At 46.7% G+C, this 70,636-nt stretch overlaps 3 protein-coding genes across 7 annotated transcripts; 2 read left to right on the plus strand and 1 right to left on the minus strand.

The window, feature by feature from the left end:
• Positions 1 to 13,229: 13,229 nt before the first annotated feature.
• Positions 13,230 to 23,099, plus strand: Zpbp2 (zona pellucida binding protein 2). 4 transcript variants are annotated; one of them, XM_059271697.1, is made up of 8 exons: positions 13,230 to 13,292; positions 13,593 to 13,658; positions 14,718 to 14,843; positions 16,001 to 16,162; positions 17,057 to 17,275; positions 18,166 to 18,248; positions 21,233 to 21,413; positions 22,663 to 23,099. In XM_059271697.1, exons 3-8 carry the CDS (start codon positions 14,765 to 14,767, stop codon positions 22,755 to 22,757), a joined length of 819 nt encoding a protein of 272 aa, XP_059127680.1. In that variant the 5' UTR covers positions 13,230 to 13,292; positions 13,593 to 13,658; positions 14,718 to 14,764; the 3' UTR covers positions 22,758 to 23,099. The 4 variants fall into 4 exon arrangements, with proteins under 4 accessions (XP_059127680.1, XP_059127682.1, XP_059127679.1 ...); XM_059271696.1 differs by having other exon boundaries at positions 13,241 to 13,453; XM_059271699.1 differs by lacking the exon at positions 17,057 to 17,275 and having other exon boundaries at positions 13,240 to 13,453.
• A 22,435-nt stretch (positions 23,100 to 45,534) lies between these two features.
• Positions 45,535 to 51,777, minus strand: Ormdl3 (ORMDL sphingolipid biosynthesis regulator 3). 2 transcript variants are annotated; one of them, XM_059271701.1, is made up of 4 exons: positions 51,527 to 51,777; positions 48,409 to 48,607; positions 47,366 to 47,517; positions 45,535 to 47,081 (listed from the first exon to the last, which is right to left on the minus strand). In XM_059271701.1, the coding sequence occupies exons 2-4, from the start codon at positions 48,580 to 48,582 to the stop codon at positions 46,946 to 46,948; spliced, it is 462 nt and encodes a 153-aa protein (XP_059127684.1). In that variant the 5' UTR covers positions 48,583 to 48,607; positions 51,527 to 51,777; the 3' UTR covers positions 45,535 to 46,945. The 2 variants fall into 2 exon arrangements, with proteins under 2 accessions (XP_059127684.1, XP_059127685.1); XM_059271702.1 differs by lacking the exon at positions 51,527 to 51,777 and adding an exon at positions 49,986 to 50,522.
• Positions 51,778 to 62,544: 10,767 nt separating this feature from the next.
• Positions 62,545 to 63,309, plus strand: Lrrc3c (leucine rich repeat containing 3C). Its single transcript, XM_059269926.1, has one exon. It carries the CDS (start codon positions 62,545 to 62,547, stop codon positions 63,307 to 63,309), a length of 765 nt encoding a protein of 254 aa, XP_059125909.1.
• The last annotated feature ends 7,327 nt before the right edge of the window (positions 63,310 to 70,636 follow it).

A 70,636-nucleotide genomic window follows, 5' to 3' on the forward strand; every position in this document is an offset into this window, starting at 1 on the left:
GAGTGCACACACATGCAGATGCCAGTGAAGGCCAAAAGTGGGCGTTGGATCCCCTGGAGATGGAGCTATAGGTGAGTCACCCAACATGGGTGCTGGGACTCTAACTCCGGTTACCTCAAGAACAAAAAGCATTCTTAACCAATGAGCCATCTCTCCAGCCTCAAGGGTTGATTTTTATATTTCATTCTTACTTATCAGCTTCCTAACTTCATTTCTAGAATTATGAAAATGTTAAAATGTTATCCTAATCCTCTCGTCTACTCAGAGACACACTCTCATTTATTCAGAGAAATTTTATTTTAATAACAGCAAACAGCCTGAAGATGGAGCTAAGCGGCAGAGTGCTTGCCTAATGTGCATGAAGGCCTGCATTTCATCCCAGAACCCAATAAACCTGATATGGTGAGCATGCTTGTAATCCAGAGGAGGTAGAGACAGTTCGAGGCCAATGTAGTATACATGAGGTCCTATCTCAAAGGAAGGAAGGAAGGAAGGAAGGAAGGAAGGAAGGAAGGAAGGAGAGAGGGAGGGAAAGGAAGGAAGGAAGGAGGGAGGGAAGGAAAGAAGGAGGGGAGGAGGGAGGGAAGGAGGGGAGGAGGGGAGGAGGGAGGGAAGGAAGGAATTAAGGAGGGAAGGGAGGGAAGGAGGGAGAGAAGGAAAGAGGGAGAAGAAAGGAAGGAGGGAGAGAGGGAGGAAGGAGGGAAGGAAGGAAGGAGGGAGGGAAGGAAGGAAGGAGGGAGGGAAGGAAGGAGGGAGGGAGGGAAGGAAGGAGGGAGAGAGAAGGAGAGAGGAAGGGAAGAAAGGAAGGAAGGAAGGAAAGAAAGAAGGAGCAGAAAAAAAGGGCTGGAGAGATGACTAAGAGGTCAGGAGCTCTGGCTGTTCTTCCAGAGCATCTGGGTTCAGTTCCCATCACCATCACGGTGGCTTAGACCCATCTACAACTTCAGTTCCAGGGCGTTCATCTGCTGCTCTCTTCTGCCTCTTCAAGCACCAGTCACACATGTGTTGCAAACACACGTGCAGGCAAAACGCCCATACACATAAAATAAATAAACAGTAGCATGCAGACGTGTGTTGTTAGGACAGTCCAAAATACCCCTGTCCTGATGCAAAGACTCACAAAGCAAGAGCCACTCCACACCATGGCTTCTTAAATGGTGGGTCACATAACTCAGCGTGGGGCCCCCTAAGACCTTGGCAACAGCAAAACAGTTCTGAATGTGTAATGACCACAAATTAAGTCACAATGGAAACGTAATGAGTTCTTGGTGTTTGTGGCAGGACTCGGCTGTGTCACATCATGAAACCTCAAGACATTCTTGGTTCTACCACATGGCACTTGGCATTGTGTATACCATCAAGCCACAAATGCCAACCAACGTTGCCTGAAATACCCTGGGTCAAACCAGAGTTTATGTAGACTATGAATTGCTGCAGGGTGGATTTGGTTTGGTTTTGTTCATTTTGTTTGTTTGTTTGTTTGGTTTGGTTTGGTTTGGTTTGGTTTTTGAGACAGGGTTTTTTTGTATAGCCCTGGTTGTCCTGGAACTAGCTCTGTAGACCAGGCTGTCCTCGAACTCACAGAGATTCACCTGCCCTACAGAGTGCTGAGATTAAAGGCGTGCACCACCAGATGGCTTTTTTTTTTTTTTTTTTGGTTTTTCGAGACAGGGTTTCTCTGTGTAGCTTTGCGCCTTTCCTGGGACTCACTTGGTAGCCCAGGCTGGCCTCGAACTCACAGAGATCCGCCTGGCTCTGCCTCCCGAGTGCTGGGATTAAAGGCGTGCGCCACCACCGCCCGGCGGCTTTTTTTTTTTAACTATAGATAATTTTCTCCTTTTATGGGAATATAATGGTTTAATTATGAAAAATAAAGACTTTTAATATTTGCCCACCATCATCTCCAGGATGTAAGTGATAAGTTAGTATATCTTTGAATTGGATCGTATTAGAATGTAAGGTTTTTTAAATTGCTGTTTGAGGGTTGGATGGCTCAGCAATGAAGAGCACTTGCTGCTCTCACAGAGAACACAGTTCATTGGTTCCCAGCACCCACATCAGGTGATTTACAACCTCCTGTAGCTCCAGCTCCAGTGAATCTCATGCCCTCTTCTGGCCTCCACATGTACTGCACACACACACACACACACACACACACACACACACACTAAAAAATAAAGATAAAAATTTGTAAAATTGCTATTTAAGTTGCTGAATTAAACCACTAAGTAAATTTAGACTTGAAATTAGACAATAATTTCTAGAATGGTCCTAAATACACATTGGCCATTTTGTTCTATGTGTTTATATAAAGCAGTGTTCTCAGTATTGACAACTATAAAATAAAAGTATCAATCGCCGGGTGGTGGTGGCGCACGCCTTTAATCCCAGCACTCGGGAGGCAGAGCCAGGCGGATCTCTGTGAGTTCGAGGCCAGCCTGGGCTACCAAGTGAGTTCCAGGAAAGGTGCAAAATTACACAGAGAAACCCTGCCTCGAAAAACCGAAAAAATAAATAAATAAATAAATAAATAAATAAATAAATAAATAAATAAATAAATTTAAAAAAGTATCAATCAAGTCTGAAAAACATTGACAGTATTCTGTCCTGCCACATTAAATACTTGACCAAGGTTTAACTTCTTTATAAAAATAAAAAATCCATTTCATTAATATGAAAATTTTAACATTATCTTAATAAATGATAAAATTATATAAGTACTAAACAATTATTTTAAAATAATAATTTTATTTCAGGTTTATGATCATCCTGTGTCTGATTTGTACACTTATTTTATAGAATTATCTATACACACCTGAAAGTTTCTCGGGTGAAAGGGATTTTGAGGAAAGCTTGAGGAATGTTGCTTTACTCTGGCTATGAATAGCTTCTCCCTCCTGGCTCCCTTGACTCTACTACACATAACTGATTTAGACAAATGCTTCTTGCAAACTATTGGTCCATGTACTTCTCAAAGTCTGACTGCTAGAGCATAACACCCATAGTACCAAGATGGAGTTAGGAAGCTGTGTGTAACAAAGGAAGTTATGTAGCTCTGGGCACCAGGGGCCTAATATCAGACAACCATAATTGCTACAGAACTCACTGCCACATGGTGGAGGGAGAATACTGACCCCCATTAGTTATCCTCTGACCTCCACATGTGTGCTGGACATGTATGTGCTCCCCCCACAAATAAATGTACTACGAAGTTTAAATAAACATCATAAACAACTGTCTTCAGTACTGTTTTCTTCACTGAACGCAACAGACTCTGATAGCCTTCTCCTAACCAGGCAATGGTCATGCAAGAGTGAAACAAAGGGATGGCAAGATGGCAAGAGGACCTGAGTTTGGAACCCCAGCACCCACATAAAGAGCCAGGTAGGGTAGTGTGTGCCAGTAACCCCAGCTGTGTGGAAGCAGGGACAAGAGGATCCCTAAGGCTTTCCAGCCAGCCACTCCAGCTGAGTCCAGTGAGAAACTGTTTCAAATATAAGGCAGAGAATCACAGAGGAAAACATGGGCCACCAACCTCTGGTCTCCACATACGTGGACATGCAGATCCACACACATGCTACAACACACACACACACACACACACACACACACACACATGCACACGCACACACACACACACACACACACACAAACAAGTAAGTAAAAATAGTCTCTCACTGAGTGTGGTAGCCATCTGCAATCCCAGAACTCAAGAGGCTGAAGCAGGAGGATCATGTATTTAAGGCTAGCTTCTGTTACACAGTGAGACCCTCTTTCAACAACAACAACAACAACAAAAACACTAAAGCCCACAGGAAGGCTAAAGCAATCATAATTTTTACACACTATAGTAGAAGTATCTCCAGAAAGGAGATGGTTTTGGCACAGGTGGAGGGAAGTGAGGTATGGGTCGGGGAGAGTCATCGGAAGGAGGTTATCAGTGGGACTTTTATGGTGATGGTGCTTAGACCCGAGTCCACCAGTGAGGGTGGGGTGAAGTGTTAGGAAAGATGTGGAAGTGTGAGATGCAGTATTAGATTATAGAAAGTGCAAACAGAATTTTTAAAATTACACTCTACCAGAAGCCCATGACATTTCGATGGCTGTGGTTGCTTAAAACCTCGATACACTCATAACACAGAGCAAGGAGACACCACCTAGAAGCCAAGTCTCTATTAACCTCTACTATCTGGAATGTGGAAAAGGACTAAAAACATGGTTGCCACGAAATCCACAGACTGAACTAAGCAACAGAAGCCAGCAGCAAGAAAACTGCATAATAAGGGACTATTTAGTGCAGGGACATTGAGTTCTGTGCAGTTTAAAATCCCCCGTAAGAGCGAAACACAGAACAAATAAATGCTCAGTAGCCTATGGCATGACCCAGAGGCACTGGGATAGTTAGTTCTCTGCTATGCACCTTCTTTATAAAGCAGGGAGCTGTTTGAAGTACACACACTTGGGACTGGAGAGATGTCTCAGCAGTTACACAAGCTGCTTTCTCAGAGGACCCTGGTTCTGTTCCAAGCACCCCTTTGCTGGTGCACAACCGCCTGTGACTCCAGTCCCAGGGCACCCAATACCCTCCTTGACCTCCACCAGCACCATGGGCACCAGGCATGCATGTGGTACGTATACATACATAAAGACAAAACACACACACATAAAATAAATAAATCTAAAAGACACACATTTAAAAAGATCTTTCCAGCCAGGCGGTGGTGGTGCATGCCTTTAAACCCAGCACTCGGGAGGCAGAGGTAGGCAGATCTCTCTGAGTTCGAGGCTAGCCTGGGCTACAGAGCGAGTTCCAGGAAAGGCTCCAAAGCTGCACAGAGAAACCCTGTCTCAAAAAAACAAAACAAACAACAACAAAAAAAAAACAGCTTTCCATATGGTTAAAGTGAAGGCTTTATATTAAGTGAGGGATCCACCATTACTTCTGAAAGTCCCCCTTGTGAATCGCCTATTCTCTTAACCACTCCAAATGAAAGAGATGCTGTTGCAGGATCAGTCACCAATAGCCACGCAATTAGTGATACCTCACTCTGGGGTAGGAAAGAGCGAAGTCACTGACTGTGAGGAAATAAATGTTATAACTTTAGTCAGACTAACTCCTCATTATTACATGGCAGATTCCTTTTTTATGAAAAGACGATACAGCCCAAGATTCCCATTTTAAAGGCTTATTTCATCTGACATCTTCACACAGAGAAAACTTCCCGAAAACATTCGTTGATGAATGCTAAGATAAACGAATGAAAGAGTGATTTTATCTACTGGAAGAATGACAGTGTTGTCTTGCATTTCACAATAACTGTAGTATGTTACTTTGACCACCAAATTAGGCAGAAACAAAGGTATTTCCTAAGGCATTTTACTTCTTACATGAGTGAGAGAGAGGGATGGTACAGGCCAAATCTCTGTAACACCAACTATCAAAATAGCACAAAGTATTTCATTTATTTATTTATTTATTTATTTATTTATTTATTTATTTATTTTGTTTTTTTTTTTTTTTTGAGACAGGGTTTCTCTGTGTAGTTTTGGTGCCTGTCCTGGATCTCACTCTGTAGACCAGGCTGGCCTCGAACTCACAGAGATCCACCTGGCTCTGCCTCCCCAGTGCTGGGATTAAAGGTGCGTGCCACCACCATCTGGCCAAAGCATTTTATTTTAAATATCAAAAAATATGAGCCAATGTGATGCTGCATGCCCTGTAATCTCACCACTCATGAGGCTACAGGAGGAGGACTGCCATGAGCTTGAAGCCAGCCTAGGTTATATAGTGAGTTCAAGGCTAACCCTGCATTGTCTCAACAAACAATCAAAATTAGCCAGATTAGTCTAATTAGTAGAGATTGATTATCTTTAGTTATTTTACTACATCAACTATTCTGTCTTCAAGGAACTAACGTTAAAATGGCCAAGCTCACACTATTAACCTTTTAAATTTTATTTTTATCTAAATGCTTAAGTTGTGTATTAAATATACTATATGACATCTATCTCGATGTATCTATTAATTTTTTGTTTGTCTGTTTTTTTGAGACAGGGTTTATCTATGTAGCTTTTGGAGCCTGTCCTGGAACTCACTCTAGACCAGGCTGGCCTCTCACTCACAGAGATCCACCTGCCTCTGCCTCTCAAGTGCTGGGTAAAAGTGTGCCACCACCACTCGGCCTATTAATTTTAATCTAGCCACCCAAATTTACAACTTCTTTAAGTCACTAACCTATAGTCTATACATTCTTTTCCTACATATAGTCTACAAATGTTGAGTTATACGAGTTTTCACTACTTTCTTCTTCAGAAAGTCTTCCTGTCTTATTGCAAAGCCTGGGAGGACATCCATATCCTAAAATACATTATTTAGATAGTGTCTGTATTTCATCCTGAATAATTAATGAGAAAATAACATTTGCACAGAAATACTCCAGTTGTGGGTTTACATTATTCTTAATGAATGACATGGTTAGGACTAGGAAAATGGTGTTGGAGAACTAACTAGTAACTTCAGGAAGAGATTATTTGTAATAATTAAGATATGAGAGCTTGTTTTAGCCGGGCGGTGGTGACGCACGCCTTTAATCCCACTGCTTGGGAGGCAGAGCCAGGCTGGATGTTTGTGAGTTCAAGGCCAGCCTGGTCTACAGAGTGAGATCCAGGAAAGGCACAAAGCTACACAGAGAAACCCTGTCTGGAAAAACTAAAAATTAATTAATAAATAAATAAAATAAAATAAAATTTTCCATAATATACACAATACCAACTTTTTTCTCTGTTCTTGAATAAAGAAACTTTTATGTGTAAAAAAATTACGCTTCATAGATTATTATTTCAATGTCAAAAAACTTTGGTGTTATTTTTTAAGCCTTGACAATTAAAAACATTAGAAGCATATATATTTTTTTCACAAGAGAAAATGTTTGAAGCATCGTCCAACAGTGGACATTTAAAAATTTCTGTTCACTGCATTACAGTTTGCCATGTTACTGAGAGAAAAAAATATGTTTACATGATCAGAAGGAGAAGAAGAAGAAGAAGAAGAAGAAGAAGAAGAAGAAGAAGAAGAGGGGAGGAGGAAGCAAGCGGCACTACAGCCAGTGTACCCATGCACAAACTGAGGACTGAGGGCTGTGTGTGCTCACATTTAACAAAAACTTTACCATCCATAACTGTCCCAAACTATTCAATCATATTTCATACCTTCACATACCCTAGAACTAAATGAAGATGCCAAAGACCAAGGCTCCTATTTTACATGTTCTTCAGCCATTATGAAGAAAACATCTGTGATATTCCTAATATTTATCAGATCACCATTTAGTTAGTTCAGTGTCAGCCTCTTTGTTTAATGAATGTACTGCTCAACTCCTGATTTTCTAAACACCACCTCTCCTCCCCCCAAGGTTGAGCTGCATCTTCCATCTTCAGAGTTTTAGAAACACTTGTTGAAAATGTGAAATTGCACTTATCTTAAGGAAGTTCATACTGCGGAGCTTCCGAGAAGCAAAGCTTTAACTTCCGAAATGAAATCCTTAACATGAGTCTTTTTCTTGTTTTGGGCTTTTTAAAAAGTTCATAGAGACAACTGAGTTCCAAGCTAAGTACAAGTGCCATCACTTTAAAATGAGCCCTTTGCCCCTAAGACAGAATTCACAGAAAAGTCACATTACAGAAAAGTAGCCACGGGACACCCAGATGAACGTAATTCCTATGGACACTGAGGCCGTGGTCCCAAAACAAGATTACTACATCTCAGGCTCGGTGCCAAATTCAGGGACGCCTCAAGAGTGCCCTTCCTTTGAAGATTCAAGGCGACCCATACACACCCGTCGTCTCGCAACCCCTAAGAAATAAAACTGAAGAGAATTTAGCACTTTCCCAAGCTGGGGGAGGGGGTGTCTGAGAACCGACACGCATTTAAATTAACAAAAAGAAATAAATAGAAGCAAAACCGAGACTCAGGAGGAAGCCGCGTCGTTGCGCGCACCGCTCGCTCCGGCTGCTCCGAGCCCGGCGCAGCCGCGCGGACCTCACCTTCCATGTCGCCGGCCGGGGTCGCTCGGGCTGCAGCTGTCGCTCAGGCTCCGCGGCCGCTCCACGTGCTCCTGCCGTGGGGACCCGCGCGGCTGGCGGGAGATTCCCGGCGCGGGGAGGCCGGGGGATGGCTCGGTGGCGTCGCTCGGCGCAGCTGCAGTTCGGGAGCCGGCCAGCAGCCGGTGCGCGGGGTTACAGCGGCGCTGGCTGGCGGCCGCTTTAAAGCGCGCTCGGAGCGCCCGCGGGTTCCGCACCCTCAACCCACTTTTGAATGTCAAGCCTGAGGAACCCTGATCGTGTGGAAACAGTGCCTCCGTGATGGTCTCTGGACCGCTCCTTCAGACACACCGGGGAGGAGGGCGCTGTCGCAGGGAGAGCGGTGTGAGCAAGCCCAACTTCCAGATTCGCCTGACACGGACTGATCCGGAACTTTTCATCTAGACTCCGGGGATGAGAGTCATGAAAACTGTCCATGAGAACTCACTTTATTGAGTTATTTATGGAGGTTTTCCCCACCCTTGGGTTTTTTCATTTCAGGTGGAGTAGCCCACCACTGTGATCCCAGCATTTGAGAGGCTGAGTCAGGAGGATTGCCATGAAGTCCATCCAGGCCAGTCTGGACTACAGTACGAGCCCTTTTCTCAGAAAACAAAACTTTAAAAGTCCTTGGCCCAGATTTATAGAGATAATTCAAAAGTACCTTGGCATTTACAGCACTCCAGCTGTTTCACTTGAGGGAACAATTCTCTCATTTTGCTGTCCTTTCTGAGAACTGGTTGATTTGCCACTGCTCAAAAAAGACAGCTCTACATACGTGTGTTCATTTCCTATGAATCTTCTTTCTTCTAAATATGACACTTTACAAAAATACACATATGATGTGTCAGAAAAGTAAAGAGTGGAGCTATGTGGGGTAGCTGAAGAAAATCTAGGGGAGGTGTTGGCTCACAGAGACTTATCAGTCAACACCGTTTCCCATCATCTGCACTTTAGAGAGGAAAACACTTGACTGGAGGAGGGGAAGGAGAAGTAACAATAAACAGTTTTTCAAAGCAGAGTGTTTCATCACCATCACACTGAAGCCTTAAGACATCGCTCTCAAATGCGCACTTCGAGGGATGATGCCCAATGGTGTTGAAGGAATGATCCCACTTCCCCCTGTCATCCTCGCTAGAAAATTATATTGTTATTATACAAATACATATATATGAAGCAGGTGTGGTGGCAAACCCTTTCGTCCCAGCACTCAGCACTCTTGGAGTTTTCAGGCCAGCCTGGTCTACAGATTGAATTCCAGGACAGCTAGGGGCTGCATAAGAGAGAGATCCTGTCTGAAAAAGACACACACACACACACACACACACACACACACACACACACACACTCATGTGAGATTTAAGGTTAAGGATTTGTACATCAGTTACCTATATCCAAAAAAAAATCATACTCATGAGTTAAGTGAGCACACTGATGTTTTTTTTTAAGATTTATTTATTTATTTATTATGTATGCAATGTTCTGTATGTCTGCAGGCCAGAAGAGGGCACCAGATCTCATTACAGATGATTGTGAGCCACCATGTGGTTGCTGGGAATTGAACTCAGGACCTCTGAAAGAGCAGTCAGTGCTCTTAACCTCTGAGCCATCTCTCCAGCCCCACACTGATGTTTTATGAACCTAAGTTCATGTTAACTGGTACCTTGGTATAGGTAGTCTGCATTATGTATATATATACTATGTTGTGGGAATTCTATGTTTATGCACATATGCATACATAACATATGAGTGGCTCGAACTGGCTTTACAACCACAGAACCACAGCAGCATGAAGTTGGACACATGAGTTAGAGTTCTGCAGGAAAATATGGAGTTCAGAGAAATACTCTAAACACTAGTTTAATTTTAGTACTGAAAGGGGAAATTTGTTGTTTGTTAGTTTCTAAAAGCAAAAATAGCACATCAAAAGTAGCAGAAGAGGAACTGTAAACTTTCACAGGGATGATAAGGATGAATAGTTAATTGGTTGTTTAAAAGCTAGAAACTTTTGTGTTACAATGTTTAACACTTTGTGTTACAATGTTCTCTATATGTAACAGTAAACTGTTACCTGCTGTACACGATTATTCCAGACTACAGATACTTGAAGGGATAAATAAAAATCAGATTATTTAGCTACTCCACCCTCAAGTAGGTGGAGCATAGATCTCCCCTCTGTATGTGTAAGGATCACATAGTGACATCCCTCCAAACAGTAAAGTAGGTAGAGGGAGGGGGTAACTTATAGTGGAAAAACTTGACAACCACTCCTTCAACCAGCTGAACACATTTAACATCAATGATAAAGCACGATATTAGTACTATCACTGATATGACGTATTGAGAATGCCATTTTACAGCTGCTGTCCTCACAAAAATCCACAATACTATAAAGTAATGAGAAGAAAAATCAACAAAGTCCAGTAGAGAGGCTTTCCACAAAATACTTCATCATTTAAGGCTAAGTCAAGATCATCAAAGTAGTTGTTAACTGTCAAAGTCAACACCCCCCACTCAAAAAAAAAAAAAGAATGAAAGAAGAAAAAAGAAAAATCTGAGAAACTGTCAATAACCCAGAGGAGCTTGAGGAAACAAGACAAACGTAATATGGAAGCCTGACTGTGTCTCCGGTCCAGCTGAACTACGGTGGAAACTAAGGAAATATGAATAAAGTATGAACTTTAATTACTAACACTGTATCATGCCAGGCATAGAGAGAGGTGCATGCCTTTAATCCCAGCACTTGGGAGGCAGAGGCAGGTGGATCTCTGTGAATTCAAGGCCAGCCTGGTCTACAAAGCAAGTTTCTGGACAGCCAGGACTGTTATACGGAGAAACCCAGTCTCAAAAAAAAAAAAAAAAAAAAAAAAGACTGCTGGAGTATACATCTGTCTGAAGTATGAATATGTAATTTTCATGTTAGAATAGTAACTTGGATATCAGCATTATTGATTTATGTCTTGTATAAAATGTCTCTCGTTTCCTGAATTAGACATAAACCAGTCAAAACTAGATGTCAAGAATAAAGAAAATCAACATAGATTTCACAAGTGTACCCACCTCATGTAGCTTTCCCAGAGAGTAATATAACAACTAAGATTATTTTTTTCTAGGCTTGCTGAGCATGGTGCTACATGCCTTTAATTCCAACACTCAGAAGGCAGAGGCAGGCAGATCTCTGTTAGGCCAGCCAAGGATACACAGAGAGACCCTGTCTCAAAAATAAGCAAATACACAAAACTTTTAAAATACAAAGTTTATTTTTTAAAAAGTACATAGATACTTTCAATACACAAACCATTGCTGTATTTTTAAAGTTTTATTTTTTTAATTATGTGTATATGGGAGGGATGGGGGATGTATCGATGAATGCAAGTGTCCATGGAGTCCAGAAGAGGTCATTGGATCCATTATAGATTGTTGTAAGCGGCCCAACTGGGTACTGGAACTAGGGACCTTTGGAGAAGCAGAGAAACTCTTAACCACTGAGCTATCTCTCCTGCCCCACTATTCTATTTTTAAGACTCTTCTTAAAAATAGCTTTAAAATGCCGGGCCGGTGGTGGCGCACACGCCTTTAATCCCAGCACTTAGGAGGCAGAGGCAGGTGGATCTTTGTGAGTTCGAGGCCAGCCTGGTCTACAGAGCAAGATCCAGGAAAGGCGCAAAGCTACACAGAGAAATCCTGTCTCAAAAAACAAAACAAAACAAAACAAAAAAAAACTTAAAAATTAAAAATTTCTTTAAATTTAAAAATTCTTTAAAATTTCATAGCAGTTGAAATTTAACACGTAAAGTTTGTAAGAATCCGTTGCAATAAGTGGGAAGTTAATAACACATTGTACATTTGGAAAATGCTTTGATTAAATCTGAAATGAGAGGTGTCTCAGCAGTTAAGAGCACTGGCTGCACTTCCAGAGGACCCATGTTTGATTCCCAGCATCCAAAGACCGGCTCACAACCATCTTTAACTCCAGTTCCAGATCCAGCACCCTTTTCTGGCCTCGGTGGGCAGTGCATGCCTGTAGTGCACAGACAGACATGCACAGTTTTAACAGTTGAGACTAAACCACGAGTCTAGACGTAGTAACTGACAATGGGTGGATCTGACTCATTGATTCACATTTCACGCTTGTGCTATATAGATAAAATTAACAGTGACTAAAAATGAAATTACTGACAAAGGTTGCTCCTGGACCATCTGAGACAGTCCAAATACTGACTCGGCTCAAAGGAAATAAAACTGAAAACCCTTCATCTCACCCCAAATAACCATTCTGCACCCTATCTGAACCTTGGGCTCTCTACCTGCCAACCTACTCAAAACCACTACTGAGGCTGGTGTCCTACTGCTAAGAAATAAACAATACATGGGGCCTTTCAGGTCACCTAAACAGTAGTCAAGATGGGAATCCACGCACGATGGGGTTGACGATTCAGCTCAGTGAAGGTCCTGGGTTTGGTCCCAGCATGGGGTTGGGGGGAAGAACTTTGAAAGACTGTTTCGGACCTCCCTGATATTGACTGATCTCACATCAGCTGAGGAAAAGATCATACGATCTTGCCTTTGGATGGGGCCCATTTTCTAAAGCAAAGTTACTTCCGAACAAATTTGCATAAGGGGGTGTCCCTCTACCCCATCTCACACTCTAAGCTGAAAAATAAAGGTCCAACCTTCCTCCTCCACGTGGGAAGGTCTGGGGGCACCCTTTTGGTGCACGGAAGGCTCTTCGCGATCTTGGTTTTGTGTGCCAGAAGAACGCAGTGTGCGAAGCTTTGACAGATCCGGCAACCCTAGCTTTTATGTCAGCCCGGGGAGTTCCCGAGCTGGGCCCCTGCTTTTAGGAAATTCTCACAAACTTCTCCCTTCTTCAGATCCCCAAGCGATAGCATCCTCGGGCTGCTCGGCGCCACCACGGTCCTAGGGACCCACTGTGCTCTCGCGCCAGTTCCTTGAGCCCCTAGCCTGAGGAAGTCCCCGGAAGTCCTGCGCTCGTTTCCTTTACTCGCTCTGCACACCACCAGGCCGCCTAGAGACGGAGCGCGGGAATACGGCACCCAAGGTGCGAAAGGCCCGGCCGGTGCGGCGCCCGGCCACTGCGCGTGCGCCAGGAGGCGGGGGCTCGCCCTCCGCGCGCTCGCCCCGCCCCTCGCGCCGAGCCGGAACACGCAGGCGCCCTCGGGCGCAGCCGCCCCCGTGGTAGCCACGGACCGGTAGGGGAAATGCCCTCGGCGGTTTGCTTCGCTCTGTAGAGGAGCGATGGGGAGGCGTTGGGCCTGGCCTGAGGTAGGAGGGAACCCAGCTGCCGCCGCCAGTGCCTGAGCCGCGATGCTCGCGTGGGCCCTCTCCGCGCTGCTCTGGTCTCTCCTAGGAGGTGGGGCTTGGCCCGCAGGCTCCTCCCCTCTGCCTGAAGTTCCCCGCCCAGCCTCTCCTACGCCTCCCCTCGCCCTGCTCCCTGCTCAACCCTGGGTCCTCTAAACACTAATAAGTCAGAGGTTTTCTTTCCTCCGCAGTTGGATCGCAACGTCCTTCCTTATTCAGTAACAAAGGCATTGTTTACGGCACGGTAGGACGCCCAGGTAATGAGTGCCTCTTCCCACGCAAGGCCGGTCCCCAGAGCTGGGGATGCCGTGCACCGGCCTAGGTTCTTCCCTGGAGGGGAAAAGGGAGAGAGCCAGGGTGCCGTCTGCTCTGTACACTGCAGTTCGGGAAGTTTGCATCATTTCGTCCTCAAAGCAACGCTAGCCTTCTATCCCAGTATTCATCGCGGGTTCTAGGGCTTTGATGCCACTTCTCTTCCAAATACTTCTGCTTTGTCACGGGTGAAGCCACTTAGCGGGGTGGACGTCCCTCTGGAAGGCTCGTCTCTCCTTCTTGTCTTAACCAGCTCTACTCATTCATCAAGCCCCAGCTCCCACGTTACTCTCTGTAGTTTAACTTTCCCACACGCCTACAGGAAAAATTTTGAGATAACTTGGAGCCACCTCATTGTATTGTTTTTAGAACGTCTCCGCATTTAAGGCCTTTCCCTTCCTAGCGCCACAACTACACCACCAAATTGTACCATAGCCTTTGTAGATTCAGACTCTTGCAATGACTGGGCCTTAAAATAAAGCTCTTGTGAGATCACGTACTGTCACTGCTGCTACCAATTGAGTCAGCATCATCTCTGCAGAACACCTTCCTAGTAAGCTCTTCACGGGACAACAGGAAGCGCAGGTGAAATACCACGTTTTCAGTTTTGAAATAGTTTGTCAGCCAAGCTCACGTCCTCTGAACATTAATTCCACGATCCCTTCAAACAATTATTGGAGCTATTTATGAATGTGTACATTGTAAGGAACTTACATACATTTTAATATACTGTCAGAATTATATGTGTGTGCGTATATGTATATATATGTGTGTGTGCATATATATATATTTGTATAAAATGACCAACAAGGTGCAGTTTAAAAGCTTACTATGAGAAGCAAAAATGACTTCATTTCTAAATGACAACTAGCAACCAACATGTTATGACCGCTTTTTAAGTACTGAAATCCAGAAAGAATAAATTGGTGTCATTGGGACAAAGCAGTAGGAGTGTGTTTATTTTGTTGTATGATGTAGTTATGCAAAAATTTATTTTGTCACAGTGAAAATATATGTAAAGTTACATCAGGATAGCCCTGTCCTTGTTTGTATGGATGTTAATCGTGCTAGTAAAGAAACAGTGGACCCCGCCTACTTATGGATTGGGCCAAATGAAAATACATTAACAGGTAAATTATTTTAATGTATTTTAATGATGTGAACGTTGGTTTCTTTAAAGTGCTGTCATTGTTGAAAAGAATAAATTTAAAACATTTATTAAATTTATTTTTATGTATATTTTATTTTCTTGCCTACGTGAATGTATGTGTACTACATGTATGCCTGATGCCCTTGGAGATCAGAAGAGGGTATTGGAACCCATGGAACTAGAGTTACTAATGGTCGTGAACAACCTTGTGGGTGCTGGGAATAGAACCCAGGTCCTCTGCAAGAGCAACAAGTGCTCTTAAACACTGGGCAAACTTCCCATCCCCAACAAATGTAATTTTAACTGTAATTAAATTTGCTCAACATTTAGACAAATTGAAATTTTTCTTGGCCTATGACTTAAGTTGTTCCTATGGAAAAACTAAAGCAGATCCAAAGGATGGCACAGGCCTATGAGCGAAATACTCAAGAGGTTGAGACAGGATTACAGGTTTGAAGGTAGCCTGAGCTAACCAAAGAGATAGGTTTTTTTGTTATTTTTTCCCCCAGTGCTTGGAATTGAATCCAGAGTCTCCCTCTCAAGCACACACTTCCACTGTGCTGTCCTGCCCTCAGGAAGATAATTTTGTACCTTACTTCCCAAAGCTGCTCAAAACTTTTCATAACTGCTAAAGTTTACCCATGAAACACCAGTAATATGAGATAATATGTAATTTTTCATGTTAGAAGAGTACCTTGGGATATCAGCATTATTAATTTGTGTCTTATGTAAATATATATGTGTATATATAATTTACTGAATTACTGACATAAATCAGTCAAAACTAGATGCCAACAAATAAATTAACATAGATTTCACAAGAATACCCAGCTTGCGTAGCTTTTCCATAGAGTAATAGGACAGTTAAGATTTTCTTTTGTGCTATTGGGCATAGTGCCACACTCTTTCAATCCCAGCACTCAGAAGGCAGAGGCAGGCAGATCTCCATGAGTTCAAGGCCAGCCAGGGCTATACAGTGAGACCCTGTCTTAAAAAAATGTTTATTGGGTTTTTGAAGTTGAAATAGTCTATTAATTTTTATTTTTATTTTTGGCATGTTTGCTTATAGTCCTGAGTTTAATGAATAATGTTTAAGTTACCTGTTAAGTAACCAAGGAATTCCCTCTTTCTGTTTAGGGAATGGCCAAATAAATGTAACAAACACAGGAAAACTGATAGTGAAAGATTTTATGGAGTCGTTGTCTGGACTTTACACATGTACTCTTTCATATAAGACTATCAAAGCAGAAACCCAAGAAGAAACTACAATAAAGAAGAGATATGACTTTATGATCTTTGGTAACAATATAATTATATACTCATAATATAATATAATAATTGTAGAAGCAAATGAGCCATTTCTCCAGCCCCCCAAAAACATTATTTTATTTTTAAGATTTATTTATTTATTATGTACACAATGTTCTGCCTGTCTGTATGTCTCCACGCCAGGCCAGAAGAGGGCACCAGATCTCATTATAGATAGTTGTGAGCCACCATGTGGTTGCTGGGAATTGAACGCAGGTCCTCTGGAAGAGCAGCCAGTGCTCTTAACCTCTGAGCCATCTCTCCAGGCCCCCAAAAACATTCTTACGTTTTTAAGATTTATTATGTGTATGTGTGTGAATTATGTGCACAGTATCAGCAGAGTCCAGAAAAGGATGACCTGGAGATGGAATTATAGGCAGGTATGAGCTACCTGATTGCGGGTGCTGGGCACCACAGCTCTTAACTAAGAAGCTATCTCTTGAGCTCCTCCAGTGTTTCCTTGATGTGTTAACTTACCTGTATTGCCATCTCACAGAAGCCACTTCTCCTAAGTAGCTAGACATCAAATGACACTGACATTTTTTCATTAAAATTATTAGTTATGCCGGGTGGTGGTGGTGCACGCCTTTAATCTCAGCATTTGGGAGGCAGAGACAGGTGGATCTCTGTGAGTTCGAGGCCAGCCTGGTCTGCAGAGCGAGATCCAGGACAGGTACCAAAACTACACAGAGAAACCCTGTCTCAAAAAAAATTATTAGTTGTATGTATTTTGTAAACAAACTTATGGAGTATTTTATTAGATAAGTAAATTTTCTAAACTGATTTGCAAGATTAATGATGTTTAGTATTACATGTTTTTGAAATTTTTTAATAGCAGAAATTAATGCAAGGCACAATTGTTTTTATTCTCACCTTTTTCTAAAGCCTATCGGGAACCTGATTATTCTTATCACATGGCTGTGCGTTTTACCACAAAATCTTGTGTAGGAAGATATAATGACCTGCTCTTTAGAGTGCTGAAGAAAATCTTGGATAATTTAATCTCTGATTTGTCGTGCCATGTCATAGAACCATCATATAAGTGCCATTCTGTTAAAATTCCAGACCGTGACTTCGTGTACGAGCTATTCATAGCCTTTCAAGGTGAAACAATTTTATGACATTAATTTTATAACTGTAGTCAAAACCATGATAGATTATAAAAATCATTGCCATGTAAATATGAGAGGTCTCATAAATAACAGGCTTAAGGTGTTTGCTAAGCATTAATATATACTGTTGTCTGGTTGAGGTTTTAAAAGTCAGCTGACAAACCGGGCAGTGATGCACGCCTTTAATCCCAGCACTCGGGAGGCAGAGGCACGGATCTCTGTGAGTTCGAGGCCAGCCTGGTCTACAGAGCGAGATCCAGTACAGGCACCAGAACTACACAGAAAAACCCTGTCTTGAAAAAAAAAAAAAAAAAAAAGTCAGCAGAGTAGTCGATTACCTTCAAATATTATATTGTTTATTTTATTTTATTTTATTTTATTTTGGTTTTTTTGAGACAGGGTTTCTCTGTGTAGCTTTGCGCCTTTCCTGGAACTCGCTTTGGAGACCAGGCTGGCCTCAAACTCACAGAGATCCGCCTGCCTCTGCCTCCCGAGTGCTGGGATTAAAGGCGTGTGCCACCACCGCCCGGCTAAATATTATATTGTTTATAATTTAAAGTCAGTACCATTTTATTAACATAACCTTTAACTATGCAATTTTAGAAATGATGTTTTATTGGTTTTTTATTTTTGAGGACATAAAAGGAGTAACCAAACCCAATCTATTTCCATTTTCAAGTCCTGTAGTACTTCCACTAGCCCCCAGATGGAGTAAAGTCCCAGTGCACGGGTTATTCAAACTGCACGCCTCACTTGGCTCTTTGATTAGATAGCTGGGTTAAACGTCCATGTGCCTGCACACCAGCCAGAGCATTTGGGGCGTTACTAGAGTGCTCGACACTTTCACAAGCCGGTGTGTACCTGTCGTGTTTTCCCCTCCAGTGAATCCTTTTGCACCAGGCTGGAAAAGTATGTGCAACGACTCTTCCGATTGTGAAGATGCCACTAACCGTAACATCCTCAAGGTGAGCTCTCATCGTGAGGGGAAGGCACTTGAGTGACCTGGAAAGCTTTGGGTAAATACTTTGTCTTATTAATAGGAGTTCAAGGTCATCTTCAGCTACACGGTGAGTTCAAGGCCAGCCTGGGCTACATGAAACCTATCTCAAAAGAAAAAAATTCTTCAAGAATCCATCTCAGGTTGTCCTCTGACCGCTACATGCAAACCATGGTATGCATGCACCCACATATGTATACTTACACGTGAGCATACTCACCCATGCACACACACACACAATATATATGTAATATATAATACATATATGTATATATCAATACATATGAAACAACAATACTGGTCTATTTTTTTAGAGAATAATTTAAGTTTATTCCTTTTAAATTTTTTAAATTATGTTTGTGGCCAGGCAGTGGTGGTGCATACTTTAATCCCAGCCCTTGGGGGACAGAGGCAGGCAGATCTTTATGAGTTCAAGACGAGCCTTGTCCACAGAGGACAGCTTCCAGGACAGCTAGGGCTACACAAAAGAAACCCTGTCGCGAAAACACTGCTGTTTGTGTGTTACACACATGCTGTAGCACACATGTGAGGATCAGAAGATAACTTCAGGATTGGCTTTCTTCCTCCGGGTGGGTTCCAGGAATCAGAGCAGGTCATCAGGTTTCTTGGCAGGTGCCTTTACCACTGAGCCATCTCTACAGACCCTCAAATGTTTTTATTATGAAGAAATAGTTACAACACAGAGAGAAAATTCCATGACAAACTGCTGCAGTCAGTTCTCTCCTTCCATTATATGAGTCTCAGGATGAACTCAGTCATCAGGCTGGATGGCAAGCACATTTACCCACTGAGCCTTCTCACCAGCCTGCTTCGGGTTTTTTTTTTTTTCCATTTTTCTTTATTAAGAAATTTTCTACTCACTCCACATGCTATCCACAGACCCCCCCCTCTTCTCCCTCCTCCCACCACCCAGCGCTCTTTCCCAAGCCACCCTGCATCCCCACATCCCCCAAATTGAGGTCTCCCATGGGGAGTCAGCAGAGCCCAGCACACTGAGTCTAGGCAGGTCCAAGCCCCTCCCCACTGCACCAAGGCTGTGCAAGCTGCTTTGGTCTTTTAAACAGAGATTGTTGCTATGTCAGTAGGTTGTGGGGTTTGTTTTTTTTTTTTTTTGTGATAGTACCTGTGGTGGTTTGAAAGAAAATGGTCCCCAGTTGGGTGGTGGTGGTGCACGCCTTTAATCCTAGCACTCAGGAGGCAGAGCCAGGTGGATCTCTGTGAGTTTGAAGCCAGCCTGGTCTACAGAGTGAGATTTAGGACAGGCACCAAAACTATACAAAGAAACCCTGTCTCAAAAAACCAAAAAAAAAAAAAAAGCGAGAGAAAGAAAGAAAATGGTCCCCAAAGGGAGTGGCACTATTAGGAAGTGTGGCCTTGTTGGAGTGGGTGTGGTCTTGTTGGAGGAAGTGCATCACTGTGGGGCAGGCTTTGAGGTCTCCTATGCTCAAGACACTCCCAGTGTCACAGTGTACTTCCTGTTGCCTGCAAGATGTAGGACTCTCAGCTGCTTCTCCAGCACCATGTCTACCTGCACACTGCCATGTCCCACCATAATAATAATGGACTAATTCTCTAAAACTGTAAGTGAGCCATCCCAATTAAATGTTCTCCTTTATAAGAGTTGCTGTGGTCATGGTGTCTCTTCACAGCAGTAAAAACTCTAGCTAAGACAGTACCTCTGGAATATTAGATAGCTCCCCAGGCTCATATTATGTATTTTATTCATAGCAGAAAGGTGGATCCCTGGTCTTCATTTTCTAAATGGTTAAACATCAGCCTGAAGGAAAAACCTCACAATCGGATTATCGTAGGTTAAATTCATGGCACTTCTAAAATCACATTATAGGAAATGTGGTAGTTGTTCTCCCCACTGCTGGCTCCAGAGGCTGAGGGACAGACAGAAAAATGTCTTAGAGCCAGGCCTGGTGGTGCACGCCTTTAATCCCAGCACTCAGGAGCCAGAGGCAGCTGGATCTCTGAGTGTGAGGCCAGTGAGGTCTGCAGAGTTGAGTTCCTGGACAGCCAGGGCTACACAGAGAAACATTGTCTTGAAAAACAACAGCAACAAAAAAAGTATCTTCACTCTTCTGTCTTGTTCCCGAGTCCATGCCTGTAATGTGATGATGTATAAGAAGTACATCATAAGGCTTAGTACATAAGGCTTAGTTATTATTGTAGTTTGTCCCAAAGCCAAATTCACATTAGTTTGTAATGCTGATTAAAGCCTTGATTTCTATTTTACTTTGCTCTTTTTAATATTTTATTTATGTATTTTATGTGTTTGAGTTTTTAACTGCATGTATGTCTGTGTGCTATATGCATGCCTAGTGCCTGAGGAGGCCAGGAAGGGGCATAGGATCATCTGGAGCTAGAGTTACAGGCAGTTGTGAGCTGCCATGTGGGTGCTTCGAACTGAACTTAGATCCTGTGGAAGAGATTGCTCTTAACTGCTGAACCAACACCTTGGCTTTTTCTTTTTGTTTTTATTTGTTTTTTATGATCATAGAGAATTAGAGAGCATGTTTAATCTATGTATGAAAAAGATAGTACCACTTCAGGTGTCAATCTCAGGGGCACTATCTCCTCCTTTGAGACAGGGTCTCTTCCTGATTAGGCTAGACTCTCTGTCCAGCAAGCCCCAGGAATCTTCCTGTCTCCCCTGCCCCCCAGCACTAGGATGACAGGCAAGGAAAGTGCTTGGCCAGCTGAGCTATCCCCAACTGTTTTCCTTAACCTCCTCATGTATAAATTAGCAATAACAAGTAAAGTCAAAGCTAGACTAATTTTAGGTTTTAACATAGATTTTTCAGGACTTCATCTAATGCATGAGCAAGAAATATTTCTGCTATATTTTATGGCCTGTGATTCATGAAAAGGAGTTTGGTTATTGCATTAGTAATTGTAATTTTCTCTGGTATTTCTAAATCTTAGGCAAGAGATCGGATAGAAGAATTTTTTCGGAGCCAAGCATACATTTTGTACCATCACTTTAATAAAACTATACCAGCGATGCATTTTGTGGACCACAGTTTTCAAGTAGTACGAATAGATAACTGTCGACCAGGCTTTGGGAAAAATGAAGGTCTACACAGCAATTGTGCTAGCTGTTGCGGTAATTATAAAGTATAAATACCTAAATGTCTGTATATTCCAGAGAAAAGATGAATAACTCACCTAGGATTATTGAACTGGATTTTTTTGTTTTGTTTTTTTTCGAGACAGAGTTTCTCTGTGCAGTTTTGGTGCCTGTCCTGGATCTTACTCTGTAGCCCAGGCTGGCCTCAAACTCACAGAGATCCGCCTGGCTCTGCCTCCTGAGTGCTGGGATTAAAGGCATGCGCCACCACCACCTGGCATACTGGATCTTTTCATTGATTCTTTCATAGAAAAGAGAAGTCAAAAACTTTAAAGGCCAAATTCTAAATATAATTATCCTAATATATGTTCTTTGCACCGTTCTCTCTTACATTACAACACATTTACATGGTGTTCTGACATACAACACTATTCTGTGCAGAACAGCAGAATGGTCCTGCCTGGAAAGCACAGAGCTAGGACACAAAGTAGAAACTGAAGGCAGGCTCTTATAAATGAGGCACTGAGAAGGTCTTGCGAATACTGATAAAAGAGAAAATACAGTATTCTAACTCTTCCCTGTAGCCGGCTTTCTTAGACTGCCAGCTCTCAGATAATGATACAAAGATTTATTATTAGTTATGAATGCTCAGCCTTAGTTTAGGCTTGTCCCACTACCTCTTAAAACTTAATTTAACCTGTTTTTCTTCATCTTGTTTTGCCTTGGGGCTTTTTACCTTTGTTTCATTCCGTACCTACTACTCCATGTCTGCCTGGCTGGCGTCTGCCTGGCTGGCTGGTCCCAGGCGTCTCTCTTTTTTTCTCTGTCATTCTCTTCTCTCATTCTCTCCTGAGCCTAGATTCCTCCTCCTACTTATTCTCTCTGCCTGCCTGCCCCGCCTTTCCCTCTCCTGCCTAACTATTGACCATTCAGCTTTTTATTAGACCAATCGGGTGCCTTAGGCAGGCAGAGCAACACATCTCTACATTGTTAAACAAATGCAGCATAAACAAATGTAACACACCTTTACATAGTTAAAGTAACATTCTGCAGCATAAACAGATATAACGCATCTTTGTACAGTTAAAGCCATAGTCCACAACACTCCCCTGTTTTTAAGATTATCACATTACAAAGTTTGAGGTAATCTTCACAACTTTATTGGCTGAACTAGTGTGGGTGTCCTATGTAGGAAAGGTGTAATATCGAAGATGCTTTTGTATTGTTGATCTGCAGTATCTATGAACTATGTTGACTGACAGATGGCTTGTGTTTTCCCTTGCAGTGGTCTGTAGTCCTGGAACATTCAGTCCTGATGTCGATGTCACCTGTCAGATCTGTGTTTCTGTCCATTCATACGGAGCTAAATCTTGCCCATAAACTTCAAGACCAGAGATGAAAGCATGGTTACTTGCCTCTGAAGGTGGGACAAAGATTTGTTCACATCTGAGAGCATCATAGATACATCCATAAATAAGATCTGTAAGAGCAAAACTTTGGGAATGTGCGTTTTAGAAACAACAGAAAAGCATTGACCTGGCATTTCTGAGGAGGAGTTGAATTCAGTGTCCCCAGTGTATGAGCGGAAGTGAAGTGTTAGTGGGTGCTTTAAATGAAATATGTTCTGTTGTCTACAAACTAAGACATGCTTTGTACCTGGTACTATAGTAAGGTCAAAATGAGTGGCAAAGTATGATACAATAAAAATTTCTATTTTCCATATATTAATTTGTTAAAATGACTTCTATCAAGACATACAGAATACCCTTTTTAATTTGGTTTTTAATGCCAGGCAATGGTGGCTCACACCTTTAATCCCAGCACTCAGAAGGCGGAGGCAGGTGAATCTGAGTTTGAGGCCAGCCTGGTCTACAGAGCGAGTTCCAGGATGGCCAGGGCTACTCAGAGAAACCCTGTTTTGAAAAGAAACAAAAGTGTTTAGACTTACTTTATCATATGTGTATGTTTGCTTTGCCAGCATGTATATCCGTGCACCAGATGTGTGCTTGGTACCTTCTGAGACCAAAAGAAGGCATTGGATCCCCCAGAACTGGAGGTACAGAAGGTTGTGAAGCCTCATGTGGGTGCTGGGAATCCAACCCAAGTCTTCAGGAAGAAAAGCCAGTGCTCTTAACCACTGAGCCATCTCTCCAGCACACATAGTACTTTTGAAGTTAGAACTAAACAAGCTACTTTAGTTTCTTTGATTTTATTTTTTAATAATTCATAGAATCATGTTTAATACAGGCTTAGATTTACAGAAAATGAAACAAGTGATATGTAGCTCCACATATCCTTCCATGTACACTTGTCCTCCCCCACACATTCCCCCTATTACTATTCGCTGTAATCCATGGTTCACATTAAAGTTTTATTCTTCATGTTACAGGTTTAGGCAAAGGTGTAGTGATGTATTCAACATTTAGTTTCATATAAAATAGTTTCACCACACTAAAAATAACCTATGCTTCACTCGCTCCTCTCTCTGTTCCCTCCCTCCATCCTGAGTCCCTGACTCTCCTCATCAGCATCTTCTTTTGTTGTTGTTGTTGTTTTGTTTTGTTTTTCAAGACAGAGTTTCTCTGTCCTGGATCTCACTCTGTAGTCCAGGCTGGCCTCGAACTCACAGAGATCTGCCTGCCTCTGCATCCCAAGTGCTGGGATTAAAGGCGTGCGCCACCACACCACCACCTGGCTATCTTTTTATTGTCTTTATAGTTTTACCTTTTCCTAAATACCATGTAGTTGGGATTATACAATGCATTGACTCTTCAGATTGGCTTCTTTGCACTCAGCACTATGCATTTTAGGTTCCTTTATGTTTTTTTATGACCTGATAGCTTATTATTATTGCTGAGTAATTTCTTCCATGGTATAAATACAGCTGCCATGAACATCTGTGTGCAAATTTTTGTGTGGATATAGTTTCAGCTCAGTTAATACTTAGAAATGTGGTGATTGGCTAAGATGGTACGACGTGTCTTGTTTTGTAAGAGACAAGAATACTGCCAGCCAAAGTCACCATTTCATGGTCTTGTTCCTCCTCCTCACCAGCATTTGGTACTGTCAGTTTTGGGGTGGGGAATGACTACTCTAACACAGGGAGAGGGTATTTCCTTTTTGTTTTAATTCCCAAATTCTTAAATCTCTTAAGCCATCTGATACCTAGCGTCTTTTTGTATGGTCACTTGATCTGTTTCTGTTTGTTGGTTATTATTTGGTGACCAGATTTTTTGCCATTTTTTAATTGGATTGTCTGTCTTCCTGTTGTGGTCTAGGATTTCTCTGTGTATTCTGGGTGCAGAGTTTTAGATGCTTTTACAGAGATTTTGCTTTCTGGAGTCTGATGCTTCATTCCTTTCACACTTTGGCTCACGGAGCAGAAGTTTTCATTTTAATGAATCTCCGCTCCACTGTCCACTTGTCTGTCCTTAGTCAGTACTGTGCTGTCTTGACTCGTGACGGTACCAATCACAGCCAAAATGGACTAGTGTTCTTCAGTATTCTACTAGTAATTCTGCACTTATTGATACGGCCATATGATTTTCCTTTAGCCTGTTAATGTGATGAATTACATTCATTCAGAAAGATTACCACAAGTTTAAGACCAGCCTAGGCTACACATGCATTCCAGAGCAACCTGTGCTACAGAGGGAGACTGTCTGAAACCTTCTCCCAACGGAATTTCCAAATGTTGGATCAGATTTGTGTAGTTGATCAAACCCTTCCTATTCATTGTATATAAATTTTTCTCTACTTTGTCTTTCTCAAAAGACAGTAGTATTATGGGTTTGGGAAAATTTGGGAATTGTTTTGCTTCATTGTTGGTTTTTTTGTTTGTTTAGTCTGGTTTGTTTTTGGATAGCGTTTGTTTGTTTGGCAATGCTAGGGATAGAACCCAATGTCTCATATATAGTAGGTGTGGTGGTTTGAAAGAAAATGGCCCCCAAAGGGCGTGGCACTATTAGGAGGTGTGGCTTTGTTGGAGTGGGTGTGGCCTTGTTGGAGGAAGTGCATCACTGTAGGAGTGGGCTTACAGATACCAGAAGTCAGCCTCACATGCTGTTCTTGCTACTGCCTACCTTGGGTTCTTTTGTTGCATTGTGTTGTGTTTGCAACCACATCTTCTCACTAGGATCTGGGGCTTGTCAATTCAACCAGAGTGGCCGGCTAGCGAGACCCAGGGATCCTCCTGTCTCCACTTCTCTGGCACTGGGATTACAAGCGCATGCCACAACACCCAGCTATAGATTTATAGATGTTTGTTTTGTTTTGTTTTATCTGTGTGTGCATGCACATGTCAGTATGGATGCTCTAGAGGCCAGAAGAGGGCTTTCTTTGTCTAATATGGAAGTGGATTTACAGGCAGTTGTGAGTCCGTCAGCATGGGTTCTGGGAACCAACAAATGCTCCTAACCACTGAGCCGTGTCCCCAGCCGCCATCATCTAGCTTCCCTTCGTGGGTTCTGGGTACCAGACTAGGATCCTCTTACTTGATCAGCAAACACTTTACCTACTTAGACATCTCCTTAGCCATCTTTCCTTTGTTTTCCTTGATGTTATTTGATCTTTTGAGACATGGTCTCATGTAGCCTAAGCTAGCCTCAGACTTGTAACTAAGGATTACTTTGATTTGCTAAGTCTCTTTTCCTCTATCTCCTAAATCCTGGGATTACAGGTGTGTGCCTCCATGCCAGGCCTGAATCCCCCCACTTTGACAGTTATAATGAATTAAAGCAACTGGGTCTACATCCAGAAGTAAACTTTTGGTTCCCCCTACTCACTGTTTATTTTGAGCTTTGAATTGTTTCCTAGTGGTTTACTGAGTGACATTCCCCACCCACAACACCCTAATCCACAATAACCCACTTAAATAGAATACAGCAAAATATGAAGGGTATGTTGAATGGTAAAACAGTAATTAAGTTCAGTAATGGCCATCTTCTCTTTCATTAGCATTAAAAGGTCCTGAAATGGCAACAAAGTTACATCTTCACATTATTCAATACAAACAGATACTGTAACATCATCCTCACAGTGTAGTGTTGGAAAAGTCCCAGCCGTCTTCCATCTTGAGTCTGTTAGAAGTCGCATGTCACGTCCCTGTTATCTACCAAACGTCACTGTTACATAATGTTTTGTACTTTGTACTGCCACAAGGGTATTTTCCAGCATTAGTAGATTATTAATGATAAAGGACCATTTGGATCTCATTTGTTTGGTCTAATATCCATCTGACTGTCTGCAGTGTTAAAAGGCTTAAGCTTTCTGTCTTGTGGATGCTTTCGCTTGAAAACACTAAAAACATTAATGCATTTACTTAATTCAAATAATACACTTGAGTGAAATTTTCTGGCCATATGCAAAATACCACTGAAGTAAAAGAAAATTACTGATCATACAAACTTCGAAGAATACAAACTTTGAGGAACATAATTTCAGGCTGGAGAGATGGCTCAGCTGCCCTGCACCTGGGTTCAATTCCCAGCACCCACATAGTAGCTCACAACCATCCATAACTCCAGTACCAGGGCAGTGCAAGTGATTAACAGCCTCGTGGTCTTCTTTATCTGTTGAGCCAGGCCATATCAAGTTCCCAAACCAAGACTAGAGGTGGCTAGTAATCTAAAGGACACTTACAGCCAGGGTCTCCCCAAGCCCCCACAACAGGGTCAGAGGTGGCTAATAGCTCAGCTGACCTCTAAGCTATCTGTATGACCAAGACCAGGCCAGCTCCTTCCCTAGGCCCTTAAGCTAGTACAGGTAGCCTATCTCCATCTTCTTGAAAGAAATCACATATGCCCTGAGTTGAGTTTTGATGTAATTATGCTTTCCTGTGCACCTGGGATTGTATTTCACCAAGACACTTTTTTTTTTTTTTTTTTTGGTTTTTTGAGACAGGGTTTCTCTGTGTAGTTTTGCGCCTTTCCTGGAACTCGCTTTGGAGACCAGGCTGGCCTCGAACTCACAGAGATCCGCCTTGCTCTGCCTCCCAAGTGCTGGGACTAAAGGCGTGCGCCACCACCGCCCGGCCTCACCAAGACACTTTTTTTTCAAATTATACTGTGTTTAAATATACTGGCAATAAACTGACTTCAGACTCCCTGAAGTCCTTTATTTTTATTTACTTATTTATTTTTATTTTATGTGCATTGGTTTTTTGCTTACACATATGTCTGTGTGTGAGGATGTTGGATCCCCCAGAACTGGAGTTATAGACAGTTGTGAGCTGCCATGTGGGTGCTGGGAATTGAACCCGGGTCCTCTGAAAGAGTAGCAGTGTTCTTAACCTCCGAGCCATCTCTCCAGCCCCACTCCCTGAAGTCTTAATTTGCTAAGTGGCATATGCACATTTTGTGGGATCAGGATAGCTAAACTATCACCCTCCAGGCCCTACCCCGTGTGGCCTATGTCAGGACCTAGGCCCTCCATCCCAGTACTTTTACAACCTCAAAAACAGTGCTTCCCACTGGAGATGAGGTTTCCAAACACATGAACAGATGGGACATTTTACATATAAACTATAAAAACGGTGCTGTTGAAATCCCTCACATATTTTCCTAGGGGGTCTTTGTTTTGTTATGTTTTGTTTTATTACCTGTACAAGTGCCTTCATGTCCTAGATGGCAGTCTCCAAAAGGTGTGTTTTGGTTTGGGTTTGGTTTTTTCCCAGACAGGGTTTCCCTGTAGCTTTGGAGCCTGTCCTGGAACTCACTCTGTAGCCCAGGTTGGCCTCGAACTCACAGAGATCTGCCTGCCTCTGGCTCCCACCGCCTGGCATGGTGCGTTGTTTTATATAGCATCTCTCATTCTGTGCTCCTCTACCCCGTCTGCGGTATATTTTGATGAAACTGAAGTTTTTTTTTTTTTTTTTTTTTGGTTTTTCGAGACAGGGTTTCTCTGTGTAGCTTTGCGCCTTTCCTGGAACTCACTTGGTAGCCCAGGCTGGCCTCGAACTCACAGAGATCCACCTGGCTCTGCCTCCCGAGTGCTGGGATTAAAGGCGTGCGCCACCACCGCCCGGCGAAACTGAAGTTTTGATGTTACTATAATTACATTTTTGCCATTCACACATTGATTGAAAGTGCTTCTATGTGAAGGGATGAACACTCAGTAATCACCTTTGTGGCTGTCCCATTGTCCTGGCACTAGCCTTTCCCACTGATCTTCGGTCTTTATTTTCTCATATGTCAGATGTCCCTGTCCACATGGGACCCATTTCTGAGGTATCTCATCTGTTTTTGTTTTGTCTACAGCAGCTCCAATGTCACACTAAAATATTAAAGTTTTATAATCAGTCTTTAATCTAGTGGAACAAGTTTTTCTACTTTGTTCTTTTTGAAGACTATCATGGCTGGGGTTGGAGAGATGACTCAGCTGTTAAGAGCACTTACTGCTCTTGCCGAAGTCTTGGGTTCAGTTCACAGAAGACCTGGGTTCAGTTCAAAGAACCGTGTCAGGCAGCCCACAGTCGCCTGTAACACTAGTACCAGGGAATGCAACACCCTCTTCTGGCCTCCATAGGTACTGCACACACATGGTGCACCTGAATTCATGCAGGCACACACACATATACAAAAATAAATAAATCAGTATTCTTTTTAAATATCATGGCTGGTTTTAATCCTTTGCATTTTCAAATCAGACAGACAACCATTGGCATTGTAGTAATCTGTAAATTACTGTGAGAAAAATCAACATTCTTACAATATTATGTCTTCTAATTCTTCAGTATTTATCTTTCTTTTCATCTTTTCTAAGATCTCTCATATTAACAAGGGAGTGGAGCTTTTATACCCTTTGTCTGATACTTTCCTAAGTATTTCATTTTGTACAAATTTTCTTTTGGATTTATTGGCGATCTATCTAGTAAATATTGATTGTATCAAAATACTGTTCTTTATTTTCATAATTTATCTTTAAAGCTGCAGTTTTGATGCATATATTTGATCATCTTGAAGTAATATGGTGTTCTCCTCTGCCTCCTCCTTTCTTATGGCTCACTACTTGGCCTCCTGTTCTTGCTTGATCTCCTGTACAGTGTGAAGTGGAGACTGTGGCACGCCCATCTTTTGAGGCCCAGAGAGAAGGCATAGAAACACTTCCTCTGCTGAGCCTGTGCTTACTGGGTGTTCTCATGTCCTCCAATCAGATAGAGCAGTGCCTGAGTGTGTGTGCCTGGTTTTCTAGGAAACGAGGACATACTGAATTTTACAGAGTGCTTTTTCATTTCTGTTGAAATGATCATATCATTTCCCTTCTGAAATTTCTCTCCTTCTTTATTTTGTTGTTTTGAGAGAGTCTCTCTGTGTAGCCTGGGCTGGCCTGGTATTTGCTAAAATCCTCCAACCTACATTTTGAGTGCTGGGATTACAGGAATGAGCCACCATGCCCAGTTTAAATTGGGAATGGGCTAAAATCTGCTATGTTAAACCAGACTGAAACCCCAGATTAGTAATTTTTTTTTTTATTGCTTGGGTTTTTTTGTTTTGTTTTGTTTTGTTTTGTTTTCTGCTGTTTCCTCTAAGTAATGAGGGAGGCTGACCCGCATCTTCCTTCGGCCACACATTAGATTGTGCTATTACTCAGAAACTTCAATCATTCTTCCACCACCTTTTTTTTTTTTTTTTTTTTTTTTTTTTTTTTTTGGTTTTTCAAAACAGGGTTTCTCTGTGTAGCTTTGCGCCTTTCCTGGAACTCACTTGGTAGCCCAGGCTGGCCTCGAACTCACAGAGATCCGCCTGGCTCTGCCTCCCAAGTGCTGGGATTAAAGGCGTGTGCCACCACCGCCCGGCTCCACCACCATTTTTGAGGCAGGGTCTCTCAGTCAAATCTAGAGCTAATGGATGTGGCTGGTCTCCATAACCAGCTTACTCCAGGTTCGTTCCCCTTCCAAGACTGCAATCCAGGTGGTCACCGTGCCTGAAATGGCATTTGCTCGGACTCTGGGATCTGGTTCTGGTCCTGTTGCTCGCTTGTGTGACAGTGCTTTAAATACTGACCCACCTCTCCAGGCTGTAGCCCTGACTTTTTTTCTTCTAATATAAATAACTAGGGCAATTCATATTTTTCTGTTTTAAAAAAAATGGTCTTAGCTTATTCCCACAGATTTTATATGTATATTTTAGTACCATTAAGTACAAAAAAAACTTCTAATTTATATTAGGATTTTCCCTTGACTTGTGATTTACTTAAAAATATGTGCCTTCCCTATTGAGGAGACTCCTCAAACCAGGAACCCTAGGTTCACCCAAAGCAAAGTATGAGTCCAATGGTCACCTTGAAGGGAGACGGAGTTAGTGCATCCTCCAGTGCCAAGTTCTGTGTGTGTGTGTGTGTGTGTGTGTGTGTGTGTGTGTGTGCATATGTGAGTATGTATGTGTATGTGTGTGCACACGTGTGTTTGTGTGTGCCAGAGTGTGAGGGTGTGTGTATGCATGTGAATATGTGTGAGAGTATAAGTATGTGTGCACACGTGTGTGTGTATGTGTGTATGTGTGTGTGCGCGCGCATATGTGAGTATGTATGTGCACATGTGTGTTTGTGTGTGTCAGAGTGTGAGGGTATGTGTGTGCATGTGAGTATGTGTGAGAGTATGAGTATGTGTGCGCACACATGTGTGTGTGTGTATGTGTGTGTGTGTGTGTGTGTGTGTGTGTGTATGTTTAGTTTAGTTTGTTTTGAGCAGAGTCTCTCGGTGTAGTCCTGGCTGCCCTGGAACTGCTCTGTAGACCAGGCTGGCCCTGAACTTGGAGAGCTCCTCCTGCTCTGTCTCCCAGTGCTGGAATGAAGGTGTGTGATACCCAGGCTATTTTTATTTCTATTTTTTTGTATCTCACTTTTCTTCACAGCTGCACAAAACCCCGTAGTGTGTATGTACCACGTTTTCTTTATCCAATCCCACACTGATGGCCATCTAGGCTCGGTGCACGTCTTAGGTCCTGGGAAGAGTGAAGCAGTTGACACCATGTACAAGTGACAGCGGTGTGCGCGTGCCCGTGTCCCACGTTGACACCGGTGTGCGCATGCCCGTGTCCCACGTTGACACAGAACCCTTCAGCCTTGTGCTCAGGGATGATGTAGCTGGGTTGTATGTTTCTGGGCATTTTAGGTGTTTGACAAACCTCCGTAGTGCCCACCCCAGGGCTACAAAAGTTACGTCCCTCCATCGGGGAATGCAGCTTCTCTTCTTCACACTGCCACCAGCATTTCTTGTCGTTTGTTTTCTTGATGCTGCCCATTCTAACTAGGGCAAGAGGGACTGGTGAAGCAGTTTTAATGTGCATTTCCCTCATAGTTAAGGCTGTTGAACACTTTTCTTTTTTTTTTTTTTTTATTTATTATGGATACAGTGTTCTGCCTGCATGCTTGCAGGCCAGAAGAGGGCACTAGATCTCATTGTAGATGGTTGTGAGCCACCATGTGGTTGCTGGGAATCAAACTCAGGACCTCTGGAAGAGCAGCCAGTGCTCTTAACCGCTGAGCCATCTCTCCAGCCCAACACTTTTCTTTTTTTAAGATTTGTTTATTTATATGTGTACGGCGTTCTGTCTGCATGTGTTCCTGCAGGCCAGAAGAGGGCGCTAGATCTCATTACAGATGGTTGTGAGCCACCATGTGGGTGCTGGGAATTGAACTCAGGTCCTCTGGAAGAGCAGCCAGTGCTCTTAACCTCTGTGCCATCTCTCCAGCCCCCGTGACTCATACCTTTAATCTCAGCACTCAGGAGGCAGAGGCAGGTGGATCTCTGTAAGTTCAAGGCCAAAACTCTGTCTTGAAAAACCAAAAAAAAAAAAAAAAAAAAAAAGACCTGTGTTCATTTCATTAGCCTGACCGGTCGGGTGATCCTAGGCTTTTGGTGTTTGACTTCTGCTGTTCTTCTGTAACACTTGTGATGAAGACAACGTTCTCCTGCTCACTCCTGGCCACCCTCTGGCCACACTACCCAGCTTGCACTGCTTTCTGGATTCCAAAGAAGTGTTAAAAACTTTCCTGTTGCCAGTTTCTCTTTTTTCCCACTGCTTTGTGAATTTGCTTTGTTTTTGTTTGTTTGTTTGTTTTGTTTTGTTTTTGTGTGATGTGGTCTCATGTAGCCCAGGCTGGCTTCAAAAATCTCAAAGTGGCAGACAATGACTATAATGGATGTTCTTGGTTGTCAATTTAGTTAATCTGGAATTAACTAAAACCCAAATGGCTGGACACATCTGTGAGGGATTTGTTTTTTTCCTTAATTAAAGCATTTGAAGTGGGAAAACCCATTTCTAACCCAGATCTTTTGAGGCAGTAAAATCTGCCTTTAATCTGGGCCACACCTTCTGCTGGCGGCCTATATGAAGGACATGGAAGAAGGGAGCTTGCTTTCTCTGCCTGCTTGCTCTTGCTGGCAAGTCCATCCCTTCACTGGCATGACAACCTACATATACTAAAGACCAGACAAGACATCGAGCCTCAAGAACTGAATGACTACTGGATTCTTGGACTGTCTGTTGATAGACAGCCATTGTGGACTAACCGGACCACAGCCTGTAAGGCACTCTAATAAATCCCCTTCCTATGTGTAAAATGAATGATATATGTATATTGATTCTATCAGTTCTGGTCCGCTAGAGAACCTGACGAGTACAGTGACCTTGGACTCCTGATGCTCGCCTCTACCTCCTGAGTGCTGGGTTGCAGGGATGTGCCATGACTCCTAGCTGTCTCTCTTTATGTCATCTAGTGAGAAAGAAGAGGACTGGGGTGTGACTCGGTGGCACAGCACTTGTCTAGTGGTAGTGAAGACCTTAGGTTTGAAACCAGCCACACCAAAAGGAAGAAAAGATAAAATGAGAAGAAATGACTATTCCCAATCTGCCACTTTGAATCAGACAGCATGTGTAGAATCCAGGCCATCTTTGGGTTAGGGACAGACACAAGTAGACCAGACTTATTACTAGGACTCAGTTGCAGCAGAAGAGAGGAAGCTGTGCCTCTGGGTCACAGCTCACATCCTGGCTAATCTGCTCAACCCAGTTCTTCTGGAGGATCTACTCCACCTGAAAGGAAGCTCACCAGATTAAGAGCTGGGAGCTCATGCACACACACACAAACCCTGTCTCAAAACAAAACAACAATAACCACAGTGACAGTTGGCCACTTCACTCTGAGCCTGTGACAGACATAGGGATCCATCATGACATTCTTCCTGCAGAGGTGAGGAACCTCATACCTTCTCCACATAGCAGCAAGTCCCGGATGCCATCTTGGGACGAATATTTTCTATCCCTCTTTTGCCCATAGGCAAGCAACAGAACCTCTCAAATTGTCCTGGTAGCTCTATGTATGTCCAGGGAATTGTCAAAACCCTGCTGCATAGACATGAGCAGGCAGTAACTATAGAGTAAAAAAGGACTGTACTGTGGGGTCTCCAGGTCCATTCAGAACACAGGCATTGGTTTCTACTATGGCCCTCTCCATCCAGTGTGTCTCACCTGGTCCCTCTCTGAAGACAGGGTCCCATTCTCTAGTGCTTCAGTCACATACTTGCATTTCTCAGACAGCTCTGGAAGCAGGAAAAGAAGATTGTTTGTAGAAAAGGAGAGGGGCATGGTGGCTCCGGGGGAGGGCTCCGGTGGCTGACCATATGCATCAGAGGGTTTCAGAGAGCTCCTGGGATGCCGGTTGGGAGTTATCCCAAATGTTTCCTGCTCCCCTCTTAGAATATGGAGCATCATAGACTATACCAGAGGGAATACAGTGATTGCCCCTCAATATCCAGCCTGGGAAAGGCTGATAGTCTCTGAAATGCCGAGGGCTACCCTTCACGGTGTACAAATTTGGGCAATGCATACTCCCTAAGATTTGATTTCCCACCAACCTCCTTGCTCAGCATTTCCTCCATTCCAGCATATAGCCAGACCCTCTTCACCTAGCAAGGCACCCAAGAGTTCCAGAATGGCTTCTGCACGTGCTTTTACTAAGTGCCCAGCATTTTTGTGAAGGCTGCAAATGAGAGGACCCGCTGGACCCTCAGTCTGTGTCTCATCAGAGATCAAGACATCAGAAACCTGGGGGTGGGGGATGGGGAAGCGAAGCACGGTTCTCTAGCAGATGGTTCCCACCCTGCCATCTGCCCTCCACAGCCCTCTGTGTCCACCCCAGTTCTTCCTTGGGATCCCTTACTCTCTGCTTCAGATCCTCCAGCCCCGCTTCCTTGATGGCACATGAAGTGACAGAGTATAGCATATTCTTCCGCTCCTTCTCATTCCATTCCTGGAGGCTTCTCGCTGTGTCCGGTACCTGCTCCTGAAAATTTCCAATAGCCTGAAGTCTCCTCACAGCCATTCCTATAAAGGGCAGAAATTGTGAACCTGACTCACTCTGCCCAACAGGCTTCATTTGTAAAGTCCACTATACCTTGCCCCACCCCTACCCCCATCCCCCTCACCTGCTGGGAAGGTCTCAGGTAGCCCAGGCTTGAACTCACTATGTAGCCAAGGATGGCCCTTCTTTCTGAGCATCTTGCCTCAAGAGCTGGGATTACAGTAGAGTGCAACCGTGCCTGGCTAGACCTTATTTTAATCTACTTTTTGTTGCTGTTGTTTTTACCTGTCTCTGTGTTTTGCCGTCTTCTAAACTAATTTGTTCTGTTAAAATGAAGCTCCTCTTCCCTGCATGCCCACCATCACTCATTTACCTGGCTTCCCTGGTTCACCCCCATTTAGTCCCAGTTTGCCATATCCAGAAATAAGCTTGGTAGTTTCATTTTTACCATTCAAAATGTGGTCCCCAGCCCCGTGGTGCACATCTGTAATCCCAACACTAGGGAGGAGCAGACAGAAGGATCGGGAGTTCAAGGTCAACCTCAGCTACATAGGGAGTTCAAGGCCAGCCTGAGAGCCATGAAGCAAGAGGGGGTGGGGAGAAAGAAAGAAAATGTGAGGGAAGGAGGAAGAAAAGAGAAAGCTCTGCCTCCAGGTTCCTTGCCCTGGTTGAGTTCCTGTCCTGACTTCCGTGGATGATGAACAATGATATGAAAGTAGAAGCCAAACCATTTTTTCTCCAAGTTGCTTTGGTCATGGTGTTTTATCCCAGCAACGGTAACCCCAACCAAGACACCACCCGACACCAATCTGCTGATGCCACTGAGTGGTAGTGTTACAGCATCTGGACTTGAGGGTAGATGAATTCTGCCCCATTGTATGTGGGCCTAGAGATAGGCGAGTCCTCACACATAGCTATTAAGTCCTCTCTCTGCAAAGGGAGGAGGGTCTTCAGAGTCTTCACGTCACATCTAACCCCTGTGGGCACTCTTTCCAGCGATGGACATCTTTGTTCCGGGGCTCTGAGCTGTCACTGCCCATGTCAGGAACCTGTACCCTTGCTGTGTATAAATTATATTTGCAAGCTCCTTCCCACATCCTCAGAGATAGGCAACCATAGGGCTGTGCCTGAATGACTCAAGCAGAGGCCGACACCCAGAGAAGGCACAGCATGCCCTCCATCTCTTCCCAAGGCCTCTTTGGCAATGTGACTGCCCTACTTGGGATATAGGGAAAACCCCAGCATTCCAGAGGAAGCGAGCCCTAGACCTTCCAGCCTGGTCAGAAAACTCCAGACTTGGGAGGCTGTAAGCAAGAGTGGTACAGCAGAGCTCGACTTGAGACTACTTCAGGAGGTCCCTTTGTCCCAGCCTGTGCTGATATGAGCAGACTGGCTGAGGCCTTCAGTGAGAGCTCCCAGCAAGTCAGTTGCCCTAGAAGGAGCCTGGGGGCCCTGAGCCAACAGTGCATCCAGGCTGCTCATCCACAAGCACATCTCTCCCCTTCTGTGGCTTCCAGTTCTGAATACATCCTACTACACACTCAGCCACGCATTGTCTTCTGTTTGACAAGCATGTCCTTGCCTGTTCCGAAACATGAACGGGTAGCCCAAGGGCTCACTCACCTCCTTTTTTTTTCCTTCAGTCCAGAAGGCTATAGCTAATCCAGCCCCGAGGGGAGATGGGAAGAGGGAGAAAGAAAGAATAAGAAAATAGTAATTTCTTGCTGGGCACTGGTGGCACACTCCTTTAATCCCAGCACTTGGGAGGCAGAGGCAGATGGATCTCTGTGAGTTGAGGGCCAGCCTGGTCTACAAAGCGAGTTCCAGGACAGTTAGGGCTATCACACATAGAAATCTTGACTCAAAAATTTAAAAAAAGAAAAAAAATAGTAGGTTCTGATTCCTTCCATCCCTCAGTCCCCCACTCTGCTCCCAACCAAGGAAAGGAAAGAAAAACTATTGCTAATCTGTTAGGAGACTGAGAATGCAATCCTGTAGGGCAGGCTGATGTCATGGTGAGTGCATGCTAGGTCAGTCTGGCCGGAGCCCATAAGGCCCTCAGGCCTTCTTGGGCCTCCCTGCTCCCTTCTTCCTCTCCCACCTCTGTGCTCACCAGCCACCCATCCCAGGCTGATACAGAGCTTAGCTCAATCCACATCCACCCACTCATTCATGTTCAGGGCCCCATTTTCTGTGCCCATAGCATCTTGCTTACATATTTTCCCCTTCTCAAAGATCAGCTGCTTCTTTCCATAGGCCAGGATCATGTTGGCAGGGATGGTGATTTTGTTCTGGCTCTAGGGAGAGAGAGCTCATGTTGATGGATATTACACTGCTATCTTGCCTGATCTCCCAAACGCTCCTATGAGGTGGACATTTTTATTCTAAGTTTACAAATGGAAGGACCAAGACTGTATGGCAAGTATCCGAGCCAGTCCTACAGCTGAAACCAATGGCAGGGCTAAGATTTGAACCCATGTCTGACACCAAACCCATGCTGCTTTCCACTGTTCATTTAACAAGTATATACTGAAGACATGCTTTGTTCCAGGGACTCTAGCTCCCCTTGCCTACTAGAAAGGGAAACAGACAAGGAATAGAATAGAATAGAATACCCATGTAATTAAGAATGTCAAATGATAGACTGTACTGGTGCACGAAGTACTCAAAGAGGCAGGCAGATTTCTGTGAGTTCGAGGCCAGCTTGATCCACATAGTGAGTTCCAGAATAGCCAGGGCTATGTGGAGAAACCTTGTCTCAAAAGACTAAAAGATAAAATTTAAAAAAGAAAGAAAGAGGCCAGGCTATGGTGGTGCATGCCTTTAATCCCAGCACTCAGGAGGCAGAAGCAGGTGGATCTCTGTGAGTTCAAGGCCAGCCTGGTTTACAGAGTGAGTTCCAGGGCAGGCACCAAAGCAGAGAAACTCTGTCTCGAAAAACTAAAAAAAAGAAAGGAAGGAAGGAAGGAAGGAAGAAAGGGATTCCTCCACAAGGCACCACTCTCTTCCTTGGACTGAAAAGCAGAGAGACCAGCCAGTACTGCTCCAAAAGGCCCAAGGGAGGAGCTAAGACGGCTGAGTCTTGGCTGGCACCCTCTGGGCCTTCAGTGGATGGCACAAGGCTAGCTGGTCCACACCCATCTCCCAGGAAACTAACCTTGTTTTCATGGTTAATGCCCTTAAGGAATGAGCTCCAAATTTAATATTGCATTTCTGCTTGTGGAGTTTCCTCCTGTTCTGTCTCCAGAGTTCCTGTCACTAGATACACATTTTCTTCTGAACTAATCATTTTGAATGAAGTTGCAAGTTCCTGCTTCAGCCTCCTAGAGCGAGTGGAAGGATAAGGTTCAGGGCCCCTCAGTGACACCTCTCCCTGCCACCAACAGCTTCCTTTTGAGAGTAAATGCCTGTAAGGCTGCAAAACCAAGAAACATGGCACCTATCACGGTTCTTTCTACCCACTAGGAGCTGGGGGCAGGGGCACAGTGGCAAAGGAACTCACTAGCATTTACCCTGTGTTCCTGCCCATCACAGATGGTGGGAGGCTTCTTACCCCAACCCTATAATGTAGGCAGAATTGGGTCTTTTTTTTTTTTAACTACATTTATTGGTTTGGGGGGCAGGGGGGGATACATGGTGGTGTGAATGAGATGTCCCCCAAAGTCTTGGTTCCCAGTTGGTGGTGCTGTTCAGAAGGTTTAGGAGGTGTGGCCTTACTAGAAATGCAGCACTAAGGGAAGGTTAGGGATGTGAACTCTCAGCTTCTGCTCCAACACCATGTCTGCTGTCTGCTACCAAATTCCCCCTTGTGATGGACTCTTTATTTATTATTTGTTTATTTATTTATTTATTTTTGGTGTTTTCGAGACAAGGTTTCTCTGTGTAGTTTTGGTGCCTGTCCTGGAACTCACTCTGTAGCCCAGGCTGGCCTCGAACTCACAGAGATCCGCCTGGCTCTACCTCCCGAGTTCGGGGATTAAAGGCGTGCGCCACCACCGCCCAGCATGATGGACTCTTATTAAGATGGATTATTATTAAGGCCAGCCTGGAACTCTACATTCGAGTTCCAGGCCCACCAGAGCTATAATAATTGAGACCCTGTTCCAAAACAAACAAAAATTTGTTTGTTTGTTTGTTGATCTAAAGAGATAACTCAGTGGTTAAGAACACTGGCTGCTCTTCCAGAGGACCTGGGTTCAATTCCCAGTACCTATGAGGTGGCTCACAACTGTGTGTAACATCAGCCCTAGGGGATATGAAACCCTGTTCTGGCCTCCTTGGACACCAGGCATCCACATGATGCACACACATACATGCAGATAGAACACTCATACATATACATGAAATAAATTTATTTAGAAAAATTGTGAACCGTCTAGGGCCACACAGCTATTAAATATACAGCGGTGCCTCAAATCCTGGTCTATGAATCCAAAGCATGTCTTTCTCATAACACTAAAGGTGTCTGGCAGGGTTGGCGCCACTGTTGAGAAGGGGCTGACTCCAGCTCCTGTCACTGGTATCCCAGAACTCACCTGGTTGCTTTGCCTGTCCTCCGGCTCATGAGATCGCCCTGATTCCATAAGAAAATTCATTTGTGACCTAGAAAATAGCTTGATAAAGCTTCTGCTACTTACAGACTAAAGTCCCTCAAAGAAGTACCTCCAGATGGAGGTGGTGACGGTGGTGGCAGTGGCAGCGGCTTATGTCTTTGATCCCAGCACTCAGGAGGCAGAGGCAGACGGATCTCTGAGTTCGAGGCTACCCTGGTCTACAGAGTGAGTTCCAGGAGAGCCAGGGTTACACAGAGAAACCCTGTCTCAAGGGGAAAAAAAGAAGATATTCCTCCATACCTTCCATGACCTTCCTCTCCCTCTTTAGGAAACCTACCATCAACCTAGAAACAATCCATTCAAGAAAAGAAATCTCAGCTCTAGAAAATCCCTGGAGACCCTTCCAGTTCTGCTGTTAAGAGTAGTTGAAAGGCCCAACAAAGCCTCACTGAGCTTTTAGGCTTGCAAAAAAGGAAAAAGTGCCGGGCGGTGGTGGCGCACGCCTTTAATCCCAGCACTTGGGAGGCAGAGCCAGGCAGATCTCTGTGAGTTCAAGGCCAGCCTGGTCTACAGAGTGAGATCCAGGACAGGCTCCAAAGCTACACGGAGAAACCCTGTCTCCAAAAACAAGCAAAAAGGAAAAAGTGTAAACACGCCCACTCTATTAAGAAAGAACTAGCCTGACCCTTTAATCCCAGGTCTTAGGAGGCAGAGGCAGGTAGATTTTGGTGAGTTGTTCATCCTGGTCTACAGAGCAAGTTCCAGGACAGCCAGAGCTACATAGAGAAACCCTGTCTGAAAAAAACAAACAAACAAACAAACAAACAAAAAACAAAAAGAAAGAACAAACTAGCCCTCAAAACCAGCAGGGTGCCTTTGCCCGAGTGCTGCCTTTTCCAGCTTGGTTATTTTAACTTCATAGTGCTTTACTTCTGACCACCTACTGTGTGGAGTCAACAGAGAGGTGAGTACAGCCCGTAAATTGTCCCGAGATGCTCCTAACCCAGTGGGCAGATGACGCGGAAACTGTGGCTTTGCAAGGCAGAGCAAAACACGCACAAAATGCTGGGTTGGGCCACTCAGTGCAGGAGAGCAAGGACACGTGGCCTCAGGACAGCAGCTGATGTGTCCAAAGCACAGTGAACGAAATGAGGACGTGACCGCTCCAAGGTATGGCTGGCGGTTTGCACGGTAGATGTGTGTGAGCGCGCAGCCAGAGGCATCCGGAAGTGTCCAGAGCAGAGAGAGAAAAGAGTAGACTGAACGGGGCAATGGGACTGGGGGAGCTGGGGGAGAGAGGAAAGGAAGAGAAGAGGAGAGAGGGCAAGCTGACCAAGACAGCATACGGCCAAAATGACAGGGTTATAGAGGAATGAGGGGCTGGGGGAAGAGAAGCAAAGCCCACAGGATGGAGAAGGTTAGAGGAGGAAGCAGATGTGAAGAGCTGAGAAGAGCCACAGGTACTGAGTGGGGGCGGGGCGCAGCATCCACTTTGGTATGCTAATAGGCTCCACAGTCTTTTGTCCTGGGTTTCTTTTTTTTTCCTAAAGATTTATTTATTATGTATACAGTGTTCTGCCTGCAGGCCAGAAGAGGGCGCCAGATCTCATTACAGATGGTTGTGAGCCACCATGTGGTTGCTGGGACTTGAACTCAGGACATCTAGCGAGAATAGCCAGTGCTCTTAACACTGAGCCATCTCTCCAGGCCTGTCCAGGGTTTCTTTTGATTCTGACAGCAATTGGTCATCCAGAAGATGGCAGGCTATGAGGGAACTAGGAGCCTGCCTGGCCAGAGAAGGAAGGTCAGTGCAGTAGGCCTAAGGGTGAGGAGCCGGGGTGCCCCTGTGGTGCCTCCATGCCCAGAATGCACCCTTCCCTTGTTCTTTCCCACTACTGCCTGACTCCAGCCCCATCATAAACATCGTTACTTACGTGAAAGCGCCTAAGGGTATGTATGTGTATCACATACATGCAAGAGACGGAAGTCAGAAGGGAGCAGCAGATTTGGAACTGAAATTACCGATGCTTGTGAGCCCCCATGTGAGTGCGGGGAACCAATACCAGTCCTTTGCATGAGTAGCAAGTGCTCTTAACCACTGAACCATCTCTTCAGCTCCCAGCCTCACTTGTTGTCAAGGAAATCCAAACAACTGGGTTATTTTCCTATGTGTTAGGTGGCTTTCCAATTGCAGGACCGCAAATACTTAAACTGCAAATATTTCTTCAGGGAATTCTGCTGTCAGCTCTGAATCTGTGTTATCGTGGACTTGAAATTTAGCCTTTTCAAATGGAAAGACCAGAGTAAATATCACATTGATACTAACCTGAAAGACCTTTCTCCAGGAAGCCCTAAAACAGTGGTTCTTAACCTTCCTGATGCTGTGACCCTTTAATACAGTTCCTCATGTTATGGTGACCCCCAACCATAAAATTATCCCATTGCTACGTCATAACTGTAATTTTTCTAGTTATGAATCATAATGTAAATATCTGATATGCAAGATATCTGATATACGGGCCCCTGTGAAAGGGTCATTGTGACCCGCAAAGGGGTCGCGACCCATAGGTTGAGAACTGCTGCTTTGGAACTTTCAGCTCACCAACTTCTCTTTCAGCCTGTGCCCAGGGAGGAGAGAGTACGTCTCCAGCAGCAGAGCTATCAGAGGGAGGCTCTGCGTGCACCTCCTGTGGCCGGCACTGCCATTGACTCTTCGTCTTAGAGTTAACAGGTGAAGACACTGAAACTTACACAGATAAAAAGCAGCTTGGCCAGAGGTCGCCCTGCTGGTCAGCGGCCGAGGGGGCTTCAAAACCGGGCAACCTTAGCCATAAAGTCTGCGTCCTTCCTTGGCTACCGCTCCATCTCCCTCCATTTCCCCGACAGCTTAATGACACAAATACAAACACAGAGCTCTGTAGTTGGACTTGTAGAGAGACACAGGAAAGGAAGACTATGTAGGAAAGACTTCCAATATAAAGAAATCTCCCCGGGTGCTGGTGGCAGCACACGTCTTTCATCTCAGCACTCAGGAGGCAGAGGCAAGTGGACCTTTGAGTTCAAGGCCAGCCTGGTCTACAGAGTGAGTTCCGGGATAGCCAGGGCTACAGAGAGACACGCTGTCTTGAAAAAACCAAAGCAAACCAAACATCTCTACTTTCCTCTTCTTGCTCACCACCTCTTGTGTGTGTTTCTTGGTGGCGGTGTGCCAGCATGTACAAATCAAAAGCTGAAGGCAAGGAGGAGCTGAGCACGGGCTAGAAGAGGAGCAGCCAAGGCCTCAGGCCGGCCATTCCTCACCCGCCACGTACTGACCTCCGAGTCCCACAAGCAGCCTCTCAAACAGCTCCTTGTCCAGTATGTCCTCCAGGGTGAGGTCTGTCTTGGAGTAGCGCCATCCCCAAACCCCTTCTGTCCTCTCACCAAACAGCAGCACTTGAATGCACCAGCATCAACCACACTCTTGACAGAAATCATAGCCCCTCGAGAACCCAACTCTCGGACCAGAGATCTCGCGACTCTTTCAAATACAGACATTAAGCCTGGACCAACTATGAGAGGTGTGTTGGTTCAGAGAGGAGGATTTGTTATTTTGCTTTATTTTAAGACAGTCCTGTCCAGCTTAGGCTGACCTCAAAACCTGCTATGTAGTGCAGGATGGCCTGGAACTCCCAGGTTTCCTGTCTCCACCTCCCAAGCGCTGGGATTACAGGTGGATCACCACATCTGGCTTTTTTTCTTTACTATTTGATGTGTATGAGTGTTTTGCTGGCATGTACATGCGTGCACATGTATGCGTGGCATCCATGGAAGTCAGAAGAAGGTGTCTGATCTCCCAGAACTGGAGTTCCAGATGGTTGTGAGCCACCACGTGGGTGTTGGGAACCAAACCCAGATCCTTTGGAAGAGCAGCCAGTGAGCCATCTCTCCAGCCCCTGACTCATGATTGATAGTCTAGGGTCAAGCAGGAGCTCAAAGTTCCAGGACAACTAGGAACTGGAATACTGAAGTAAGTCAATTGTGATACAGTAAGAGTGGCCACCATAATCCCAAATCTCCCTCTGCCCTTCACAGAACCTAGAGGCAAATGGGGTGAGGGATTACCCCACACAGGGAAAGTGAAACCCACTTTCTGCATTTCTCAGAGCAAATTTGCTGTCTATTCCCAAAGGCATGAAGGTCAAGAAGGCTAGACTCTCACCAGTGTTGAACACCCAACTTCAGGATACCAGTTCAAACAGCTATTTCTTCCCTTGGCTCTGGCTGGGATCCCTGGGTCTCCCCACCATCCCTTTCCAAATTTCAGGGTGCTAAGCCAGGCCCTGAGAGAAGCCAAAGCTTCCTGGGTTTCCACCACCATTACCACTGTGTCCTTCCTCTTGTGACTCCTACGTCCCTAATGCCTGGCCGAGGCACCTGACCCCCCACTGCCCTTTTCTCCATCCCGTCTTAGCATAGTAGTCTGCTCTCAATTCTCTTCTGGTCTGGGGATTCTAGGTGTGTAGATAGATCCACAGCCTGTCTCAAATGCACCGTCCTCAGCTTCTTACCTGAAATGGAGAGTCAGAATCCTCTCAGATCTCTGCACAGCTCCTGGCTGGAGGGGTGCTAGGAGAGGTTCCTGAAAGCCCCCAATAGGAGTACTTCCAGGAAAGCTGGATAAGGGTGGGTGCCTCACCTCCCTGCCCTTCAGATAAGGCTAATTATGGCCAGGCTAATTATGGCCAGGAATGACATGGCCAGGAGACATCTTGCCCTTTGGACTCAGCAAGTGAGAGATACATGGGCTAGGTGAGTGTGGGCCAGAGAATGACGTAATGGATTATACAATCCAGTGAGCTAAAATGGAATGAGTGGTTCCAACTCAGAGAGATAATAGCCATGGCTGTACCCGGGATATAAAAATGGCCTCACCGGGCTGTGGTGGTGCACGCCTTTAAGCCCAACACTCCAGGAGGCAGAGCCAGGCGGATCTCTGTGAGTTCGAGGCCAGCCTGGTCTGCAGAGCGAGATCCAGGACAGGCACCAAAACTACACAGAAAAACCCTGTCTGAAAAAAAAAAAAGACCTCAGGGCCAGCTAGCAAATGCCATGGTATGCAGGCAGCATTGAGGACCCAAACTAACTCAGCAAACAGCTACAGAAGTCAGGCTGGTCCAATATGTACTCAGCCTCCCCAGTATGACACATTTCCACGTGCTCCTTCCTAGACCTTTCTCATCTGGATGCCACCCATCTTCTTCATCCACCTTCTCCTCCCACAGAGGTAACTGCTGGAGTGAGCCCAGCCTATCTTCTGGGCTCCCCATCCCTCTGTTCAGAAGCACACGGAAGGAAGTGGCGATGGTGTTGATTGTAATATAGTTACTCAACTGCTGGCTATACCCAGGCACCGTGCTCAGGCCCACGACCACCCAGAGAGGCACTCTCCTCATCAACTCAGAGAAGCAGCTAAGTAAGACCGCAAAAGTAGCAGAGCTGGCATCTGAACAGAGATCATTGTCCAGGTACCCTGGTACTTCACCCCAACTGGCTTCAAGGCCATGGAAGCAAGTAGATCGGCCCCACTCCCAAGACTGAGCCCAGTGGCAACACTTCTCCCAACATCATAGTCCCTATTTGAAGAGGGACAGTATGCCTACTAGGAGATCAGGCTTTCCCTCACTCCAAGAACACCATGACGCTGAGCCAGGGCCACAGAGCCAGGCTGCTGGGAAGGGAGCTCCTCTGCCTGCCTGAAACTTTGTACCTGGCCGGTGACCACAGATAATACTGCACAGAACAGCCTGAGAAGCCAGTGTCCTCAGGAGATAAGGATTCCTCCCTCCCCCAGCTATGCTAGCAAAAAGCCGTGGGGTCCCCTCTTCCCCTCCTGCTCATCCTAGCAGGAGGCGGCACAAAAGCCAGGATAGGCAGGCAGCCCTCCCACCAGGAACTAATTGGGAATGACTTAGGTGAGAAGTGAGGACAGGCAGACAATGCCAGAGTACCAGTAGTAACCCCTCCCCCACTCCATTTGTAAGCCATGTCTGGACTGACCTTCCTGGCCACCAAGCCCCAATTCCTCCAGCTAGGCCTGGGAAGTTAGAGGCTCGATTCCAATCAGAGGAACAGCAGGGCAAGGCACAGACAGTGGGATTCTGCTCTGACTTACCAGGGCCTTCACCAGCTCCCTCACACCCACTTTGGCTTTCTCTCCTGGGCCACCCCAGAATCCCCACCACTGCCTAGGCAGGAGCTGCTGCCCACATGGCCACCCCCCGCACCCAGGGCCAACCAGGAAGCGGAGTCCAGACACGTGGTTAACAGAACATGTTGCACTTTATTTCATTTTTCAGAATACTGTACAAAGGGCGTAAAAATCCTATTCACACTTTGCTTAGAAAGAAGGTGAAAGTTCCCTATGATACACGGGGATGGGAATGAGGGTCAGGAGAAGAACACAAGTGAGTGACTTCCTCCAGCCCCTGGAAGAGGGCTTAGACACCACACCTTTCCAAAGGAACATGCCCAGCCGAACCAGTGAGGGTGAAGACAGTCCCTCTCCAGCTTAGTCTCAGGCTCTGTGACCACCTCTCTTCGGGCTGAGGGGACAGTGCCTGCAGCTGTCCCTACCAGTGCCCTGTTTGGGCAGGGATCCTAGAGCACTGTGGAGCCCACTGACCTCACGTGGAGGTGGCCTCCTGGCCTCACACGTGTGCCACACAAGAGGCCCTGCCCCGGCAGTCTACATGAGAACACAAGTTCAAGGGCCCAGGAAGCCGCCCCGTGGAAGCCTCCTCACACTCTGTGAGGGAGGTGTCGAACCGGGCCTGTGCTGCTGAGGACTCACAGGCCTCGTCCAGCCTGTGCACCCCTCATACCAAGCCAGGAGCTTCAAGTCCACAGAGGTCTCCCTTGCCCGTCACCGTCATTCTGTGGGTAAATTAACCCCCCACACCAGCTCTCCCTGCAGCCCACATCCCAAAGGAGGCTGGGTCTGGCTTCTCCTCCCCAGATCCTCTTTTTTACACTGATCCGTATCGGCTGCTGCTATCTTGACCATTCTAAGACCCCACCCTACCCCTGCTCAGAGCTCCCCTCTCCCCAGGACCAGGGCTGCAGCATCCTGGCCCCCACCTCTACACCAGGTGTCCCCAACCCATCGTCCTCTCCTAATCTTCCCCCTCGCCCACAGCTCACCCAGGATGGGTAGCAAGGAAGTCACCAAAACCTGACTGCTCTACCTAGAGGACGGAGGCAGGGCAGCTCACGTGTTTCCAATACCTACAAAAGTGAGTCCCCCCACATACTGAAAGACTGGGGGAAACAATGCAGAAGCTGTACCGTCCCTCTGCCCCCTTCTCAGGGGCTAAAGTGCTATGGCTGCCTGAGGGTCAACAAGCCAACAGGGCTTTTTCCTAGCTTCCTGGCCCAACGTCTCAGGTCCACAGTCAGCCGGAAAGCCCAGCCCCTTTCATGACCACCCCCACGGCATCTCTATTCAAAAGGCAAAAGGAAAAGATCAAAAACTTCAGAATGGGTTAGAGCCCAAGGGCCCCACCCTAACCCCACTACAAGCTACTCCAAGTCGGCTACTGGGGAAGCGAGGGGGAAGCCAGGCCCAGGGCACACCCCCGTCTCTGGCGGTGTCCAGAGACTCCCGTCTTCAGCATCACAGCAAAGGCCTTCTACCCTTCCCCTGCCAACCTGGCTGGGGAAGGGGCTACAACCTCAGTACTTATTGATTCCAAAAATCCGGACTCCATGGAGCTGAGGCAGCTTGGGGATGAGCACACTCATCAAGGACACAGTGTTGAGTATGAAATGGACTTGGTCATACTTGGTGTAGAAGCTGGTGAGGAAGTACCTGGGGGGGCGGGGGATATGAAAATAAGGGACAAGTCTCACCAGCCAACAAAGCACTCCTGACCTACCCCCAGCTTCCCCCAGGCCTGTGAGCCTGTCTCATGCACACAGAGTCGAGGAAAGTCAGGGCCAGGGAGGCTCAAGGCCCAGTGTGAGACCCGAGGGTACATCACTCCCTTCCCTTGCTCACCCCCACACCAAGGACCAGTGCTGGGCAAAGTTTAGGCCCAGCTGAGCCACGGCTTTACCACGGCCGCTGGTCTCTCCCTCAGCCGAAGCACTCACAGCACAATAGGTGTGATGGTCAAGAACTTCCGAGAGGCCGTGAACTGGACTCCATAGTCCATCTGCTCCCAGTGGGTCAGCAACCTTGCTTTGCCCTGGTCTGGAGTCTCGAAGGGTGTCCCTTTGACCGTGTGCAGGAAGATGTACATGCCCTGAAAGGAGAGACCTTCATCAGAAAACACAGAAGGCGGGGCTGGAGAGATGGCTCAGCGGTTAAGAGCACTGCCTGTTCTTCCAGAGGTCCTGAGTTCAATTCCCAGCAACCACATGGTGGCTCACTACCATCCGTAATGAAATCTGGCGCCCTCTTCTGGCCTGCAGGTGTATATGTAGACAGAACACTGTATACATAATAAATAAAAATAAATCTTAAAAAAAAAAAAAACACAGAAGGCAAGTCGGCTCCCAGCCTGGCTCCCTACCTGTCCCACACAGAAGCAGCTCCAGGGGGACGGCCACCCTCCTCTGCTTCAGTGGCTCAGGCAGGCAGCTCATAGATGCCAGAGCACCCAGAAGCCCACAGGGTGAACATGGGGACTGCATAAGGGGAGGAATGAGCTACAGAACGGGCATACCCGGCTGCCCTCCAGCCCAACTGGGGTCCCTATGTGCCAGCTGAAATGCGCAAGCCAAGGAAGAAGGACTAGATCCCTGCCTGCTCAAAAGTGGGATACAAGGAAGCAGGTTTTAGGGAACAGAGGGTCAACGGAACATGCTTTGAGATCCTAACTTGGGAAAGAAACATTTCTGCACTAGATTCCTGGGACCTGGGGGCAACCTCAACAAGGTCTTAGCTCTCGGTTGGCTGTCCCCCAAATGCACCAGCGGGCCCATCCCGGAGGCACAAGCAATGTGCAGATTGGATTCTTGTAGGTATGCCACAGCCCACAAGGGGGAGCAAGGCAGAGATAAGAGCTGGGCCTGGGCTCTGGTGACAGATGTTGTCAGGACCTGCAGCCTGTCCCCTGTCAAGCTCCCCCTATCTCTCAGCTCTGGCCCAGAACAGCCCATACGATGGGAGGCAGGCAGAAGCAGGCTCTCACCAGGTTGTGGATAAGGTTGGTGAGGGTCCAGACGACAGGGACGCTCACAAAGGGGATGCTCAGCAGCACGACATGCAGGAGTCCGATGGCCAGCACGTACGAGAGCCAGATGCCGCGGCTGTTCATCACCCGAGTGTTGGGGTTCACCTCACTGTGTGCCGTGCCCACATTCATCCTGCCACCCCTCTCAACTGCAGCTCTGCAAACCAGCACCACAGGAGACACAGGTCACACCACTTTCCCAGCCCCCTCACACCCTGAGCCCCACAGAGGCAGGCTTTCCTCCCCTGAGAACGCCACACCACTGTCCACGGTTTTGATTCTCAAGCCCAGAGGCTGGAGAAAGTCCACATGAATGTAACGCTACTCGTTTCCTGTTGCTGGGCTGGGATTATGACCAGGCTGTCCTACACATCATCCACTGGGACTACATGCGGACAGAGCCTGGGAGGACAAGTCACCAAGAGGTGTCCAGCCCAGACTATGGCAATCAAGGTCCATTCCCCAAACTCAACCCCTAGAGTACCCTGAGGCCCTCTTGCTCTCTCAGAAGGCTCACTCAGAATAACCTCTGCAGGCTCTCGCTGGAGAGCTGACAGAAGACATCCCCTTCCAAAAAGAACAAAAGCAGAGAAGGCCTGTGGGCACAGGCAACAGTGCATCAAGTATTTGGGGGCTACTGTTCCCTCCACCCCTATTTTTCCAATCCTAGATTTCCTCAAGCCCAGGCCCCGGAGGGCTGACAGGGCAGGGAGAAGAGGGAAGAGAAACGTCAGGCCAGGACAGCCTTTGCTCAGACCTACAAATATTTCGACACAAAGTGACCAACCCAATGGGACGTTTTAGCCATTGGCATCTGCTCAGGCTAACTCTCTTGGGGTGCTACCATTAGGCTGCCAAATGACCAGAGCCCTTTACCCCACCAGAGACAGAGGAGGACAGGACAGAGCACACAGCCAATATCTACAGTTCCTACAAGTAGAATGTGGTACCCACATCAGCCTACCCTTCCCAAGGATACAAAACTACCTGTGACCTCCCTCCTCCCTCCTCCCTTTCTGGCCTCACCTGACCTCACCTCCCTTCCCACCACCCGTTTGTGGGTGTAAGTTAACAACAGCCTTTGCTTGCCCAGCTCCAGCGGTAAAAGCTCTCCAGCACAAGGAACCAAAAGGGCTGCCCTCCGTGCCCAGAAAACAATGGTAGCAGCAAGCCACAGTGGCCACAGGGGAGAATGGTCTGTCCCTTTCCTGGGAGCTTGGCTGTCCCCAGATTTCTTAGGGCCCACCGACTGACCAGCAGAAGGTGGATACAGAAGGCATCAGTATGCTGGATTACCTACCTAGCTTAGGGTCCCGCCTGATAAAGACCCCAAGGTCATTACTGTGCTTAACAACTCCACCTTTTCAAGATGTACAGAAAGGAATAGCAGATAGCGATGGTCTGGAAGTGCCAGACCAGCTCCCTCACCCCGCTGCAACCACCTCACCCCCAGACTCAGATGCTATCTCACCCAGCCAGGACTCCGGCCAAGCCTCCTCCACAGGAGCCAGAATTCTCTCAGATAAGTTCCTTACTTAAGTATAATGGAAGCAAGTCTCCTCTTCTGATACCCGGGGAAATAGAACCCACAGCAGTTCTCCAACAAACAGACCCGAGCTGTCCTAGGGTGCATCCTGGTGGAGGTCATACTCCTGGGCCAAACCCCTGGCCCATTAAGATGGATAATTGGTCCCAACAGAAACCAAAGCAACTAGAAAACCAGTTGTTTACCTTCCCCAGACCTTAGGGCTTCAGTTACCCTAACACAGCCCCTGGGGCATCTACTATGTAACAGCCTCCACGTGAGGGGCAGGGACTGAGACCTGAAGTTTCTGAGAGATTATTAAGGCGGGGAAAAGAGTTGTTTCACCAGAAACTGCCGTCTGTTCCCATAAGCCAGCCCTACAGCCACAGACAGAACTCCCTCACACTTAGTTCAGGAGGGCCAAATTCTGGCTGAATCCCAGGATTTCCAAGACCCTCCACCCCTTTCTGGCTCAACGGAGCATTTCACAAAACCTAGCTGACCCCATGGGAATCGTCTTCCTATAGCTACTAGATGTCCTTGAGACGTGAGACCCCTTGACCCTCTCCCACCTCCTCCCCACCCCCCGCAAAAAGACTGGGAACCAGAAAGAACTTTTGAGACTTTCCTGTGGCTATGTGTACATGTCATGTCACTTCCATTAGCACACAATCGACCTCTCTCCCATAAGTGAAGAAATACGAAACTGGCAGAGACAGAAAGATCTGGAGCAGCCAGACTGAAAACTTCTGCCACCACAGCTGGCAGGTGGCCGCCAGCACCAGGCCCAGATGTGGTTTCATAACCTGCCTCAAATCAGAGCCCGAAGCAACTCGTTCTGTTAACTACTTTTTTGCTAGAGCTCTTTCCCCCTTTCCCGTCCAGGCCCAGCCAGTCTGTCAGACACTCATGCCAAAGCCAGATTACTCCTCAGCTTAGCCATCCGGCACGCACTCCCCATTCCCTCCCCAGCTTAAGGCTGACCCTTTACATAGCAAACCTGTTCCCAAGGGACCCCGGCAGGGAGTTCATGCAGCACACACTAGGTCTCTGCCACCCGGGCCACCCTCAACTGCAGGACCACGGCTGTGCTCGCTGGCTCAGACTCCCGGACTCAACAGAGTGGGGTTGGAAAGAAAGCGCAACCCCACTTCCAAGGAGCGAGGAAACTCCTTCCACAGGGCCTCCCGCTTTGCCCCGCAGCCTGGGACCTAGCACTAGGAGCCTGGCCGGGTTCGGGGCCCAACCCCCATCCCCACGCATTCACTCGGCCCCGGAGGCAGCCAAACCTTTATCCCTGAAGTCCAGCCGTTCCCCGCCTCCCACCCCCAGCTGAAGCGCTCCTCCCGGACGCCCCACCCCCGGCCTCCTGCGCCCACTTTCCTCTTTCGGCACTCCTTCGCCTGATGCACTCACTCTCTCCACCCCCCCGCCACCCAGCTCAGGTCTCCTCCTGCGCGGACGCCTCCTCGGCAGCAACCTTCTCTCTCGCCTCCCCTACCCCTGGAGCCTTCGGGCTTCACCACTCCGAGGCCGCGCGTAAGGACTCACCGCGCGGGGCCGGAGGTCGAGGGCCCGGGAGAGGAGCCCGAGAACCCGGGCCGCGGACACTCCAGCAGCTGTAACAAACCAGCGGCGGTAGCCACCCCGCTGGCAGCTCTGGCCGAATCAGCTCCCTGAGCCGGGCCCCGTGACGTCACTGCCACGCGCCTAACACGTTGCGCCTCTTGGGAAGTGTAGTTTCTACAGTGCCTCTTCACCCGCCCGCCCTCAGCCTCCTGGGAGTTGTAGGCTTTTTCCCTGTGCTGCACCTCCCAGCTCACCGCCAGCGTCCGAGCTGCTGCGCGGCAGAACGTCTCCCTCTCACCCTGACGCAATAGTGAGATCAGGTGGAGTCTCTGGTGTGTAACCATCCCAGCTTTTGCATCTGCGCCCTTCTAGAGATGTACGAGCGGTTTGCCCAAGCTCTCGTTTTTTAGACCAAGAGACTCAGAGTTTTAAGTAACTTGCGATAAGGCCCGCCCGGCTGATAGAGTCTGACCTTAACTGTAGAGGTTTTTTTCCACTAAACATCGCTGCCTGGGTCCCAGACTGACTCTAGAAGCCGAGAAGCACGGCCCTCTGCCCTGAAGGAGCTCCACCCACCCACCCTCCCCCACTCAGGATCACATTTTCAGAACCTTGGTTGGGGTGCATGTCTGTAGGGTAGAGATGGGAGGCTGTGGGCATCATTGGTCCACCTGGTCGCTCACTTAATCCTTGCTGGCGTGGGTCTGGCCGCATCTTGGATCTCCCCGCATCAGATATCAGATGGGATGTGTGTCATAGGAAGAGTCCTTACGAACAGTAAAGAGCTTTAAGTTTCTGTTTCAAGTTAGCATATGCGGCTTTAGGTAGTGGGCCTCTCTCTGGTCTGCAATTTTCATGTCTGGAAGCTCTGAAGAGAAGGACACAGATTTTACTGCTGTATAGATATACTGCAGGTACGCCTTTATTGGCAGTGTAACCCTGGGCAAATTACTCGTCTTAATCTCAATTCCACAGCTGTGAAAACCTACCTCCGAGGTTGCTTTGATGTTTCAAAAGAATGTAATATAAAGCGCCTATTACATTGTAGGAACTGAACTAAATAGGTCTTAAGCTCTTCTGGGCCACTCCCACTGTCTACGTCGACGAGAGGGCCTCCTTTCAGTGGTTGCCACTTCCCCGCCTTCGCTCTATGTCCCGTGCCCTTAAGTCCTAGCAAGGCTGGAATGACAGGATCAGATGTTAATAGATGCCAACCTGGCCGGCTGTAAATGCACGATGAACTGAGTGTGCACAGACGGGAAGGAGAAGGCCTGCCCAGACAACCTGGGGAGTATTTTCCTTCCACCCACCCATCCTCAGGGAGCTGCCAGGAAAAGTTGTCTCAAGCTGGAGTGAGTGTGCATTTGACCTGCCCAGAGTAGAATTAGGCAGCTTCTCAAGTATTTCCAGAGCCAGGGGCCCTTTAGATCCTGGCATGTAAATAATCACCCTAGATGCTGAAAAAGTCTCATCCGAGACCTGCTCAGCATTAGAGACAAAACAATGGTTCATTTTTTCCAAAGTGAACCTCCATGGTTCCTTTGATTTTTCTCTGGGATTCTTCCACTGTCCATCAAGTTGGTTGAGCTCTGGATCTTTGCCAGTTTTCTCACATCTCTGTGAAGTTCAGTGATCAGACGGGGTCTACATCTCAACAAGGCACTCTGACTAATGTAGTCCATTGGCAAGGTCAGTGGACATGTCATGGCCTATTAATAACTCCTGTTATCAGGTGGTGGTGTTTTTCTGCAATGAGAAGGGACAAAGTTCCAGCTCTTTCTACCCTTGTGGTAAGTTGTGGATCACATTCCACTTGAGTTAGCTGGAGTCCCTGTCATCATCTCCTCTAATTCACTGCCCTCATAATTACCAAGTCTTCAACAAACATCCTTGAGCTGTGATGGCCTGAGCACTCTTCAGAAAGAGTAGCAGCGCTCTACTATGGTGCCAGGGAACATGCAATCCCTTGGACAAACAATTGGCACTGAGTGCCAAGGAAAGAAACTGTCCATGCCTTGAAGGCATGATTGTACTTTCCATATCACATTCTAAGAAAGTGGGCCTGTGTACATGACAAAGCTCTGTGTGTGAGGCTGTATATCCCAGAAAAGTCTATGGTAGTAAAATCCTGAGAGCAAGCTAAGTGCCCAAGAAAAAAGTGAATGTTCTACCCACCCTGGACAGAAAAACAGGAAACCATTTATAGTTGTAGAAACTATGTGGCAGCTGTAGATGTAACCAGCATGGGAAAAGAGTTGCCAGGTTATATGAAAAGATGCGGATAGAGACTAAACATTTCTCGGGTATATCATCAGCAAAATCTAGATCAAGGGAAACATGGACCTGGTGGTGAGTGCCTGTCCTCCCAGCATTCTGGGAAGCAGGGACAGGAAGCTCACAGATTGGAAGTCAGCCTGAGGAACACACTGAGTTCTAGGACAGCCTGGGCTACATAGCAAAGCTCTACTTGAAACAGAAGAGCTGGGCCAAAAAAAAAATCTAGGGCCAGCGAGACAGCTCCGTGGGTAAAAGCCCATGCCACACAAGCCCAGCCACCTGAGGTCACTCCTTGGAACCCGTGATGGAAGGGGAGAACCAACTTCCAAAAGTTGTCCTCTGACCTCTGAGAGTGTTCGGTGGCATTCACACATGCACACATATAGACACACAATAATAATATACATGTTAAGACTTTACCTTATTATTCAGAGATTTTATATATATATATATATATATATATATATATATATATATATATATATATATATATATTACACACACAGATGTGAGGGGAAAGGCAGGTGTGGTGTCACATTCCTTTAATCCCAGCACTTGGGAGGCAGAGGCAGGTGGATCTCTGAGTTTGAGGCCAGCCTGGTCTACAGAGTGAGTTCAAGGACAACCAAGGCTAAGGAGAGAGACTCTGTCTAGAAAGACCTTATCTCCAAAAACAAAAATAAAAGCAAACAAAAAAAAAAAACAGAGACAGATATATGCTAAACTGTTTGTGGATGGAATGGCACAATAGCTGGATTTACTACAAAGTGATATGGACTGGAGACACAGGAAAATGAACAGCCATAAGCTGATAATTATTAAAACTGAGTACAGCGATAATTATTAGAACTGGGTGATAAGGACATGAGGTTCCTCCTATTATTTTCTCTATTTTGGAGTTTGAAATTGCCCATCATAAAAGGATTTTGTAAACCTGAATTCGTGCATGTGCTAAGCAAAACTAGAGTGGTGATCTGGCACTGGGCTCGGCTCTCTGCTCCTTTGGCTACCAGCTGTGTGACCTTGAGCAAGTCTCTGAACCTCTCTGCTTCAGTTACCTCATTTCTAAACAGTGATGGTAATGTTCGCTCCACCTTGTTTACTAAGATCAATCGGCTCGATAAATGTAGAGTACTTGCGACCATCCCTGGCACAGAGCTAAATGCTCAGGGCAGGTCTGCTATTAGTCTGTTCCAGGTTGGAATGACGTGGAGGCCTTTACCAGGCTATGGAAAGTCAACGAAAGGAAAGAGACCTTATATTAGGATGGACGGACTCAGGGTATCTTTTCATTCTCAAGTTTCAACCTCTATGTAATGTGATATTACTTTTAAATATTTTATGAAATGTGTTTTTTAAGTATCACGAGCTCTCCCTGCCCTGTGCAGGCTGCTCAGTCAGCTGAGGTGCACACATTCCCCAACCTTGGAGTGATTCCATCTGGGACTGGGGAGGCCCAGATTGTGACAGACACGCCTACACGCAGGACCGTAGACAGGACGCACGTTGTTTGAAAGAGAGCCAGAGCAGATGCTGGGAAGAGGGCCACTGGGAAGTGGAGACCCCTATGCTCTGTCTTGTCAACCCGGGCACTGGTCCACAAATGTCACCCATCCTCTGCCCCTCCCCACCTCACCCCTACTTCCTTCAGAAGTTCAAGGAAGGAAAGAGCTATGTGCAGTTATATTTGTGCTTTTGTTTGGGTGTGGGGCACCCCAGGACTGGGGAGAATGGAGTCTGGACAGTTGGCTATCATGAGCTGCAGAGGGTAAAGACTAGCCTGGCCAGACCTCTGGGCCCCCAGCCAGTGCCTGAGAACCAGAACCCCTCCCCCTGGGAACCAAGGGTGGGAAGATACCTCCAATCTGCATATTCTTTAATGTGGCCCACCGACATTCTTTCTCACAAAGAACACCGGATATCTTGCAGAGCCAGAGGACAGGGGATATAAAATCCCGTCGATTAGACCCGCCCTGGTGCCCTCCCAACTGAGTTCCTGCTCCTAGGAGGCCTCACCTAGCTAGAAATTCTGGGTGGCCTCCACCCCCACACCACTCCTCCCCCTGCCAGAGGCCAGCCCCTCTTGTAGGGTGCTCGCTGTATTTCCAGGGCAAAGGGCTTTCTCTGTGCAGACCTGCGGCTCGGCTCAGCTTCCCGGCTGAGGCTGCTTGCTCCGAATTTTAACTTGTGTGTTTACATTTCCTGCACAGAGCAGAGCTGACAAATGAAGGATGTTCCTGCGCACGAATCCCAGAACCCAGCTGCCCAGTAGGACTTTCCTTCCCAGAACACCTGCACTCTCCTGATTTTGCCTCAGTCTCTAATCCCCCTCCACCATCTTTTCCAGCTAACAGACCCCTAGTCATCCCTAAAGCCTCACTCAGCTGTTATCCTCACCGTTTGCCTTCTCCAGTGCCCAGGTGATGCCCACTACTCTATCCTCTGGGTTCCTCAGATACTTCAGGATAGGAGGGAGGGTGAAGCCTATCCCTAGGAGACCACACTGAGGAAAATTGCACACACCTTTGATCCCAGCACTCAGAAGGCAGAGGCAGGCGGATCTCTGTGAGTTCAAGGCCAGACTGGTCTACAGAGTGAGATCCAGGACATCTAAGGCTATACAGAGAAACCCTATCATAAAGAGAAGAAAGAAAGAAAGAAAGAAAGAAAGAAAGAAAGAAAGAAAGAAAGAAAGAAAGAAAGAAAGAAAGATGAGGAAAACCTTAGGAACACAGAAAGGAAAAGGACCCCCTCAATCCAGAAGTCCACACTCCTCACAACAGTGCAGTGGGAATCCCAGCATGGTTACCAAGCACTGAAGACCATTCTCCCTTCCCAGCTGAAAGCCTGCGATTCCCCATGGATCTCACCTGAAAGCCCGTGTACAGGGAAAGGGCATGTACCAGATCCCCATGGATCTCACCTGAAAGCCCGTGCATAGGGAAAGGGCATGTACCAGATCCCCATGGATCTCACCTGAAAGCCCGTGCACAGGGAAAGGGCACGTACCAGACCCTGTGCAGCCCTCCTTGTCCTGCTTCCACCTTATCAGATTATAAGTTCAGCTCAGTCTCTCTGAAGTCACCTCATTTATCTCACTCATTGAGAGAAGAGAGGGGGGTTATAGCAACCTTCTTAGATGTAACGAGAGCTACCAAAGGGTTTATATGGCTCTGTGTGTGTGTGTGTGTGTGTGTGTGTGTGTGTGTGTGCAGATTTTGCATATGAGAGAAAACATTTGAAAATTACTTTTCTGAATCTTCCTTATATGCTCAACATGAAGATCTCCAGTTACATCCATTTTCCTGCAAATGGCATAATTTTACTCTTCTTTTGGCAAAAAAACAAAACAAAAAAAAAAACTCCATTATATAAATCTTATTATATTTTCTGTATCCACACCAGTTGTTTTCAAGGCTGCCAATATCCGATTGTGTAGCAAAATTAAAGGAGGAGCTTATCTTCCCACATAGTGAAAGGAGGTGCAAGGGGAGGGGCTGTGTCTTTGACCTTCACAGACAGCAGAGAGACAGCCATCGGAGGCAAGACTCAGTAGCCAGTGTTGTTTCAAACTTTGGGGGTCTGACTCCAAATGGTTTATTTTAGTCATTTTTTAAGCACTGCACAATTTGATGGAAACTATTCTGGTCCTAATTAACTCGATCCTGTATGCACAACAAAGCACACATAAATCATCTCGAGGAAAAAAGTAAGCTAGCTACACACCAGACATGTCTACATTGAAACTCTTTGTAAAGTCCATAAAGATGGGTTCTATAGATTGACTGAGAAGAACAAATTCATGATAAGAATCTAATCTAAATGAAGGTCCAGTACTGGAAAAGTGTCACCAGACTAGAAAGCATGTCCCCTATGGCCTTCTGGATAGATAACAAGTTCTACATTCCTTCCCTTGGATGAACAACCCTTGGTGTTTAACATCCCAGGTTCCCTAGTGCTTGTCTGGGAGCACAAAGACCTCTGTGGCCCCCAAAGTCTGATGATGACTGAGTGACCCAGTGATGCCCAGGCCAACACCTCACTGAGATCCTCTCTGCTGTATTGCCCCATGGTGACAAGATGTCCAGACTGCCCCTCCCTGTTCAAAGCACAGACACATAGGAACAATCAAAGACTGTCCCAGAAATTACTTTAGCCAACCCCTGAGAAGTCACTGGCTGCAATCGGGACTGTTTCTAGCTGCCAAGGAGGTGGGAAAAGTGAGCCACAGAATTTGGGGTAGCTGAAGAACCAATCCAGCTCCATCATTAGAGACTGGATATCTACGTACTCTCCCAAATCTGTATGGCTATCCCAAAAGGGGGTGAGTGCTAGATATCAAGATGGAAGCCACCAGATCCTGCTATATATCTTCTCTGCTTCAAGCTCCTCATTTACATGTCAGTCAAGGCAGACATTAGATTAATGTATAAAGAAGACGTGTGTCAACCTGTCTCCTAGACTGACAAGTCTCAACACAGGCTCACATTAGAAATTCCTGGGCAAAGTTGGAAACATACTAATGCCTAGAGTCAATGAAGATTTTAATGAACCCTTGGAATGAATTTTTTTTTTTTTTTTTTGAGACAGGATTTCACTGTGTAACAGCCTTGGCTGTCTTAGAACTAGCTCTGTAGACCAGGCTGGCCTTGAACTCACAAAGATTTGCCTGCTTCTGCCTCCTGAGTGCTGGGATTATAGGTGTGTGTCATCACCAAGAGACTGCAACATGTAGACTGTTTTCAGAACCACTGCGACAGACACAGCACCTTAGGAACCAGGTCTGTTCTGTACCCTCTAACTCACACACTTGAGCATGAGGCTGACAGGAAGTCCTCTCTGCGTGAGGGAACCAAAAGTGGGGGAGGTTGCCAAGATGGCTCAGTGGTTAAGAGCACCTGTTGCTCTTACACAGGTCCAGAATTCAGTTCGCAGTGCTCGCATAGAATGTCTCACAACAACTTGTAACTCCAGCTCCAGAGGATCTGATGTTCTCCTCTGGCCTCCTCAGGCACCTGCTCTCATGTGCACATATTCCCCAAAACACACACACACACACACACACACACACACACACACACACACACTTTTAAAAATTAATAAAAGTAAATCTTGTAAAATGGCAAAGCACAATTTCTCCTCTAATCTCTATTAGTCTACACGCGGTAGTGAACACGGTCCTAACTGCAGGTTCTTCCTCCCCTCAGAGCTCTCACTTCTTGAGCCCTGTACTTGGCCTCCCTTTATTAAGCACAACCACAGCTCCAGGTGGCCTCCCCTGTGGGCACAGTGCCAGCTGCTCTTCTAACTGCTGTGTGGGACATCCCAGTCTCACTCTGGCTTGGCAGATGCCCTAGTCCAAGAAGATAACTCTCCAGCAACTGCCAGGCTTAACCCTTGGGCCTTGGCTAACCTCCCTGGCAGGGTGAGAGATCAGCAGGATGGGAAGGTTTGCAAATGCACTCCCATGCATTCAGTAGCAGAGTGTCTAGCCTTAATTGGAAAGCAACCCACACAGAACAAATGCAAAAAGATATCGTTTATCTGATTCTTTGGACAGAGTGAACCTGAGAAATGCCCCTGCTGACATGACAAGAATGAGTCAGAGGTGAGTACATCCCCAGAGGTGATGATGGCCGGTATCCTACTATCTGGTCCTAACCCCACCACACTTTAAAACTACTTGTTCCAAGATAAGTCACAGGAACAGTCTGATGACAGGTAGTGTCCATAGTTCCAGGAACGCCCACATCAATGCTTGGAGAAACCTGGGGCTGGGTTTTAAACTCTATTACTACCTTAAAATTCGTAAGTTTTTAAACAAAAGGCCTCATATTTCATTTTGCACCAGACTCTACAGCTGTGTGTCTGGTCCTGATCAAACACAAACTCATACAAAATCCAGCAAGGTTTGGGAGGCTAAGGGAGAAGAAGTGTGAGTTCAAGACCAGCCTGGGCTACATAGTGAGTTTATGGTTAGCCTGAGCTACACAGTGAGACACTGTCTCAATAATAATAATAATAATTGGCAGGGTGTGGTGGTGCACGCCTTTAGTCCCAGCACTCAGGAGGTAGAGGCAGAAGGATCTCTGTGAGTTCAAATCCATCCTGGTCTACAAAGTGAGTCCCAGGACAACCAAAGCTACACAGAGAAACCCTGTCTAGAAAAAAGTAATAATGATGATGATGATGATGATGATGATGATGATAATATAACTACCCAGTAAGTTTTCCTCTTCTGGAAGACCAGCAGTCTGACTTCATCCTCCTTAGAGTACCTTCTCATATCTCCCCCTTACTCTGTGACACCCCACATTCCAGTTTTCTTCCACTTCCAGTGGGAGTGAACCAGAGAGTTCCACACAAGATCACTGATAGTCAAAGAAGCACCGAGTACCTAAGTGTGGCTTGGGGGTGAGAGATGCCAATGGGAATAGGAAGTGGTTGGAGAAGGATGGGCTTTGTCTGGTCACTGACGTAATCCAAGTCTAGTCATGCTTGGGGCCTCCATTTACCAGCCTGCAATCTGAGAGGGTGCAGCTGGATGGTCCCCTCTTTTGAGCCCCCATGCATCACTAAATCCTGCGCCAAACTGGAGATGGTGTGGGTAAGATGATACCACAGGGGACCAGGCTGTGCGGTGGCATCAGTGTAACTGGAAGGCCATAAGGGCCAAGGCAGTTATACAGGAGAAGCCCATGAGCTAAGGTATTGGGTGGTTCATCTACATCAGAGGCTCTCAACCTTCCTAATGCTGCAGCCCTTTAATACAGTTCCTCATGTTGTGGTGATCCTCAACCATTAAATTATTTTTGTTGCTACTTCATAACTGTAGTTTTGCTACTGTCATGAATTGTAATGTAAATATCTGTGTTTTCCAATGGTCTAAGGCAACTCCTGTGAGAGAGTCATTTGAAACCCCAAAGGGGTCATGACCCACAGGTTGAGAACTGCTGGTCTACATAGACATCCATAGCCATGACTTTGGGTCACCCCTGCCTCTGCAAAGCATGGGAGGTAAGGTGGAGCGGGAAAACCTGTCTTGGTGTTGTAATCACGAAGCCAGACTGTTCTGAAAGACGGTCATGAAAACAGCAGCATTTACATGTCACCGCCACAAGCTCTCTCCTGTCCACGCCACCTCGTGGGGCCTCTCTATGCTCTACCTTTGTTCAGACACAAGGGCTCAGGGACACACACAGAACACTGCAGCCTCAAATCCTTCCTTCCCACTACCCAGCAGACATCAGGAGAGGGGATGGTGTGAAGTGGTGGGGTCTGCAAACACTCCTTAGGATGAAGAGGCCTTGGAGGAAAAAAATAAGTCATCCTAGCCATCTTTGGGTCACAGGTATGAAGAGGGACTCAAAAATGCCATCCTTGGAGCCCAAGAACATCACAGAACAGAAAAGTTGGCAGGAAAACTCATAAGCCACCCAATCAGGCTTCAAGAGCCTAGCCTAACACCATCTACACAGCAAACAGAAACTGAACCACAGCGCCCCCTGGTAGTCAAAAGGGTTGGCCCTGTGAAGATCCAGGTGCATCCTCAGATGTTTCTGAGGAAAAGACAGAGGGATGTCTGCTAACACAAGGCACCATGGGGCCTACAGAGAACACGGAACAGCGCAGGAAGGCTTGTGTTGCAAGTTGCTGAGATGGAATTGCAGGGTTCTGCCCCCAGGGCAACCAAGCAGCCATCCTTTGGCCAGCTAGAGTCTGGACAAGAAAAGGAGAGTCTGGAAGGCAGTTTTCAGCAGCAGATAGAAGACAGCAACCACTGAGTTGTGGGAGCAAAGCCTGGGGCAAGGAATGGAATCCAGGCCTGTTCTCCCACACATATCATCAGGGTTTGGGATCTGCTCTCTCTTGGCATTGCCTGGCCAGGCCATGGCTCAGGTATCTGACACCTGGGGCCTAGAGTCACATGCCAGGAAACTCTATACACTTGGGCCCCAGGTCGCAGCTTCCAGCTGCTGCAAGCAAACAGGACTTCTGAAGGAGGAAGCGGGTCTCCAGTGCCCACTTTCAGGGGGACTACTTCCGGAGAGAAAGGTAACTAACTACACAGGAGAGGACTCCGCCAGGCAGGAGGGAGACGGAAGAGGAGGAAGATGAGCAGGGCCAAGAGCACAGAGCTGGGGAAGGCAGAGGGGCAGCCGCTTCCAGAAAATGGGGCTGTTGAGCACAGAAAGTGGAGCCAGAAGTCCCTGTTACCTACTTGAATAGTCTAGCTGAACACCTGGAATCCTGTCACTAATCTGTCACTCTTGTTTTTACATTAGTGCCAACCAGACCCCCTGGTGTTTACCTGGCCTCCCTGGCAGTCACACAGGTACGTGGAGGAAAAATAAATATTTATTTCGAGAAGCAAAATTAGTATAAAAGCTGAAGCAATAGTTTGGAACCTCCCAGACCCATTTCAACAGGGCAAAGGGACAGGGGGACCTCATAGATGAACCTTCCAGAATCAATAGAACCTAAAAGTTTCAAGCCTTAAGGGATTCTTTCCCCTAGAATCCTGTTGAAGACAGACAGATAGACAGACAGACCTAGGGCTGAGAAAGCCCCCAAAGGAGAGGTTCTGGCCCAAAGAGTCTCCACCAAGGAACTCCAGCAGAGAGAGCCTCAGTGGAACATAGTATTCTAACGTTGCTCTTCCTTCCTAGGACCTTCTACTGCCCAGATTCTCCTCCACGCACGGATTATGTTTATCTGTGACCATGCTCCTACTAGCTCCTGGCCTCCTGCACCTCCTGCTGGTGATAGGCACAGGGGGTTCTGTGCCCACCCCCCAGGCACTGCCCCAGGGCTGCTACAGAGCCGAAGAAGCTGGCGAACAGACATTCCGCTGCAGCCGGGCTGGCCTGAGTGCCATACCCGACAGCATCCCCAACAGCACCCGAAAGCTTTACCTGGATGCCAACCAGCTGGCATCCGTGCCAGCTGGTGCCTTCCAGCACTTGCCTTTCCTGGAAGAATTAGACCTGTCTCATAATGTCCTTGTCCACCTCTCAGGAGCTGCTTTCCAGGGCCTGGAGGGCACTCTGCGCCACCTTGACCTCTCTGCCAACCAGCTAGCATCCGTGCCTGTGGCAGCCTTTGTGGGGCTGCAGATCCAAGTGAACCTGTCCGCCAACCCATGGCGCTGTGACTGTGCCCTGCAGGAAGTGCTCAGGCAGGTGATTTTGGCTCCAGGCTCGGGGACAGGCATCGTGTGTGGTCCAGGAGCCCGACCAGATCTCGTGGGACAGGAGTTCCTTCTACTGACTAGGGAGGAAGAGCTGTGTGGCACAGGACGAGGTGGGACCCGAAGGAACACCGATGTGGCCCTGCTAGTCACCATGGGAGGCTGGCTGACACTGGTAGTGGCTTATCTGATCCACTATGTGTGGCAGAACCGCGATGAGACCCGGCGTCCCCTCAAGCGGGCTCCTGTGCGGCCCCTGCGCTCCGAGGACTCCTCTACCCTCAGCACCGTGGTCTGACGACCAGGAGCACTCTGCGCTCTTGGTCCTAACCTTTCCTCTCCTACCACATCCTCTGCCCCATCTGCCCACTCTCCCTGACTGCCTCCTTCAGTACCTTCTCTGGTGCACGTTTATTCTCTCTCTCTCTTGCTCTCTCATTCTCTCTCTCTCTCTCTCTCTCTCTTGCTCTCTCATTCTCTCTCTCTCTCTCTCTCTCTCTCTCTCTCTCTCTCTCTCTCTCTTCCTCTCTCTCTCTCTCTCTCTTCTTTCTTCTCCAGAGCACTATCTTTGGAGCCTGGATTTGGGGGTACCTCCTTCTATACCTGGGTTGTGCTAGACTCAGAGAATCCCAAGCTCCTGAATCCACCGGGTGGGGTGGGGGCGGCAGAAAAAACAACCATCTCAGTCCGCGGAGACTCAGAGGGAGAAGCCAGTAGCTTAGGAACATAGGGGAGTAGCCTGCACCTGGCTACAGGTGACCCCAGAGGCCTCACCACACAGATGTAGGTAATGACACCAGAAGAGTGACAGCTTTGAGAGGAGCTAGGGAGATGTCTGTCCTGAAGGTCAGTGAAGTGTCCGTCCTGCAGGCCTGAGGACTTGAGCTCAGATCTCTAGTACCCACTTAAAGGCTGGGCACAGGGTGGGTGTCTGTAATCCTGGTGCTGGGGTTGGGAGAGAGACAAACAGACCCCCGGAGCTCATTGGCCGGCCTGCCTAGCCAAATCAGTAAGCTCCAGGTCCAGTAGGCCACTGGACACTGGCCCAAAATAAGGGGGAGAGCAACTGAGGAAGACATTCAGCGATGTCAACCTCTAGCCTTCAGTTGCACCCCAAAGACGCCCACATGAACGTGTATATACACCATGGAAACACACACCCACATACACCCATCCAGAATGAGGGCTTTGGGAAGAGAAGAGGGGGTGTACAAAAGAGAGGGTGATATGAGAAGATTTGGAGATGTGGGAAGCAACCTTGGGTGTGGGAGAGAGGGTGTGGAGACGGTGAGGGGAGGGTGGGAGCAATCTGGGGATACGAACAGAAAGCAAGGGTGCAGCCATATTGAGAAGGGCCTCTGGGCTCTTCCTCTCTGCTCCCTCCGCCTCCTCTCCTCCACCTCACTTCTTACCTCTCTCTCCAGGCGCTTCTCCTGTGTCCTCTATCAAGCACCCCCTGCGCCACAGTCCCCTACTTCCTTTCCCAGAATTCCCCTGTCCCTCTGCCCTCTCCTTTATACACAGACAGCTTTCCTGAGCCAGTTTCCCTTGGAGGAAAGATGGTCCCCTTTAGAGACTGAACTGGGGATGCACGACAATTTGGGGGTACAGCAGAGACCCCCAGAACATCACTGAGCAATTCAATTAAAAAGAAAAAAACTTTTATGAACATCCTTGATCTCTTTCTCACTGTTCATTTTACTGAACATGTGTGGTATGGCATTGAGGAGCAGAAGAATGTGGGGCCCCGTTCACCACCTCTCCTCTCTGTGGGGTGATCCCACTGGGCTTCATGCCCACACAATCTCCCTTCCTGCCTTGGTCCCTGACATTGGAGGTCAACAGTAGGAGTCAGAGTCTGTGAACTAATAAGGATGGAACTGGAAGTGTGAGGGAGGCAAGAGAGAAGGTGGCCTGGCTTTAGCCCTACCCTCAACTCTGCCAGGAATCAGGGAGGACAGAGCCCGTTCTAGGATGCCAAGGGCCCTGTGAAGCAGGTGGGTAGCCTTGCTGATGTTACATACTTACGGCTCAGCAGAGAAGAGAATGGTAAGCTTTTCCGAGGGGCATAGTATGTCAAAACTAGCCTCTTCTACCTGCATGTACCAGGTAGGAAGCGAGACAAGCCCCAGAAAGCCCAGGCTTCTGTTCCTGGGAGTTGAGAACCCTAAAGGTGAAGCCCTATAGAAGCCAGTTGCTACTGCCCGGTACCCAAAGCTCAATCTGGGCATGAACACGCAAGGTTTCGGGTGCTAGAAACCCAGGTGGAGGATGAACTGCGATGCTGAAGCGCTTGATCCCGCTAGCGGACTTCTGACAAAGAGAAAACATGCTAAGCTGGCCCCAGCGCGAGGTTGCGCTGGCTGAGGACAACGTGAGAGCTGGTGAGAGACCCAAGGCCGAGTGGGTGGGCGGAGCTTGAGAGGAGTGGGCGGGGCTGCATGGTGCAGGGCGGGGTAATTAGGGGGGCGGGACTGGGCCAAGACCAAGGGAGAGGGAGGCGGGGTCGAAGAAGGGGTCGGGTGGGGCCGGGGTGGGACTGAAGGAAGGTGGGAAGTGGTGCTGAAGCGTCATTTGGGTTGCCCCGGGCAGCCAAGAACGGAAGCTTTGGGGACCGTCACTGGTGTGGTGACGCACGCGGAGCTGGACGGTGACTCCGGGACTAGGGGAGAAGCAAAGAGGGTACTTAAGGCGACTGGGGGCGGAGCTGGTCACCCGAGGGTAGGGCTACGGGCTGCTGGGGCGGGAGAAGGGCTTAAATGAGGCCTTAAATGGGAGATTATCCTAAGCCTCAGTGAGAGCTCGCGCCCAAAGGGATGCCCACTCGCCTCCCTCCAGAAGCTTCCTGTTCCTCGAACTGCAAAAGTATCTTATCTGCCTGGTGATGACCCGGGATCTTAAGGAGCCAATTGGTCTTGGGAGAGAGGCATGGTGACAGTCCTTAAACAGCTGCTGGAGACTTCTAGCAAACTCTCTACTTCCAGCTGTCTGGGAACATCCTCCACCTGCTGGGGTCTGCGTGGTCAGGGTCAGAAGTGAGGGGAGAGCAATCCTGTGTGTACTGGGCCTACAGGATAGGTACAGTAGCACCAAACAGAACCTACTGTATAGTGCGTAGGTATTAGTGCAAAAAGAAAATGCAGAGTTACTTGTTCAAAAATAAAAATAATTAGGCTGGAGAGATGGCTCAGCAGAGGACCCAGGGTTTAATTCTCAGCACTCACTGAGCTGCTCACAACTGCCTGTTAACTCCAGTCCCAGGGGAATCTGACGCCTTCTTTTGGCCTCAATGAGCACTGCATGCACATGGTGCACACTCGTACACGTGAAATAAAAACAAATGAAATAGCTAGACGGTAGTGGCGCACGCCTTTAGTCCCAGCACTCGGGAGGCAGAGCTAGGCAGATCTCTGTGAGTTCGAGTCGAGGCCAGCCTGATCTACAGAGCGAGATCCAGGACAGGCACCAAAATTACACAGAGAAACCCTGTCTCAAAAAACAATAAATAGGGGCTGGAGAGATGGCTCAGAGGTTAAGAGCACTGACTGCTCTTCCAGAGGTCCTGAGTTCAATTCCCAGCAACCACATGGTGGCTCACAACCATCTGTAATGAGATCTGATGCCTTCTTCTGGTGTGCAGGCATACATGCTGTATACATAATAAATAAATAAATCTTAAAAAAAAAAAAAAAAAAAAAAAAACAATAAATAAATAGCTGGGCAGTGGTGGCGCACGTCTTTAATCCCAGCACTCAGGAGGCAGAGGCAGGCGGATCTCTGTGAGTTCGAGGCCAGCCTGAGCTACCAAGTGAGTCCCAGGAAAGGCGCAAAGCTACACAGAGAAACCCTGTCTCGAAAAACCAAAAAAAAAAAAAAAAAAAAAAAAAGCAATAAATAAATAAATGAAATATAAAAATAAAAAACCGGGTATGGTAGCAATACATTTCTAATCCTCGCACTGGGAGAATTCTGAGGTGGGAAAACTGCCAAGAATTTGAAGCCAGTCTGGGTTATATAACAACACTCTTGTCTCAAAACAAACAGACATCTTTTTAAAAAAGTTAGACTGGTCTTGCTGGTGCACTTGCAATTCTAGTACTTGGGAGGCCAAGGCAGGAGACCAGAGGAATTCAAGGGAGTTAATGCAGAGACTCATGGTTGGTAAAAGTGCTCAGACTGAGTGACTCCTGAGTGCCCGGCCCTAAATAGGGTATCTGTATCAACCCCCACCCCAAGGCTCCAGAAACATCATGGAAGAAGAGGTAAAAAGAATGAAAAAGCCAGAGAATGGGGACAAGTGCTCTGAAATGTCTCTGGACATGACATGTCATTGTGCTCATGAACTTACCTGGCTGTGATTACTGAAATAGGACCTGCACAAGATTAAGCCAACAGGATCAGCAAACATCCCAATGGGCGGTGCTAAGTGGACTGGGGGGGGGGGACACGGATGGGGCACATGTTGGGTGATGCTGGGCGAGTGGGAAGGGAGGGTTGGAAATGTATGACCAAAATACATTGTTAACAAGCACTAAATTGTCATACAAGCAAGGAAAAATATTCTATTACCAAAACAAAAACTCACGGGTGGGACTAGATAGCTCAGGGGTTAAAAGCACTTGCTGCTCTTGAAGAGGATGTGGATTTGATTCCGAGCACCCCCTTGGTGGCCTCAGCCCTCACATGTCAGCTTCCAACTGTGTGTAACTCCAGTTTCAGGGGGGGATCTGACACCCTCTTCTGGCCTCCATGAGCACTGCATGCACATGGTACACACTCGTACATGTGAAATAAAAACGAATATTAAAAAGGTGTGCTAAGCCAGGCGGTGGTGGCACACGCCTTTAATCCCAGCACTCGGGAGGCAGAGCCAGGCGGATCTCTGTGAGTTCGAGGCCAGCCTGGGCTACCAAGTGAGTTCCAGGAAAGGCGCAAAGCTACACAGAGAAACCCTGTCTCGAAAAACCAATAAATAAATAAATAAATAAATAAATCAAAAATAAATAAATAAAAGGTTGTGCTGTGGAATAATGCTTTTGTACACTGGTTTAATAAAACGCTGATTGGCAAGTAGCCAGGCAGGAAGTATAGGTGGGATAAGCAGACAAGGAGAATTCTGGGAAGAGGAAGGCTGAATGAGGAGATGCCAGCCCACCGTCCAGGGAGCAGCATGTAATGGCACACAGGTAAAGCCACGGAACACGTGGTGACATATAGATTAACAGAAATGGTCTGAGTTTAAGTGTAAGAGCTAATCAGTAGTAAGCCTGAGCTAATGTCTGAGCAGTTTTAATTAATATAAGCCTCTGTGTGTTTACTTGGGTCTGAGTGGCTGCAGACCAGGTGGGACACAGGAAAACTTCAGCTACAGGGGTGGTTGGAGATGGCTCTGTAGTTAAACTATTTGTTTAGATGCTGCAAGAAGAAAGCATGGAGACTAGAGTTTGGATCCCCAGGATGCACATAAATGTTGGGTGGTATGGTGGCTCACCTGTAATTACAGCATTAGATGGTGGAGACAGGGTCTCACTGGAGCAAGCTGACTAGCTGTGCTACTATTGATGAGCTCTGAGTTCAACTGAGCTCATACTTGCCTCAATGGATAAGACAGAGACCAATCAACAAAGACTCCCAATATCAACCTCAAGTCTCCACAAGTACATGCAAACAGGCACATGTGAACATGCATGCACTTGGGTACACCAACACACACATACACAGGACAAAATACTTTAAAAGTCAAGAATTGCCGGGCAGTGGTGGCGCACACCTTTAACCCCAGCACTCGGGAGGCAGAGGCAGGAGGATCTTTGTGAGTTCGAGGCCAGCCTGGTCTACAGAGCGAGATCCAGGACAGGCACCAAAACTATACAGAGAAACCCTGTCTTGAAAAAACAAAAACAAAAAAAGTCGAGAATTATTATTCAAGGAGCTACAGAGATGGCTTATTGGTTAAGAGCACTTGTTCTTGCAGAGGACCTAGGTTCAATTCCTAGCACCCACATGGTAGATCACAACCATCCATAACTCCAGTTCCAAGGGATTCAGTGCTTTTTTTCTGGCCTCCATGGGCATCAGGCACACACTTGGTGTGTGTGTGTGTGTGTGTGTGTGTGTGTGTGTGTACATATATGTATATATACATATATATAGAGAGACAAAATACTCATAAACATAAATAAATCTTTAAAAAATGTTTTAGAGTCAGACATTGTGGTGCACACCTTTAATCCCAGCACTAGGGAGACAGAGGCAGGTGGATCTCCGTGAGTTCGAGGCCAGCCTGGTCTACAAAGTGAGTTCCAGGACAACCAAGGCTATGTTGAGAGACCCTGTCTCAAAAAAATAAATAAATAAATAAAGTGGAAAGCAGAAAGATTTATTAAATAAATATATACGTAAAATAAATGTGTTTTTTTTTTTTTATTACTCAAGATTGCCTCAGTCCAGCATTACACCAAGGGCAGTGCTGGGGCCCTGCACAGGTTGCTCGCCCACGAAGCCACCCCTGCTACCATGCCACGGGGAAGGTGGAGCAGAGTACGGCTTTGTTGTCCACTCCTCCAAGAAAAAGACAAACGTACAAACCCATCCACCTCCCCTCCACCACATTTGTCTTCCAACAGAGAGAGAGGAACATTCCCTTCCAGGAATTTCCTCTCATTCTCCCCTGGGGTAGGGAGTCAATTGGCTCTCAGTCCCACTACACACACACACACACACACACACACACACACACACACACACACACACGTTAACCCCAGCTCCAGAAGCATCTGACAGTCCTGAAGGGAGAGCACATCTTCCCCTTTCCTTTACCGCTGCAGGACTGAGAGCTGTCACAGCTGCTGGCGACACCCCTGGAGACAGAGACCTGACGGACGGAAGGACAGACAGACGGATGGGGCTAGCGTGGCACTCGGGTTACAGGATAAACCTAGATTACAACAAGGACAAAAGTGAGTTCCAGCTTATCCAGCTGTCATGGGTGATTCCTCTGACACCCAGAGAGCATGGGGGACTTCAGGGCCACCCCGGACGCTCCTAACAGAATTCCGTACAGAACTTAGGTTTGGGGGTCTAACTCCTTGTCCATTTCTGCTCAACCTTAGCACTCACAGGCTCGAGGGTCGTTGAGGATGAAGATGGAGGTGAATTTTTAAAATGCTTGCTGCAGGTCACCTCTGAAATTGATGTCTCCCCAGGTGCAAAGCAGGTTGTATTTTTGTCGTTGTTTGTTTGTTTTGTTTTGTTTTCTCTACTATGCAGATGGAGGCTAGCCTGGACCAGAATTTCTTCCAGGGTCCTTCCAGCTTCATATCCGATGCTTGAGGGATAAGCATCTGAATGAAGCCCTGGGAACTAAGCCCTGACGGGATTTTTCTGGCCTTTACATATAAGCAGACAGCTGGTCATGATGGCAAAGGTCTATAATCCCAGAACTCATGAGGTTGAGGCAGGAGGATCAGTAGTTCAAGGCCAGCCTCGGCTACATGGACAGTTTGAGGTCAGAGTAGGCTACATGAGACACTGTCTAACATAACAAAACACACAAGCAGTCAAGCTTCTCTAGACACAAAGCCAAGAGTCTTGTCACTGCTCTGTGGCCCCTAATATTTCCTCCA

The sequence above is a fragment of the Peromyscus eremicus genome, chromosome 8a (assembly GCF_949786415.1).
Source record: "Peromyscus eremicus chromosome 8a, PerEre_H2_v1, whole genome shotgun sequence".
Lineage (NCBI taxonomy): Eukaryota > Metazoa > Chordata > Mammalia > Rodentia > Cricetidae > Peromyscus > Peromyscus eremicus.

Excerpts from the sequence above, each read along its gene's own strand:
- Zpbp2 (XM_059271696.1), top strand. The coding sequence starts at position 13,408 with ATGCTCGCGTGGGCCCTCTCCGCGCTGCTCTGGTCTCTCCTAGGAG. Across the intron at positions 13,454-13,592 it reads GCTCTGGTCTCTCCTAGGAG|TTGGATCGCAACGTCCTTCC; the intron begins GTGGGGCTTGGC and ends TTTCCTCCGCAG. Across the intron at positions 13,659-14,717 it reads CGGCACGGTAGGACGCCCAG|TGAAAATATATGTAAAGTTA; the intron begins GTAATGAGTGCC and ends ATTTTGTCACAG.
- Ormdl3 (XM_059271702.1), bottom strand. The coding sequence starts at position 50,098 with ATGACCTCCACCAGGATGCACCCTAGGACAGCTCGGGTCTGTTTGTTG. Across the intron at positions 48,608-49,985 it reads CTTGCTTCCATTATACTTAA|AGCTGCAGTTGAGAGGGGTG; the intron begins GTAAGGAACTTA and ends GCTGGTTTGCAG. Across the intron at positions 47,082-47,365 it reads ACCATCACACCTATTGTGCT|GTACTTCCTCACCAGCTTCT; the intron begins GTGAGTGCTTCG and ends CCGCCCCCCCAG.
- Lrrc3c (XM_059269926.1), top strand. The coding sequence starts at position 62,545 with ATGCTCCTACTAGCTCCTGGCCTCCTGCACCTCCTGCTGGTGATAGGC.